At 33.1% G+C, this 72,089-nt stretch overlaps 2 protein-coding genes and 1 pseudogene across 2 annotated transcripts; all 3 read left to right on the forward strand.

Moving 5' to 3' along the window:
- The first annotated feature begins 19,590 nt into the window (after window positions 1-19,590).
- On the forward strand, window positions 19,591-23,017 carry LOC131039921 (SKP1-like protein 1A). Its single transcript, XM_057972765.2, has 2 exons — window positions 19,591-19,707; window positions 22,442-23,017. The coding sequence occupies exons 1-2, from the start codon at window positions 19,591-19,593 to the stop codon at window positions 23,015-23,017; spliced, it is 693 nt and encodes a 230-aa protein (XP_057828748.2).
- Window positions 23,018-33,906: 10,889 nt separating this feature from the next.
- Window positions 33,907-34,347, forward strand: LOC131039922 (SKP1-like protein 1A). Its single transcript, XM_057972766.1, has one exon. It carries the CDS (start codon window positions 33,907-33,909, stop codon window positions 34,345-34,347), a length of 441 nt encoding a protein of 146 aa, XP_057828749.1.
- Window positions 34,348-52,428: 18,081 nt separating this feature from the next.
- LOC131039923 (SKP1-like protein 12) lies at window positions 52,429-52,948 on the forward strand (annotated as a pseudogene).
- Window positions 52,949-72,089: the final 19,141 nt, after the last annotated feature.

Below are 72,089 nucleotides of genomic sequence, written 5' to 3' on the forward strand. Positions count from 1 at the left end.
CAAATGTTATTATGTTTTTCGAAAACAGATATAATTTGAAACTATTTTCTTTTTAAAAAGTTATTAATTGAGATGTATTGATTGATATTATTTGATTTAAGTATTAATGGGTCTTACCTGATATTGGTATTTTCTTGACCTATTGGATTTAATTTTATTCTAGGTCATAAGTTGACAATATTTTAGGAAAGGAATTAGTATGTGTTTTCTTTCAATTGTTTTGTGAATATGCATCTCAAATGCTAATATTTTTCTCCAAAACTGGTATAATTCGAAATCACTAGTATCAACTACACTATTTTTTCTGTCAAAAATGTTATTGATTTATATTTTTAATATTAATTTAGTCAATGTATCCATTCTTTTATTAATTAGTATTCTTTAATTTAAGATTACTAGTAATGATTGCAACAATGTTAATTATTGGTTCAGATGTGTTGATTGGTATTCTTCAATCTAAGAACTTATGGGTATTACTTATACTATTATTTTCCTTTACTACTTGACTTAATGTGGGTTTTGATCAAGAGTTGAAAATATTGTAGGTAGTGGTCTAGTGTATGTTCTCATTCAATTGTTTTTGTAAGGATTCATCTCAAATGCTACTACTATTTTTTATATAACTAAAATTAGTAGTATCAATTGGAGTCATTTTTTCTATAAAAAATGTTATTGATTAATATCTTTGATATTAGTTTAGTTAGCATGTCCATTTTTTTTATTGAATAACCTCTCTTAGTCTTTAATAGTGGCACATGCATATATTCAAATATATTGATTCATGTTCTTTAATCTAAGAAACGGGAATTGATATTTTTTTAAAATTAGTTTAACATTATTAATATTATTGTGTGATTGGTTTTTTTTGTATCAATGCATATATTATTATAATTAGAAGATAAATTTTCACATATTAGAAAAGAATAGATAGAAATAGTCATACTTTAAAATTCCAAATCAATGCCTACAACAACACTAAATATTTTTTTAAATATATATTTTATTGCAAATGGTGAAAACCATAAACAAAATTGTTTGAATCTATTTTTAATTGATTACATTTCTTTAATCTAAATAGTTTATACTCAAGTTCCATGTTATTTTTATCAATATCATCTTCTTGTGCTTTCTCAATTTTTAAAATATTGGTAAGTATGTCAATGGGACCTTGAAAAGAGATGAGTTTAAGATCGGGCCCCACACAAATGAAGATGTTTAACTAAATGGTCTGGCTCCCTATCCAGTAGATAAAATCAATTTGTGGACAAAAGATATTGGTAAGTACTCTATTGATTTGTATTCTTTATTCTAGAAACTTATGATTTTTATTTAATATGAGTATTTTACTAGTATGCTAGAATTGATGTTGTTTTAGGTCATATTATGTTGTTTTATTTCAATTATTTTGGAAGATACATCTCAAATGCTACTATTTTAGTATCAACAGGTTTTGAAGGGACCCTAAAACCCTTCATAGCATTACATAATAAGATTGAACCTTATAGACCCACATAGATAGAAAATTAAAATAAAGATAAAATAGCTGAAAAAGAAAGTTGTGCAACTTCCAACTCCAGTTGATCCATAGAGATAGTTGGACTCTTAATTTCTTCGACAAACTTATTAGCATGCACCACCTTCTTCCTGGTACTTCCACGTGTTCTCTTACCTGGGCTAGCATAAGCATCTTCAGGGCTCATATCCTTGTCTTCCATAACTTCAACAATAGCTTTCTTCTGGCCTTGAGAATTTTCTTGAGGGTACCCTCAAAACTGGAAACACTCCTCTCCAGAACTTTCTGTAAAAAATGTTAGTATTTTTAATATTAGTGTAGTTAATATGTCTATGTTTCTATCTATTAACTTGTGTTTGTTTGTAACAATGGCAGATACATATATTCAAATGTATTGATTGGTATTCTTTAATCTAATATTGTTGGGTTTCATTTCAAATTTAGTATTTTCTTCATTGAAAATTATATTATTTTCTTCATTGAAGATAATATTGATTTAGGTGATAAGTTGACAATATTTTAGGAAATGGACTATTGTTTGTTTTCATTCAATTGTTTTTTGAAGATACATGTCAAATGCTAGATTACTGCTATCAATTTCTCTAATATATTTTTGTTGATATTGGTATTCTTTAATCCAAGAATTTATGAGTTTTATTTTTTCCTAATCTATTGGACATAATTCTGTTTTAGGTCATAAGTTGACAATATTTTTAGAAAAGGACAAGGATATGTTTTATTTCAATTGTTTGTGAAGATACATCTCACACACTATTATGTTTTTTCAAAGCTAAAAAAATTTAAAATTACAAGTATCAACTACGATCATCTTTTATGATAGTATCATTTTTGATTGAGGGAAAAATAGGTTTTGAAACCCTATACAACATTTTGTGAAGGAACCTAAAGCCCTTGGATTTTACAAGAATCTAAAACCCAGTACATAGAAGAAAGATGCAACAAAATATCACTCAAGTAACTAGTAGCCAACCCAAAACCATACAAACCCAAGTTAATAATGAAAGAACTAGATGCGACAATCAACAAAGGCCTCCAATTGATAAGTCCAACCTACTTCCGCAAAACCCCTCTCCACCTCAATAGAAGAGGATCCCACCTCAATAGGAACAACAAAGGAAGAAACCACCAAGAAGAAGAGTTTCACATAATCTAACCCCACCTCTAAGCAGACAAAGACAAGAAAAGACTTCACAAAGACACTTCCAACCTCTCTCACTTGCCCAATTACCAAATTCACAAGGGGTGTCACCATGACAATAGAAACAACGAAAGAGAAAGAAGGTTGTGGTGAGAGCCAAACCCAATCCATAGCCACGAGCACACAAAAGAAGATCAAAATAAATGTAGTTGGAGCCTATATAAGCAAAATGGAAACCTAAAAGCACCATACTCCAACAGGGTTGATCATAACCCGAAAACAATAACTGTCTCTTAACCAAAAACAAGGATAGCAAACAACTAAGATTTTTCCTTTAAAATTAGTAGCAACATCTTGACAAGAATTGTATAAGATTAGATAAACTAACAAACTGAGAGGCAAACCCCAACAATCAGAGGAAAAGACTCAAATACTACAAAAAGACCGAAACCTTACAGAGTTGCCACTAACCAACTCCTATGATTAAGAACCAAATCCAACCCAAACATTGTCAGAAAGACCATCCTTGAGATGGTTCCAACAACAATAGACCCATGGTTCCAACAACAACAGACCCACCAATAGATACCTTAATGACCACAACAACCAACGAACCACCAAATAGGACTGTGAAAAAAAGATAGCAACCATAGCAGCCAATAAAATCCCCACAACCTTCCATGGCAACAACATCCACCAAACTCATGGAAACAACCTTTGCAAAGACAGAGAGCCAAGAAACCTAGAAATCATAGAAGGAAAAGTGACTGCCACACCAGCAGTTCCATTCACCATAGGGACACCACGTCTAGATCTAGATCAAGCCAGACACATCACAAGAAAAGGAATCCATAGCCATGCTCATGCTTCCTCATCCAACCCCTGTCTCATTTAACAAAATCCCCTATGTGCCATATCACATTTGGAGTCTTGTTCACTCCACTACTCTCTATTTTTGTTATTAAGAAAAATGTTATTGGTCAATATTTTTGATATTATTTTAGTTAATCTGTCCATTTTTTTATTGATGAACATTTTGTGAGTTTCTAACAATGTCACACACATATATTCAAATGTATTTATTGATTATTTAATCTAATAATGTTAGTTTTTATTTGATACTAAAACTTAATGTTATTTGAATTCATGAGTTGACTATTTTAGAAATGTTCTACTGTATGCTTTCTTTTGATTGTTTTGTGAAGGTTCAGATGGACATTATTTTATGGGTGGGGCTAGTGTATATTTTCTTTGAATTGTTTTTGGAAGATACATATCAAATACTAATATGTTTTTTCAAAAGTGATATAATTTAAAATTATTTTCGTATAAAAATGTTATAGATTGAGATGCATTGATTGAGATTGGTTAATTTAGTATCAATGGGACTTCTCTGATATTGGTATTTTCTTGGTCTATTGAAATTACTTTTATTCTAGAACATAAGTTGACAATATTTTAGAAAAGACATTAGTATGTGTTTGTTTCATTTGTTATATGAATACATATCTCAAATGCTACTATTTTTTCTTCAAAACTGGTATAATTTGAAATTACAAGTATCGACTACACTAATATTTTCTATCAAAAATGTTATTGATCAATAATATCTTTGAAATTAATTTAGTTAATGTGTCCATGTTTTTATTAATTAGTATTCTTTAATTTAAGATTACTAGTAATGACTTCAATGATATTTTCTATCAAAAATGTTAAATTATTTGTTCACCTATATTGATTGGTATTTTTTAATGAGAGAACTTATGGGTTTTACTTGATACTATTATTTTCCTCGAGTGCTAGACTTAATAATGGTTTAGCTCATCAGTTGGCAATATTTAGGTAGCAATCTAGTATATGTTCTCTTTCAATTGTTTTTGAGAGGATACATCTCAAATGCTACTATTTTTTGTATAATTAAAATTACTAGTATCAACTACACTCCTTTCTTATATAATTTATTTTATTGATTAATATCTTTTATATTAGTGTAGTTAACATGTCCATATGTTCATTGAATAACTGCTCTTAGTTTTTAATAGTGACACATGCATATTGTTAGAATATTTAATCTTTACTTGTCTTAGGTTTATTTGTATTTAGTTTAGGATATTCCTTTGGAATTCCTACATGTAATTTGTCCTCTAGTACATGTGTGAGGACAAGTCATTTCTTTAATTTTCTTTTATTAAGGAATATCCATAAGAGGATGTGGACACATGGCAGACACATTTTATTAATGGTGGCATTCATAGATTTGGGAGTTACTTTGTAACTCTTGTCCTCATCTCTATTTAAGAGATGTCTCCTCTCTCATTTCTTCTTAATGACATTATTGTAAAGAGCTTCTCTCTCTCTCTCTCTCTCTCTCTCTCTCTCTCTCTCTCTCTCTCACACACACACACACACACACACACACACACAAACACACACACACACACATTTTAGGCATTGCCTCATCCATAATATCACAAGGGGTTTTTCTTTGCTTTTCCCCTTTCAAAAGTTCTTGTGCCTGCTTCTTCACATTTGGGTGATTGCTCCAAAGATTTCTAAATTTCTCTTCATAAATTTTACTAGATCAATAAACTTACTTGGATTTTGTTTTTCATTCCTTTCTCTTGTATTTCCTTTCATGCTATCAGAGCAGGTTCTAATCCTTATTTCAAGTTGAGATTGATGAAGGTTACCATTCTATGGAGTTCACCTTCTTGGAGGCGTTCTTGAGAGGAGAAGAAGTTCTTTCTCTAATATTTTCTACTGTGCAGGTTTTTTATTTCAGATTTTAATTTTTTTTTCAAACTTGTTAACAAGTTTGCCTGCAGGTTCAATCTTCTTAGATTCTACTCTTTTAAGCTTTGGAAGGCTTTCTGCCAAACTTTCTTCTTTCTGGTTTAAAGTTGTGGCATTGGAAGGCTTGCCGCCAAAGTTTCTTATGGCATGAAAGATTTGGCCATGTCAATTCTGATTATAGTTCATTGATGCAATAATCAAATATGGTTGATGGATTGCCTACTATTGTTCCTTCTCAAATTGTTTGCAATGGTTGCATGAGTGGTAAGATGCATAGGTAACCTTTTCCACATGGTCAATCTTGGAGGGCATATACTAAATTGCACCTAGTTCATAGTGATCTCTTGGGTCGCATGGAGAATCCCTCCATCCAAGGCTCAAGGTATGCTCTTTCCTTCTCCGGACACCTATAGACGAGATGATCAAAATTATTGCAATGGTAACACTTCATGTTTAAAAGATAAGAATCTCTACCAGAACTTCCAAATCTACCTCTGTTGTTGTTGTTGTGACCTCTTCCTCTACCATAATTTCCTCTTCCACTGGATTCATTAGTATACTCAGTCAATTTTGACTCTCCTTGTGATCTGGCATCACTTCCTTTTCCACTATATCTTCCTCTATAACCTTTTGAATCTTGGCCTCTACCTTTGCCTCTACTAGTACTTTCATGTTTCTTCTTATTCTTTTCTTGTACTTTCAGGGCCAACAGATAACATTTGTGAATGGTATTTGGAATCAACAATATTAATTGCTCTTGTATGTTCCTTCTCAGACCATTAAGATACTTTTCTACTCTAATGCTTTCATCCTCCACAACTTTTAACCTTAGACACAACTTCTGGAACTCTTCAGTGTAGGTACTTACATCTAACTCCTTTTACCTTAGGTTTTGTCTTTTCTTATGTAACTGTATTTCATAATCCTCAGGAAGATAAGTCTCCCAAATTTTGCTTACCATCCCTTTCCAAGTAGAGATGGGGATCTTACCTTCTCTTTCTCTCTCATTTTTTATAAACTTCCACCAAGTAACGACAGCACCTGTCATTCCTGACCTAGGCACTTTAACCTTTTGGGCCTCAAGCACACTTTCACACTCAAAATGGTTTTCCATACCCTTTATCCATTCCATTACAGACTTTTCTTCCATATTTCCACTAAACAGTGGTACTCCTTCCAAAGAATTTCCACTTATTGCCTGTATAGCCTTCAAGAATGGTTCTTGATCTATAACAGGGTCTGAGGCAAGGACTTCATCCTCTATTGCCAATATTTTACCCTTCTCATCTATCTTCCCACTCACTTCTATTGTCTTGACTTCCACTATACCTAGTTTCTTATCCAACTGCTCCAATCTTTCCTTGAGCAATCGGTTTTCATCTTCTTGGTCAGCGACCTGCTTAGCGAATCCTGCATTGTTCACCATCTTTACTCCTTCTTATAAAAACCTAAAAATTAACCACCTCACAAAAAAAAAATCACACTATTACATCTCACCTGTTATTACGGATAATTACACCTGTAAACTTCACAATATCAAAAAAAAATAGAAACATAAAAATTAGACCATAAAAAAACCCTAAAACATAAAGTTACCTCCCAAAAGAATCCCTAAACAACATAAAAAAAACTCTATATGTACCAAATTACTTAGCGAGTTTCCCAACATTTTTTTGTCAATAAGTATTTCAATCCTTTCTGTGACATTCCCTTTGAGACAGGCATGGCGGAGGATCTCACTGTAGCCATGACGAAGGAATGTAAGGTGAAATTGAAGAGTTGGAATGACAATACTTTTGAGGTCGAATATGTCATAGCCATGTAGTCACAATTGTTAAACAACGCTCTGGCTGAGACCAGAACAGACAGCACTGTGCCTTTACACAATATTTCTAGTGAAATACTGGCGAAGGTGATCGAGTAATGCAAATATCATGTTAATTACGCCAACACCATGTTGATGTAGGATGTGAAGATGTGGGAACAGGAGCTCATGATTTACCTTGATCAAGCAGCTCTTTGTCATCTCATCTTGGGCGCCCAGTACCCAGAGATACACAATCTTCTATACTTAATATGCCAAACTTTAGCAGAGAGGATTAAGGGTAGAAGCCCAGAAGAGGTCAGAGAGATATTCAACATACAAAATGTCTTGACTCCTGAAGCGAAGGAATAAATCAGACGTTAAAATGAGTGGGCGTTTGAGGAGGAAGTTCAGGAAGAATTCGAGCGTGAAGGTTGAAAGCATGGTACTTTGCTTTGTTGTCAACTAACTCTATAGTCAGTTTCTAGGCTTCAAAAACTTATGGGTTTTATTTGATATGCTATTTTCTTGATATACTTTAGTGTATTCCCCTAAGTTGCACTTAACGGGGGGTGTTGGCATAAATAATTATTCATCTTGGATATTATTATACCTTAGTTAAGCTTAATTAGGAAATGCATTACATAGTAGTATGGGTATGAGACACTTGGGTGTTTGTGCCACATTGGGATAGTGTGTGTAGGAGAATGTCCACCTTTTATGGTGTGATCTTGTTGTTACACTCCACATTTAGTGGGTGTTCCACCCCATGTAGAATATTATATTGTTTCTATTACCTACCTACCCTTTTTTCTTATTGAGTCACTTGTCATATTTGTGTGCTCACATATCCCTAGCCTTACCTATATAAGAAGGCTCATGTTCATTGTATGTAATTATTGATGATACAGTTGATCAATATTTTCATCTTGATAGAATACAGTTTATTCCTATCATCTATGTTGTCCCACAAGCATAGCATTTTACATTCATTCTGCAATATTTTGTCTAATGACCAATTTTATTGCATTTAGAATATTTATCAGGAGCAGAATCAAAGTTCTGATTTTCTTTGTTTCTACATTGCCTAGCAATGTGACCAAATCTATTGCAAACAAAACATCTACCACTAAATTTATAAGCATAGAATTTTCTTACTAGTTCCTTATGGTTTTTATCGTCATTAGCAGTACTGGAACACTGTCCTTTCTCAAATCCAAGTCCATTGGAATCTCCAATCTACCTTTGTCTTTTCAATAACTCATCAAGACATGTTGAGCTATTCTTGATTTTTTCTTTGTACTCACATCCAGTAGCTAAATATTTTCTTAGAAATATCATTTGTCACTAAAGCTCTTTCTTATTCCTTTGGAAGTGTACCAAATCAATTCTCAATATATCATTTTCATGAACCAACCTACCACATTTTTCAAACTTGTTTTTTAGGGATAGAACAAGATTTTGTTCTTTTTTCTTGCTATCCTCAATATCCTTAGACATCCTCATAACTATAACTTTCATTTCATTTTTCATAAGCATATTCTCCTGACTCAATTTCTGACATTGCTCCTTAAGTGCATTTTACTCTTCATCATCCTAATTTCACAAAAGTTCCTTCCTCCTAGCTTGAAAAAATGATAGTCTCTCGTATAGGACAACAATATATTCCTTAGAAGAATTCAATTCATCTTGTACCTTTAAGTTCTTCAACCTTTCAACATCATAATCTTCAAGTGCCATCTCAAGCTACTTCTCCAAATCCATATTCAATGATTCTAGTTTTAGGATCTTCCTCAAGCCTTTAAACTTCCTCTAAGGCACAAGGATCTGATACAAATTGTTGGAAACCAGTAACACTGAGAGGGGAGGGGGTGAATAAGTGTTATACCAAAATAGTATATTTTAGCTTTAACAAAACATTCATACACCAACTGATATATTGGTACAAACATAATTTAAATAATTAAAGTGACCAATAAGACAAACACATAAATGAGAATCATAACACATAGATTTATACGTGGAAAACCTCAAAGAGGAAAAACCACAGTGGGATTTGTGACCCACAATATCAATCCACTAACCATGTGAAAAGATATTACAATATATGATGGGCCTGGACTTGCAAGGAAGTCTTAGAGCCTAGAGCACACTACTCAATCACAATAGGAGTCTCGCTGACTACATAGAATTCCAAACAAAAATCTAGAGAAGTGTGCACTACTAAGATAGCATATCTTATGCCAAAATGCAGTTCTGGTTTAAGCTATGTTTGTTCTAGTTTCAAACCCTAAACCCCTTTACCAGAATAACCCTTACAATAAATTCCTCGCATACATAATCTCTCAGAGTAATTTTACATCATATTACATTTTTATATCCGTTCTAAGTCACACACAAACTGATCTATAAAACTGACCTATATACCCTACACAACGTTTATGCCTTATGTCGACTTACAAAGATATATACAATATTAGCTTACATGTGGGCCAGATAACATAAATGTATAAACATTAAAATAAATTGTTGATGCAAGATCTAAGATATGTTGGCCAGCAATACCGACAACCTTTACTATACCATGTCGGCCTATATTGCTAGTGACCAAAGAAATGTTCTATCCTGCCGGTGTCAGTGCTCGTGTAGAATCTGTGAAATGCCTATCGGCACACAAAATCATGTTGCCATGAATGCCAACATAGTGAAACCAACCAATAGAGTGTAAATTGCCAACAATAACCCCTCATGACATTAGATGATCCTATGGGTTCATATTGGGTCAATGAGGGTCATTAGGTGTCTTAAGGGATCATTACAACACATAAGGGTTCTTATGGTATTGTATGGGGTGTTATTTTATACATGCTAGGATTCTGAAAGGGGTTAACAAATTTTTTAGGATGTATTAAGTGGTCGTTCATGTCTTAATAGCTCCTACGATGTACTACGGGGTTGTATGATGCCTTAAAAGGTCCTCGGATGTACTATGTTCTCCTAAGTGTCTTAAGAGGTCCTAGTATGTGCTAAGGGGTCATAGGATAACATTTTAACATCTAATTGTATATGTGTACAACATTCATAAATAATTAAGTATTAAAATATTTTAACCATTAAATAATTTAAAAACTTTAATATATTATTAAGCATTAATTTTTTTTAAATGAATATATTATTAAGCATCAAAAAACTAATAAAGTATACCAAATTATGAAAAAAACAATCATTAATATATTAACACTAATTTATTTGCTCCCCTCATCTCCTCCACTGCTAAACTCTAAGTCAGTTAGTGCAAAATGAGGTGAAAAGTCTCTTTTTATAGCTTATATATCAAAGGGGTTCCGACCGAAACCATTTTGCTGGATGGGTTCCTGCTAGAATGCCTTTGCTAGGCTGGCGCCATGTTACTGCCACATTGGTTTGGCTGAAACCCTTTCTTCCAGCCCGGTCGCACGAATTAGCTCTACGTGTGATACAAATCCATATGTTTACCCATTTAACTTCTAGGAGAATATTCGTGACATCTTATTTTCCACAAATCAAGGTTTGTGTCTTTGTACAACCTCTATAGCTTACTATTTCTGCCAAATAATTAGCTATTTTCCCCTAATCTTCAATCATTTTAATTCATTTCAATTCAAGGTGGAAAAGCCCCTTTTAAAGGAGTTGGAATTTGATCAAGATATTCATCTTGCAAGGCTATATATATATTAGATTCCACTCCTCCCTAAAGTAATTGGTTAGTAAAGATATATAGTGCTTTTATTATCTTAATTTAACCTTAACCCTAATTTCCCACCATTACGTTTTGGTGAAACCGACTTCTTACACTAATAGATTATAATTTTAATAAGAAAATATATAAAATAAGTGGTTAAATTCATAAAAGGCCTAATTTATTTTACTTGATTTGTTTTGTGGGTTGCATAATTTGTAGCTTTTGATTTTTAGATCTGATCTTAGACATTCATAATGGCACTTAATAGTTTTAAATTTTTTGCCATTTTACACATGATTACATTTTTTTTACTTATATTTATCATCATGACTAAGGCACTCGGAAGGTCATTGAAAATCACATAGGATAGAGATCTCTTGGAAGGTATATAGATGACCAACTCAATATAGGTAGCCACACATCAACAATTTATTGATGACACCATGTTGTTGGTGAGAGTAAAGAATATGTAGGCCATCCAATTTCATAAGATATTAAAACAATATGGGAAGGCCTTAGGATAAGTGATGAATATTCTAAAATATGAAATACTTTTGTTTTTAGTGGCTCAAAGGAAATGAGGTGAAATTTTGAGCATTCGTAGGAATAATCAAGGAAATATTTCACAGACATATTGATGCCTTCCAATGGATAAAGGCCTAAGATAAAAAAATATTATGGGAAACCCTAAAGGATAAGTTCTAGGATAAAAGGCTCTCATCTTCGAGGGGACAATGGCTTTCATAGGCTAGAAGGATAGTTATGCTCAATAACCAGATGTGGTTGAATTAGTCCTTAGGTGCAAAGCTTGTTTGGAGAAAGTATAAGGAGCCCAATTTGAAGTAGGCTAATATCCTTAGAAGTAAATATCTAGACACAAACAATCCTTTTGGCATCTTCAAAACATAATATTTATCCTAGGATATTCATGATGGGGAGTCAACACTATTTTGGAAAGATTCCTAGGGTGGCTACCACTATCTAGATAAAATACTAGATATGGAACAAACCAAAAATATGCCACAACAATAGTTGGGTTGCCATGTTAGCGACTATGTAACCTTTGTAAATAATGATTCATCATATGGATGGGATTAAAAAAAATCAAGCTATAGGAATGCCAAGTGCTGCTATTAATAGGCTTACTACAATCATCTCCAAGAGAACATTGGTGTTCAGAAAAGGTAAGGATCAGCTCATTTTGTCCGAATCTAAGACTAGGCAAGATAATGGAAAGCATGGATATAGAGTGGTAGATAGAATGAATAGACATATGACATTGTCCATCACAACACAACATTGTTTTAGGAAAATGTGATATGTTGGTCAATCCCATTGTGTTATGTGTAAGAGGAAGGAGGAAACAACAAATCTTCTACTATTGTGATGCTTATTTGTTGAGGCATGTTGGAGGTACCTATGTGCCAAGATTGGTTAGGTAAGTTCCCTTCCCAACAAGGAGGCTTTAGGAGGCCTATGGATTTTATGCCTAGCTCTACTTATCCAGAAATTATGAAAAAAGAACAATAGGAGATTGTTCTAGGATAAGGAAATGGCAATAATCTAATTCATTAACAAGATAGGAAAAACAATAATTGAACTTGTAAATAGTAGAACGAAACTGCATTAGTTGATGAATGCAAAATTCATTGAGTAGGATGGGAATATGAGTATCAATTGAAGAGGGCTGGCTGCCCCTACCTGCATTGGTTATAGTGAGGCTAAAGAGGCATCAATAAGAGTAAGCACATAATGGAAACTGCAACAATTTGGGTGGTTGAAAGTGAACTTCAATGGTGAATCCTAGGATATTCCTGGTCCATCAAGTGTCAATTGCATCATTAGATTATTCGATAGAAATATGATAGGAAATATTTTTGTTCCTTTGCCTAGGGGATAAATAATTCTATAAAATTTGAGGCTCTTATTCATGGACTATTGTTTTGCAAAGATCTAAGTATCTGAAATTTGGAACTTGAAGGCAATTTTGTAGTGGTCATAAATGTAGTCAAGCTGGGCTCCATAGTGGATTGGTGGTTGGATGCTTATACTAGAAGAATCATGGAAATTATTTGTGCTTTCAAAGCCTACATAATCAATCATACCTATTGTGAAGGCGATACAGATGCTGATGCACTTGCTAACTTGGTTGTAAATGGTTGTTATGTGTGAAGAATTAGTGGCAATTAATTATATTTATTTTTTATAGCACAACACAATAATAACTATCCCAACATGCTTTTCATGTCATAATTTTATCATTCATCAATAGAAAATTATGTTTTTATGGTGTCCCAATTGTGAGTTTTGCAATGGGATATGTATAAGGCCTATGAACTTACTTTTTCTTGCCTAGAGAATGATCATATAATATTCTTGGGTACATTTGGGTATATCAATTTTTGGCTATGATTGATTCTTGGACATGTCAATGAATGTAACAAACTGGGTTCATCATGGAGCTATGGCTAGGAGACCAAATAAATCCCATGTAATCTTTCTAACTTAATCAATACATGCACAACCTCAATTTTGTCTTACTAAGCAAAAAAATTGGTATATCAAATAACTGAGACTAAAAAATAGTCCACCAAGCATCAAGTCTTTTTCAGTGCAAGGCCTTAATATCATACGAGATGAGGTTGGGATTGTGCTTTAGATGGCTTTGGTAGAACAGATAACTTTTAATCATTGAGTCTCAATTGAAAGAGGTTTTAGACAAATATTGTGCCCTTGTAATGTTGAAACTTTTCAAAATATAAAAACCCTCCAACAAAATAAAATAAAATAACTATTATTAAATAACTCTTTAATAAGTAAAATTTATGTAAAACACTTAAGTGATCTAATGTGTGATACTATTATTTTTTCAAAACTATCTCTTAATATCCTTTACATGATTTTTTAAATAGAAATGTGCTTATACATTTAAGAAAAAAATTATTTGGCCATTTCAATATTTATGTACATAACTAATACTATTACATCTCACCTCTTACTATGAATTTGAAACCTAAAACTTAATGGCCTCAAATAAAAAGTAATCCCTAGTAGAACATTAATCACTTTATACACCTCATCTCTTACTCTCGGTAATTATACTTCCATGAAATATTAAAAGCATAAAAGGTCATATGTATAATAACCTAAAACTTGGCGACCTCCCAAGCCAAATTAAATCACACTATTATAGCTCACCTCTTACTATTGGTATTCACACAAATATTAAAAGATAATATGGTAACACATCAAATAATAAAATCATAAGAGGTACTATAAAGACCTAAAACTTAAACAACTCCCAAAACAAAATAAATCACACTACTACATGTCACATTTGACTAATGATGCTATTGATAAGTACACCTCTAATCATCACAAACATTAAGTAATAAAAGCATAAGAGTTTAAGACATATAAAAAACTAAAACTTAACTACCCTCCAAAAAAACATAAATCACACCATTATACCTCACCTCTTACTATCCATAATTACACTTCTAAACTTCACTGATATCAAATAATAAAAACATAAAAAATCAACACATATAAAAACCTAAAACTTAATTAGCTGGCTTATTATATGTAATTACACCTCCAAACTTAACTAACATCAAATAATAAAAGCAGAAGAAGTCGGCATATATAAAAACCTAAAACTTAACTACCTCGAATGAAAACTAAAACCGGGACAACATAAACAAAACTCTATATATACCAAAATCACAGAGCCATTTTCTGTAACGTTTTTTTTTCAATCCCCTCTGTAACATTCCCTTCGTTATAGAAAAGAGACTAGTATATATTTTCTTTCTTTTTTTAGTGGGGAACATCTCAAATGCTACTATAATTCCTCAAAATTAAGTTAATTTGTTCAAAATTACTAGTATCAACTGCGCATTTCCTAAAAAAAATTATTGACTATTATTTAGTTAATGTGTCAATTTTTTTATTGATTAAACTCTTAATTTCTTATAATTACAGACAAATATTCAAAAAGTATTCATTAATCTAATAATGCTTCAATTTATTTGTTGAACATAATGTTGTTTTAGGTTATAATTAGTCTAAATATGTATTCAATGGTATTTTTTAATCTAAGAATGTTGGGTTTTATATGATACTAGTATTTTCTTGATCTATTAGACTTAAAGTTGTTTTAGGTCTTAAATTGACAATATTTTGTCAAAGGATTAGTGTATGTTTTCTTTCAATTCTTTTGTAAAGATAGATCTTAAATTCTACTACTTTTCCATGACTGCGCTGATGTTTTCTTTTGAAAATGTTATTGATTTAGATATACATTTTATGAGTTTTATTTGATATTAGTATTTTCTTGGTCCATTGAAATTAATGCAGTTTTAGGTTATAGGTTGATAATACTTTAAAAAAGGGAGTCTCCAATTATTGATTGATATCTTTGATATTATTTTAATTAATATGTTTAACATCTATGATATTATAGTTAATGTGTCCAAGAATTTATTGATTGATCTATATTGGTTTTGAATTTGTATGTTTTGAATAATGACACAAGCATATGTTTAGAGACACTAGTTTGAAATATTTGATATAAAAATGTTGGATTAATAAATACTTTTTGTGTTAATTGTTTGTTATTATATCATGTCATGAATTTAATATTGTTATGTTCATCTTTTATCACTATCAAAAAGACAAGAACTTATGGGTTTGATTTGATACTGCAATTTTCATGGTTTGTTGGACCAACAGCCAAAAAGACATTAAATCTAAGAGAAATAGAAAAAAAGAAAAACAAGACAAAGCACTCAACGAGTGCACAAATTCAGTATTTTTAAAAATAATCTTCTTGTTGATTTTCTTCAAATCCTCCATTATGAATTTTGAGGTTCTCTGGTCCTAGCTCCAACTCCTGCTCCTAGTGTCAAGACCTGAACTAGTTTTCTCTCCAGGAGCACTATGGCCACACTCAGAAGCATTCTTTTTCTATTTTTCCCCCAATGGAGGATCACTTGCGATGGGTCTTGTTCTATAGTCGACAATCATGGAATTGATTTTCTCCAAACCATCAGTGCTATTATTCATCAACTCCTTGTTGATTTTCACTAGATTATTAAGGATTTTCTTGATATCATTCACATATTCTTCCAGCTTATCAATTTTGTGCTCATGAAAGATCTTCATAGTTTCAACATTCTGAAATATCTTTTGGATCATGCTCATGATCTTCTTAGTTTTTTACTTCCAAACATAGGTTTTCCAACACTTCCTCGTCCTTTTTCTCACCTTCATTCTCTTTATTCACACTCCCATGTTTTGCATTACCCATATTGATGGGGATGTCCAACCTAATCTCATGTTCCCTGTCTTTGGACCCACTCGTCTTGATTAATTTTATTTTATTTTTGATGGGGGCCTCCAAGTCTTGCATTTTTCTCTAATAGATTTGAATTTACTTTCCGTCCACCTTAGAAGATTCGGTTTCCTACTATTGTGTGTTCTTGGGGTCACCATAGACTCCCCTTCTTTCTTCGGTCATATAAATTATATATTTTATTTTTTTGGCTTTTAATTAAATTATATTATTAATATACATTATATATTAAATAAAATTCAAAAATTAAGTTTAGATTATTGGTTAGGTTATGTTTAGGTTAAATATGTTAAAATTCACATGATTACATGTAAGATTAAATTAGGGGTTCTTTTATAATATTGTATTTTAATTATTAAATTATTAATATATTATAAAAATATTATAATATTATTGTAAAAAAATTATATATTGTATACTATATTATTTTTGTTTATTAATTTATTGTTATAAATGATACAAATATATTATTAATTTATTGGATTAGATAACTAAAATAATATTCTTAATTTATATATATTTTTATAGTATATATATGTTTATTTGTTTATATAAAACTTTAAAAGAAAACTAAACGCAGAGTCTATTTTTTTACATTATTTATTAAATATTTATTTGGTGGATGTATAAAATAAATTTGAAACATAATCTCATTATTTAGATAATTTGTCTTCTCTAGCCAACTCATCTTTGATGTTCAATCATAGAATATGACCACAAAAAATTAATGAAATATGGATAAAGGTTGGGATAAAGATTAGGGTTGAATCTTAATTTGATCCTAATTGTAATATTAATTATAATTAATAAAATATACCTAATGTTAATTAAACCATAGCCCTAGCTTAACCTTAAAATTATAATAGTATTTTCAAGATCTTAATCGTAACTTCTAAATTATAAAAAATATTAATCAATTATGTACTTTAATTATTATAGTATCAATATATTATAATTATATTATAGTATTATTGTAAATTATTTAATATATTTATTATTATATTGTTGTTATTTATTAATTTATTATTATAAATATTAAAACTATATTATTAATTTATTGCATTAGATAACTAAAATAATATTGTTAATTTTTATTCCTTTTGCCATTCATGTTATCTCTATCAATAATTTCTCTCCTTCTTTTATATCAAAGACAAAGGGACAATCATAATATACTATACATCTATTTTGGAAAAGGAGGGAAAATAACCCCTAGTTTTTTACTCCAATCTCACTTCATTTTCTAGAACCTTCTACGTTAACAAATGATAGAAATTTCACACAAAATAGGAATAAGTACAACAAGATGTTGATGCAATGTACTCTACTTTTGCAATAGATGGAGATAGTGAATCTTGCTTCTTACTAACTAAGAACCCAACATACCTCCCAAAAAAATGCAACACTACTAGTACTTTTCCTATTATCATTAATTTTGGTCCAATTAGCATCTGTGTATGCTTTCAACATGAAATATATCTATCCATTCTTCTTATACCAAAGACCAAAATCAAATATATCTATACTTCTTATGATCAACTTCTGCAGATAAATCATCTTTAATCTACAAATTTTGTTGTAGTAGATATCTATGCAATCTAGCATATGGAACTCTGAGTGCTTGTTTGAGTCCATATAATACCTTCCTCACCCAAGCTACAAGCCATATCCATATTTTTTGACAATCTAAATCCATCTAGTTGACAAAATTTTGCTTCAAAATTAAAACCTTCAACTTGTGAATAGCCTTTACATACCAATCTTTCTTTATAAATATATATATAGTAAATTTGTTACATAAAAGTAAAATATTAGTTAAAAAACTATTTATAATGTATATATTACTAGTTAAGAATCACCTCCCATGAATCCATGCAAAACAAATATACACAATCAAATCTAGAAACAACTTACTAACATAAGAGGTCATTAGGTTGAAACAACATAAATCACACTATTACACCTCACCTCTTACTACACCCAAGAAGCTTCACAACACATCAAATAATAAAAGAACCTAAAAGTTAACTATACCCCAAGACAAACATAAAGTTCTTTTACACCTCACTTACATAAATCACACTATTACACCTCACCTCTTACTATGGGTAATTATTACAGCTTTAAGATTACTAACATCAAATAATAAAATCATAAGTGGTTGACACATGAAAAAAAACTCAAACTTAACCACCCCCAAAGACAACATAAATCACACTATTGCACCTCACCCCTTACTATGGTAATGACATATCTAAGCTTCACATCACTAAATAATAAAAAGCATAAAATAAATGAAGCTTAAATAAATCAAATAAAAAATCGATGTCCAAAACAATAAAAATAAAATAATATTTATATGCACTCAAAAAGTAGTTTGGACACATATAAAAAATAAGATTCTTATAAAAATTTTAAGTAAATTCGTTACATAAAATTAAAATATTAGTTAATAATCTATTTACAAAGCATATTACTAATTAACAATCACCTCCCAAGAGGACTAATTCACAAGAAAACATAAATCACACTATTACACCTCTCCTTTTACGTTTGATAATTACACTTCTAAGCTTCACAAATATCAAATAATAAAGACATAAGAGGTCAACACGATGAAAAGCTAAAACATCACAACCTCTCATGACAACATAAATGGCACTATTACACCTGACCACTTACTATTGATAATTACACCTTGAAACTTCATGAGCATCAAATAATTAAAACACCTAAAACTTAACCACTTCCCAAGGCAACATAAATCACACTATTAGATTTCACCTCCTATGAAAACATAAATCACATTACACAACACGTAAAAAAAACTAAAACTTTACCATCTCCCAACACAACATAGTTCACACTATTACACCTCACCTCTTACTATTGGTAATGACATATCTAAGCTTTACAAACATTAAATAACAATAAAATAAAAAAAGAGACCATCCTTATAAAAACCTAAAACTTAACCACCTTCCAAAACAAGATAAATCACACTATTACATCTCACCTCTTATTGTGGATAATTACACCTCTAAACTTCATAGTATCAAAAAAAAAATAGAAACTTCAAAATTGGACCATAAAAAACCATAAAACATAAAGTTTTCTCCCAAAAAAATCCCTAAACAACATAAACAAAACCCTATATATACCAAATTACATAGCGAGTTTCCCCAAAGGTTTTTTGGTCAATCCCCATTTCAATACTTTCTGTGACATTCCCTTCGAGACAGGCATGGCGGAGGATACCACTGCGAAGGAATGTAAGGTGAAATTGAAGAGCTCGGATGACAATATTTTTGAGGTCGAGTATACCATAGCCATGCAGTCACAGTTGTTAAAGAAAGCTCTGGTTTGAACAAATGATAGTTTCTCCTACAGGGAAAGAATATATTCTTTAGCAGAATTCAATTCATTTTGTATCTTTAAGTTCTTCAACCTTTCAACATCATAATCTTCAAGTGCCATCTCAAGCTACTTCTCCAAATCCATATTCAATGATTCCAATTTCAAGCTATTAAACTTCCTTTGAGGCACAAGGATCTGATACCAATTGTTGGAAACCAATAACACTTAGAGGGGAGGGGGTGAATCAATGTTATACCCAAATAACAAAACATTCATACAACAACTGGTATACTGGTATAAACATAATTCAACGAAGTAAAGCAACCAATAAGCCAAACACATAAATGAAAATCATAGTCTATTTTTTTACATTATTAATTAAATATTTGTTTGGTGGATGTATAAAATAAATTTGAAACATAATCTCATTATTTAGATAAATTCCCTTCTCTAGCCAACTCATCTTTGATGTTCAATAATAAAAAACTAAACCTAATATTTTTATTCCTTTTGGCATTCATGTTATCTCTATCAATAATTTCTCTCCTATAACCATTATTGTAATACTAATTATAATAAAAAACTAAACCTATATTAATAATAACTTCTAAATTCTAAAAAATATTAATCAATTATGTTCTTTAATTATTATAATATCAATATATTATAATTATATTATAGTATTATTGTAAATTATTTTATATATTTATTATTATATTGTTGTTATTTATTAATTTATTATTTTAAATATTAAAACTATACTATTAATTTATTGCATTAGATAACTAAAATAATATTGTTAATTTTTATTCCTTTTGTCATTCATGTTATCTCTATCAATAATTTCTCTCCTCCTTTGGTATCAAAGATAAAGGGACAATCATAATATACTATACATCTAGTTTGGAAAAGGAGGGAAAATAACTCCTAGTTTTTTACTCCAATCTCATTCTTCCTTTTCTACAACCTTTTGTATATAAGAGTTTGTTTCATGACACTATGCAATGTATTCTACTTTTGCAAGAGATGGAGAGAGTGTTCTATTTATACCAAAGACCAAAATCAAATATATCTATACTTCTTATGATCAACTTCTGCAGATAAATCATCTTTAATCAATTTACAACCATTTGTTAAAGGGGTAACAACCAACTTACAATTGTCCATTTCAATCTTCTTTAGCATCCCTCTAACTACTTAGCTTGTAGACCAAGAAAGAGTGACAAGTCACCAATTATTGACATTTCAAATTCCTTCTCCAAATTTGGTTGTAGCAATCTAATCTAACTCTAAGTGCTTGTTTGAGTCCATATAATGCCTTCCTGGAGCTACAAACCATATCCATATTTTTTGACAATCTAAATCCATCTGGTTGAGAAAAATTTGCTTTATAAATATATATAGTAACTTCATGACATAAAAGTGAAATATTAGTTAAAAATTTATTTATAATGTATATATTACTAATTAAGAATCACCTCCCATGAATCCATGCAAAACAAATATACACAATCAAATCTAGAAACAACTTACTGACATAAGAGGTCATTAGGTTGAAACAACATAAATCACACTATTACACCTCACCTCTTACTACACCCAAGAAGCTTCACAACACATCAAATAATAAAAGAACCTAAAACTTAACTATGCCCCAAGACAAACATAAAGTTCTTTTACACCTCACTTACATAAATCACACTATTACACCTCACCTCTTACTATGGGTAATTATTACAGCTTTAAGATTACTAACATCAAATAATAAAAGCATAAGTGGTTGGCACATGAAAAAAACTCAAACTTAACCACCCCCAAAGACAACATAAATCACACTATTGCACCTCACCCCTTACTATGGTAATGACATATCGAAGCTTCACATCACTAAATAATAAAAAAGTATAAGATAAATGAAGCTTAAATAAATCAAATAAAAAATGGATGTCCAAAACAATAACAAATATAACAATTTTTATATGCACTCAAAAAGTAGTTTGGATACATATAAAAATAAGATTCTTATAAATTTTTTAAGTAAATTCATTACATAAAATTAAAATATTAGTTAATAATCTATTTACAAAGCACATTACTAATTAACAATCACCTCCCAAGAGGACTAATTCACAAGAGAACATAATTCACACTATTACACCTCTCCTCTTACGTTTGATAATTAGACTTAAAACATCACAACCTCTCATGACAACATAAATGACACTATTACACCTGACCACTTACTATTGATAATTACACCTTAAAGCTTCATGAACATCAATTAATTAAAACACCTAAAACTTAACCACTTCCCAAAGCAACATAAATCACACTATTACACTTCATCTCCCATGAAAACATAAATCACACTACACAACACATAAAAAAACCTAAAACTTAACCATCTCCCAAGAGAGCATAATTCACGCTATTACATCTCACCTCTTACTATTGGTAATGACATATCTAAGCTTTACACACATTAAATAAAAATAAAATAAAAAAAGAGACCATCCTTATAAAAACCTAAAACTTAACCACCTCCCTAAACAAGGTAAATCACACTATTACATCTCACCTCTTATTGTACCTCTAAACTTCACAATATAAAAAAAAAATAGAACCTTAAAAATTATATCATAAAAAACCCTAAAACATAAAGTTTTCTCCCAAAAAAAATCCCTAAACAACATAAACAAAACCCTGTATATACCAGATTACATAGCGAATTTCTCCAGAGGTTTTTCGTCAATCCCTGTTTCAATCCTTTCTGTGACATTGCCTTCGAGACAGGCATGGAGGAGGATCCCACTGCAGCCATGGTGAAGGAATGTAAGGTGAAATTGAAGAGTTCGGATGACAATATTTTTGAGGTCGAGCATGCCGTAGCCATGCAGTCACAGTTGTTAAAGAACGCTCTGGCTGACAGCGGCACGGACAGCACCCTGCCTTTGCACAACATTTCCAGCGAAATTCTGGCGAAGGTGATCGAGTACTGCGAATATCATGTTAATGCCGCCAACACCATCTCGGTGCGGGATGTGAAGATGTGGGAACAGGAGTTCGTGAGGGACCTTGATCAAGCAACTCTTTGTCATCTCATCTTGGGCGCCCAGTACATGGAGATACGCAATCTTCTATACTTAATATGCCAAACTGTAGCAGAGAGGATTAAGGGTAAAAGCTCAGAAGAGGTCAGAGAGATATTTAACATACAAAACGACTTGACTCCTGAAGAGGAGGAAGAAATCAGGCGTGAAAATGAGTGGGCCTTTGAGGAGGAAGTTCAGGAAGAAGTCGAGCGCGAAGGTTGAAAGCATGGTACTTTGCTTTGTTGTCAACTAACTTTATAGTCAGTTTCTGGGCTTCAAAAACTTATGGGTTTTATTTGATATGCTATTTTCTTGGTGTGCTGGACTTAACCTACTTTAGGTGATAATCTGATTAGGGTTTGAATTGTTTTGAGCAGATAAATCTGAAATGCTACTTTTCATTTCAGAATTGATATAATTTGAAATTATTAAATATCAATTGTTCTGATATTGTCTATCAAAAATATTATTATTGAATATTTTGGATATTAATTTAATTAATGTGTTTTTGTTTTAATTGATTAATTTATTTTAGTTTTCAATTATGGTATAGACATATATTTAGATCTATTGATTGATATTTTTTAATTTAAGAATGTTGGATTTTATTTGGTATTGGTATTATCATGTTCTATTAGACTCAATGTTGTTTTAGGTCATAAGTTGCCAATATTTTAGATAAGGGACTAGCGCATGTTTTCTTTCAATTGTTTTCAAAAGATACATCTCAAATGCTACTATTTTTATTAAAATTGGTATTATTTGAAATTACTAGTATCAATCAGGCTGATAAGAAACTATGGGTTAGTGTAGTTAATATGTCCATTTTTCTATTGATTAACCTATGTTAGTTTGTAACACTGACACATACATATATTCAAATGTGCTGATTGGTATTATTTAATCTAATAATGTTGGGTTTTATTTCAAACTGGTATTTTCCTCATTGAACATAATATTATTTTAGGTCATCAGTTGACAATATTTTTAAAAATGGACTATTGTATGTTTTCTTTTAATTTTTTCTTCAAGATACATGTCCAATTCTAGATTGCTAGATTACTGCTGTCAACTGGTATTCTTTAATCTAAGAATTTATGGGCTTTATTTGCTACTACTATTTTCCTGTTCTAATTGGATTAATCCTCTTGTATGTCATTAGTTGACAAAAAAAAAATTAACATCTCAATTGCTACTTTTGTTTTGCTCATTGATTGGTATTCATTAATCTAAGAACTTATGAGTTTTATTTTTTCCTAATTTGTTGGACATAATGTTGTTTTAGGCCATAAGTTGACAATATTTTTAGAAAAGGACATTGATATGTTTTATTTCCATTTTTTATTAAGGCAAAAATAGATTTTGAAACCCTGTACAACATTTTCTAAAAGGACCTGAAACCCTTGGAATTTACAAGAATCTAAAACCCACTACATAGACGAAAGATGCAACAAAATATCACTCAAGTAAATAGTAACCAACCCACAACCATACAAGCACAAGCTAATCATGAAAGAACTACCTCTTATAATCAACAAAGGCCTCCAATTTGCAACTCCAGAAAGTCCAACCTACTCGAGCAAAACTCCTCTCCACTTCAATGGAAAAGGATCCCACCTCAATAGACATAATAAAGGAAGAAACCACCAAGAAGATAATTCTTACATGATCTAACCCCACCTCTAAGAAGCCAAAGACAAGAGACGCCTTCACAAAGCCACTTCCAACCACTCCCACATGGCCAATCACCAACTCCATAAGGGATGCAACCACCACAATGAACTATGAAACAAAAAGAAGGTTGTGGTGAGAACCAAACCCAATCCATAGCCACATTGAAAACCTGAAAGCACTAGACTCCAACAAGCCTCATCACAACCCCAAAATGAAAACTATCTCTTAACTAAAAACAAGGAAAGAAAACAACTAAGATTTTCCCTTGAAAATCAATAGCAACATATTCACAAGAATAATGCAAGATTAGATAAACCAACACACTGAGGAACAAGCCCCAACAATCATAGGAAAAAAATCAAATAATCCAAACGAAGACCAAACCCTAACAGAATTGCCACCAACAGAGACCTAAAATAGAAAAACGCCAAACACCACCTCTACGTGCACCCATAAGAACAAAATCCAACCCAAACAATGTCATAAAGACCGTCCTTGAGATAGTTCCAACAACAACAGACCCACCAACAGACCCACCAATAGGAACCTAAATGACCACAACAACCAAGGAACCAACAAACAGGGCTATCCATAAAATGCTAGCAACTATAGTAGCCAATAAAGAGAAAAATCCCAAAAAGCTTATATGGCAACAATGTTGACCAAACTCAACGAAACAACCTTTGCAAAGACAGAACCAAGAAAACTAGGAATCATAGAAGGAAAAGTGACTACCACACCAACAGCATTCACCACTAGATTGAGCCAGATGCAATAGAACAAAAGGAACCCACAGCCATGTCCATGCCAAAAAAGACAAAGAGAGCCAAACATCTCTTGAACAGAGGTAGAGACATAGTCTGGAGCCCAAAAAATTCATCTCCATCCTCCTCATCACCATTGGAGTGTTGTTCACTTCATTTAGCTGAATTCCCTATGTGTCATATCACCTTTGGAGTGTTGTTCACTTCACTACTCTGTAATTTTGTCAAGAGTGCTATTGATTAATATCTTTGATATTTTTTGATTTTTTTAATCTGTTCATGTTTTTATTGATTAACTTTTGTTGATTAACTTTTGTGAGTCTAATAATGGCAAAGACATATTCAAATGTATTTGCCCTTGGAAATCAGTAGCAACAAAACTCAAATAATCCAAACAGAGAGCAAACCCTAACATAATTGCCACCAACAAAGACCTAAGATAGGAAAACACCAAACACCACCTCTATGTGCACCCATAAGAACAAAATCCAACCCAAACAATGTCAAAAGACCATCCTTGAGATGGTTCCAACAACAACAAACCCACTAATAGAAACCTAAATGACCACAACAACCAAGGAACCAACAAACAAGACTGTCAATAAAAAGCTAGCAACTATAGCAGCCAATAAAGGGAATAATCCCAAAAACCTTATATGACAACAATGCTAACCAAACTCATGGAAACAACCTTTGCAAAGACAGAGCCAAGAAACCTAGGAATCACAAAAGGAAAAATGATTGCCATACCAGCAACATTCCCCACAAGGACAACCACGTGCACAACTAGATCGAGCAGAAGAAAAGGAACCCACAGCCATGTCCATGCCAAAAAAAAGCAAAGAGAGCCAAACATCTCTTGAAAAGAGGTAGAGACACAGCGTGGAGCCCAAAAAATTCATCTGCATCCTCCTCATCCGAACCCCTATCTCCTTTAGCGGAATTCCCTATGTGCCATATCACCTTTCTAGTCTTGTTCACTTCACTACTCTGTATTTTTGTCAAGTGTGTTATGATTAATATCTTCGATATTATTTTTTTTAATGTCAAAGACATATATTTGATATTGATATTTTTTGGTCTATTAGACTTAGTGCTATTTGAAGTCATGAGTTGACTATTTTAGAAAAGTTACTAGTGTATGTTTTCTTTTGATTGTTTTATGAAGATTCAGGTTGAGAATATTTTATGGATGGGGCTAGTGTATGGTGTCTTTCAATTATTTTTCAAAGATACATATCAAATGTTATTATGTTTTTCGAAAATAGATATAATTTGAAACTATTTTCTTTTTAAAAAGTTATTAATTGAGATGTATTGATTGATATTATTTGATTTAAGTATTAATGGGTCTTACCTGATATTGGTATTTTCTTGACCTATTGGATTTAATTTTATTCTAGGTCATAAGTTGACAATATTTTAGGAAAGGAATTAGTATGTGTTTTCTTTCAATTGTTTTGTGAATATGCATCTCAAATGCTAATATTTTTCTCCAAAACTGGTATAATTCAAAATCACTAGTATCAACTACACTATTTTTTCTGTCAAAAATGTTATTGATTTATATTTTTAATATTAATTTAGTCAATGTATCCATTCTTTTATTAATTAGTATTCTTTAATTTAAGATTACTAGTAATGATTGCAACAATGTTAATTATTGGTTCAGATGTGTTGATTGGTATTCTTCAATCTAAGAACTTATGGGTATTACTTATACTATTATTTTCCTTTACTACTTGACTTAATGTGGGTTTTGATCAAGAGTTGAAAATATTGTAGGTAGTGGTCTAGTGTATGTTCTCATTCAATTGTTTTTGTAAGGATTCATCTCAAATGCTACTACTATTTTTTATATAACTAAAATTAGTAGTATCAATTGGAGTCATTTTTTCTATAAAAAATGTTATTGATTAATATCTTTGATATTAGTTTAGTTAGCATGTCCATTTTTTTTATTGAATAACCTCTCTTAGTCTTTAATAGTGGCACATGCATATATTCAAATATATTGATTCATGTTCTTTAATCTAAGAAACGGGAATTGATATTTTTTTAAAATTAGTTTAACATTATTAATATTATTGTGTGATTGGTTTTTTTTGTATCAATGCATATATTATTATAATTAGAAGATAAATTTTCACATATTAGAAAAGAATAGATAGAAATAGTCATACTTTAAAATCCCAAATCAATGGCTACAACAACACTAAATATTTTTTTCAAATAAATATATATTTTATTGCAAATGGTGAAAACCATAAACAAATTTGTTTGAATCTATTGTTAATTGATTACATTTCTTTAATCTAAATAGTTTATACTCAAGTTCCATGTTATTTTTATCAATATCATTTTCTTGTGCTTTCTAAATTTTTAAAATACTTGTAAGTATGTCAATGGGACCTTTTTCTAATAGTGAACTCCAAAGGTTCTTAATGAGCCCAACAAGAATCAAATCTTGTTGAGTGTCAAGCTTAGACATGGAAAAGAGATGAGTTTAAGATCGGGCCCCACACAAATTTGGTGGCATGGATTACCCTCTGTTCTTATCTCTTAGTTGAAGATGTTTAACTAAATGGTCTGGCTCCCTAACCAGTAGCTAAAATCAATTTGTGGACAAAAGATATTGGTAAGTACTATCATTTTAAGTGATATTTGTTTTAGTTTGTTTTTCTATTTTAGATATTTAGTGATAAGGAGAGGCTACTAAAATCATCATGACATAAATTATCACACTATTATTAATTCAATTGACAATAATAGTATCAATTGAAATTAATAGTATCATTTGAGTTTTTGTCAAATCTATTATTGATTCAGATCTATTGATTGGTATTCTTTATTCTAGAAACTTGTGATTTTTATTTGATATGAGTATTTTACTAGTATGCTAGAATTGATGTTGTTTTAGGTCATATTATGTTGTTTTATTTCAATTATTTTGGAAGATAAGTCTCAAATGCTACTATTTTAGTATCAACAGGTTTTGAAGGGACCCTGAAACCCTTCATAGCATTACATAATAAGATTGAACCTTATAGACCCACATAGATAGAAAATAAAAATAAAGATAAAACAGCTGACAAACAAACAAGGATCAAAAACCAACAAAAGGACAACACACATGCACACAAGGGAAAACAGAGGACCCGCCAAGAAATAGACCCAAATAAAACTACTTTTAAGGGGCTCTATAGCTTCCAACTCTAGTTGATCCATAGAGGTAGTTGGACTCTTAATTTCTTTGATAACCTTATTAGCATGCAACACCTTCTTCCTGGCCTTGAGAATTTTCTTGAGGGTACCCTCAAAACTGGAAACACTCCTCTCCAGAACTTTGTCTAAAAAATGTTAGTACTTTTTATATTAGTGTAGTTAATATGTCTATGTTTCTATCTATTAACTTGTGTTTGTTTGTAACAATGGCAGATACATATATTGAAATGTATTGATTGGTATTCTTTAATCTAATATTGTTGGGTTTCATTTCAAATTTGGTATTTTCTTCATTGGACATTATATTATTTTCTTCATTGAAGATAATATTGATTTAGGTGATAAGTTGACAATATTTTAGGAAATGGACTATTGTATGTTTTCATTCAATTGTTTTTTTAAGATACATGTCAAATGCTAGATTACTGCTATCAATTGCTCTAATATATTTTTGTTGATATTGGTAATTCTTTAATCCAAGAATTTATGAGTTTTATTTTTTCCTAATCTGTTGGACATAATTCTATTTTAGGTCATAAGTTGGCAATATTTTTAGAAAAGGACAAGGATATGTTTTATTTCAATTGTTTGTGAAGATACATCTCACATGCTATTATGTTTTTTCAAGGCTAACAAAATTTAAAATTACAGGTATCAACTACGATCATCTTTTATGATAGTATCATTTTGTGCATAGAAGAAAGATGCAACAAAATATCACTCAAGTAACTAGTAGCCAACCCACAACCATACAAACCCAAGTTAATAATTAAAGAACTAGATGCGACAATCAACAAAGACCTCCAATTGATAAGTCCAACCTACTTCCACAAAACCCCTCTCCACCTCAATAGAAGAGGATCCCACCTCAATAGGAACAACAAAGGAATAAACCACCAAGAAGAAGAGTTTCACATGATCTAACCCCACATCTAAGTAGCCAAAGACAAGAAAAGACTTCACAAAGACACTTCCAACCTCTCCCACTTGGCAAATTACCTACTTCACAAGGGGTGCCACCATGACAATAGAAACAATGAAAGAGAAAGAAGGTTGTGGTGAGAGCCAAACCCAATCCATAGCCACGAGAACACAAAAGAAGATCAAAATAAATGTAGCCAGAGCCCATATAAGTAAAATGGAAACCTAAAAGCACCATACTCCAACAAGGTTGATCATAACCCCAAAAGAAGAACTATCTCTTAACCAAAAACAAGGATAGCAAACAGCTAATATTTTTCCTTTAAAATTAGTAGCAACATCTTGACAATAATAGTACAAGATTACATAAACCAACAAACTGAGAGGCAAACCCCAACAATCATAGGAAAAGACTCGAATACTGCAAAAAGACCAAAACCTTACAGAGTTGCCACCAACCGAGTCCTAAGATTAAGAACCAAATCCAACCCAAACAATGTCAGAAAGACCATCCTTGAGATGGTTCCAACAACAATAGACCCATGGTTGAGAAAAAAGATAGCGACCATAGTAGCCAATAAAATCCCCACAACCTTCCATGGCAACAATGTCCACCAAACTCATGGAAACAACCTTTGCAAAGACAGAGAGCCAAGAAACCTAGAAATCATAGAAGGAAAAGTGACTGCCACACCAGCAGTTCCATTCACCACAGGGACACCCACGTCTAGATCTAGATCAAGCTAGACACAACAGAAGAAAAGGAATCCATGTGCATCCTCATCCGACCTCCCATCTCGTTTAACTAAATCCCCTATGTGCCATATCACATTTGGAGTCTTGTTCACTCCACTACTCTCTATTTTTGTTATTAAAAAAAAAGTTATTGGTCAATATTTTTGATATTATTTTAGTTAATCTCTCCATGTTTTTATTGATGAACATTTGTGAGTTTCTAATAATGTCATAGACATTTTAGAAACGTTCTATTGTATGCTTTCTTTTGATTGTTTTGTGAAGGTTCAGATGGACAGTATTTTATGGGTGGGGCTAGTGTATATTTTCTTTGAATTGTTTTTGGAAGATACATATCAAATACTAATATGTTTTTTCAAAAGTGATAAATTTAAAATTATTTTCTTTTAAAAATGTTATTGATTGAGATGCATTAATTGATATTGGTTAATTTAGTATCAATGGGACTTCTCTGATATTGGTATTTTCTTGGTCTATTGAAATTACTTTTTTATTTTTTTTAAATCAATAAGTGCTATCATTAATGGGGATAGCTCCCTATATTACTTGAAAGTTTTTGAGATTACATTGAATTTGACTTTCATGAGCCCAAAAAACCAAGTACATCTTTCCTATTACATTTATAATATACTTTGCATAATAGACACTTACGGTTATTCTCCTATAGCAACCTTAGGGTTCCACAAAAAGACCTACTCAACCCCCTGTCCCCCAATAGCTTGATAAATCACTGTAGCATACTCACCAATCTATTTTTCAAAATTAATTTTATTCGAAATCATAAGTTGACAATATTTTAGAAAAGGCATTGGTATGTGTTTGTTTCAATTGTTATATGAATACATATCTCAAATGCTACTATTTTTTCTCCAAAACTGGTATAATTTGAAACTACAAGTATCAACTACACTAATATTTTCTGTCAAAAATGTTATTGATCAGTAATTTCTTTGATATTAATTTAGTTAATGTGTCCATGCTTTTATTAATTAGTATTCTTTAATTTAAGATTACTAGTAATGACTTCAATGATATTTTATGTCAAAAATGTTAAATTATTTGTTTACCTATATTGATTGGTATTTTTTAATGAGAGAACTTATGGGTTTTACTTGATACTATTATTTTCCTTGACTGCTAGACTTAATAATGGTCTAGATCATTAGTTGGCAATACTTAGGTAGTGATGTAGTATATGTTCTCTTTCAATTGTTTTTGTGAGGATACATCTCAAATGCTACTATTTTTTGTATAATTAAAATTACTAGTATCAACTACACTCCTTTCTTCTATAAATTTTTTTATTGATTAATATCTTTGATATTAGAGTAGTTAACATGTCCATATGTTCATTTAATAACCCCTCTTAGTTTTTAATAGTGACACATGCATATTATTAATCTTTACTTGGCTTAGGTTTATTTGTATTTAGTTTAGGATACTCCTTTGGAATTTGTCCTCTAGTACATGTGTGAGGACAAGTCATTTCTTTAATTTTCCTTTATTAAGGAATATTAGATTTCCTCCATAAGAGGATGTTGACACATGGTAAACACATTTTATGAATGTTGGCATTCATAGATTTGGGAGTTGCTTTGTAACTCTTGTCCTCATCTCTATTTAAGAGATGTCTCCTCTCTCATTTCTTCTTAATGACATTATTGTAAAGAGCCTCTCTCTCTCTCTCTCTCTCACTCTCTCACTAATTTTAGGCATTGCCTCATTCATAATATGACAAGGGGTTTTTCTTTTCTTTTCCCCTTTCAAAAGTTCTTCTGCCTCCTTCTTAACATTTGGGTGATTGCTCCAAAGATTTCTACATATCTCTTGGTAACTTTTACTTGATCAATAAACGTACTTGGATTTTGTTTTTCATTCCTTTCTCTTGTATTTCCTTTCATGGTATTAGAGCAGGTTCTAATCCTTGTTTCAAACCATTCTGTGGAGTTCACCTTCTTGGAGGCGTTCTTGAGAGGAGAAGAAGTTCTTTCTCTAATATTTTCTACTGTACAGGTTTTTTATTTCAGATTTTAATTTTTTTTCAAACTTGTTAACAAGTTTGCCGGTAGGTTCAATCTTCTTAGATTCTACTTTTTAAAAAAAATAAGCTTTGGAAGGCATGCTTCCAAAGTTTCTTCTTTCTGGTTTAAAGTTGTGGCTTTGGAAGGCTTGTCGCCAAAGTTTCTTATGCCATGAAAGAGTTGGCCATGTCAATTCTGATTATATTTCATTGATGCAAAAATAAAATATGGTTGATGGATTGCCTACTATTGTTCCTTCTCAAATTGTTTGCAATAGTTGTATGAGTGGTAAGATGCATAGGGAACCTTTTCCTCATGGTCAATCTTGGAGGGCATATACTAAATTGCATCTAGTTCATAGTGATCTCTTGGATCCCATGGAGAATCCCTCCATCCAAGGCTCAAGGTATGCTCTTCCCTTCTCCAGACACCTATAGACGAGATGATCAAAATTATTGCAATGGTAACACTTCATGTTTGCAAGATATGAACCTCCACCAGAACTTCCAGATCTACCTCTGTTGTTGTTGTTGTGACCTCTTCCTCTACCATAATTTCCTCTTCCATTGGATTCATTAGTCTGCTCAGTCAATTTTGACTCTCCTTGTGATCTTGCATCACTTCCTTTTCCACTATATCTTCCTCTATAACCTTTTGAATCTTGGCCTCTACCTTTGCCTCTGCTAGTAGTTTCATGTTTCTTCTTATTCTTTTCTTGTACTTTCAGGGCCAATAGATAACATTTGTGAATGGTATTTGGACTCAACAATATTAATTGCTCTTGTATGTTCCATCTCAGACCATTAAGATACCTTTCTACTCTAATGCTTTCATCCTCCACAACTTTTGACCTTAGACACAACTTCTGGAACTCTTTAGTGTAGGTACTTACATCTAACTCCTTTTACCTTAGGTTTTGTCTTTTCCTATGTAACTGTATTTCATAATCCTCAAGAAGATAAGTCTCTCAAATTTTTCTTACCATTCCTTTCCAAGTAGAGATGGGGATCTTACCTTCTCTTTCTCTCTCATTTTGTATAAACTTCCACCAAGTAATGACAACACCTGTCATTCGTGACCTAGCCACTTTAACCTTTTGGGCCTCAGGCACACTTTCACACTCAAAATGGTTTTCCATACCCTCTATCCATTCCATTACAGACTTTGCTTCCATCTTGCCACTAAATAGTGGTACTCCTTCCAAAGACTTTCCACTCATTGCCCATAAAGCCTTCAAGAATGGTTCTTGATCTATAGCAGGGTCTGGGATAGGGACTTCATCCTCTATTGCCAACATTTTACCCTTCTCATCTATCTTCCCACTCACTTCTGTTCTCTTGACTTCCACTATACCTAGTTTCTTATCCGATTGCTCCAACCTTTCCTTGAGCAATCGGTTTTCATCTTCTTGGTCAGCCACCTACTTAGCCAATCCTGCATTGGTCACCATCTTTACTCCTTGTTATAAAAACCTAAAAATTAACCACCTCGCAAAAAAAAAAAATCACACTATTACATCTCACCTCTTATTATGGATAATTACCCCTGTAAACTTTACAATATCAAAAAAAAAATAGAAATATAAAAATTAGAGCATAAAAAAACCCTAAAACATAAAGTTACCTCCCAAAAGAATCCCTAAACAACATAAACAAAACTCTATATGTAACAAATTACTTAGCAAGTTTCCCAACATTTTTTTGTTAATAAGTATTTCAATCCTTTCTGTGACATTCCCTTCGAGACAGACATGGTGGAGGATCTCACTGTAGCCATGGCGAAGGAATGTAAGGTGAAATTGAAGAGTTGGGATGACAATACTTTTGAGGTTGAGTATGTCGTAGCCATGCAGTCACAGTTGTTGAACAACGCTCTGGCTGAGACTGGAACAGACAACACTGTGCCTTTACACAATATTTCTAGCGAAATACTGGCGAAGGTGATCGAGTACTGCGAATATCATGTTAATACCGCTAACACCATCTCGATGCAGGATGTGAAGATGTGGGAACAGGAGTTCGTGAGGGACCTTGATCAAGCAACTCTTTGTCATCTCATCTTGGGCGCCCAGTACATGAAGATACGCAATCTTCTATACTTAATATGCCAAACTGTAGCAGAGAGGATTAAGGGTAAAAGCCCAGAAGAGGCCAGAGAGATATTTAACATACAAAACGACTTGACTCCTTAAGAGGAGGAAGAAATCAGGCGTGAAAATGAGTGGGCCTTTGAGGAGGAAGTTCAGGAAGAAGTCGAGCGTGAAGGTTGAAAGCACGGTACTTTGCTTTGTTGTCAACTAACTTTATAGTCAGTTTCTGGGCTTCAAAAACTTATGGGTTTTATTTGATATGCTATTTTCTTGTTGTGCTGGACTTAACCTGCTTTACGTGATAATCTGATTAGGGCTTGAATTGTTTTGAGCAGATAAATCTGAAATGTTACTTTTCATTTCAAACTGGTATTTTCTTCATTGAACATAATATTATTTTAGGACATAAGGTATTCAATATTTAAAAAAATGAACTATTGTATCTTTTTATTCAATTTTTTTTGAAGATACATGTCAAATTCTAGATGGCTAGATTATTGCTGTCAACAGCTCTAATATTTTTTGTTGATATTAGTATTTGACTCAGATGTATTGATTGGTATTCTCTAATCTAAAAATTTATGGGCTTTATTTGCTACTACTATTTTCCTGTTCTATTGGATTAATCCTTTTGTATGTCATAAGTTGACAATTTTTTTGTTAACATCTCAATTGCTAATTTTCTTTTGCTGATTGATTGGTATTCATTAATCTAAGAAGTTATGAGTTTTATTTTTTCCTAATCTATTGGACATAATGTTATTTTAGGTCATAAGTTGACAATATGTTTAGAAAAGGACAACGATATGTTTTCATTTTTTATTAAGGCAAAAATAGATTTTGAAACCCTGTACAACATTTTCTAAAGGGACCTAAAACCTTTGGAATTTACAAGAGTCTGAAACCCACTACATAGAAGAAAGATGCAACAAAATATCACTCAAGTAAGTAGTAACCAACCCACAACCATACAAACACAAGCTAATCATTAAAGAACTACCTCTTATAATCAACAAAGGCCTCCAATTGGCAAGTCTAGCAAGTCCAACCTACTAGCACAAAACTCGTCTCCACTTCAATAGAAAAGGATCCCACCTCAATAGAAATAATAGAGGAAGAAATCACCAAGAAGATGATTTTTACATGATCTAACCCCACCTCTAAGAAGCCAAAGACAAGAGAAGCCTTCACAAAGCCACTTCCAATCACTCTCACATGGACAATCACCAACTCCATAAGGGATGTGACCATGCCAATAAACTATGAAAGAGAAAGAAGATTGTGGTTAGAACCAAACCCAATCCATATCCACGAGCCACACAAATAAAGATCAAAAGAAATGTACCTCGAGCCCACATACTCACAATGAAAACCTGAAAGCACTAGACTCCAACAAGCCTGATCACAACCCCAAAATGAAAACTATCTCTTAACCAAAAACAAGGAAACCAAACAACTAAGATTTGCCCTTGGAAATCAGTAGCAACAAAACTCAAATAATCCAAACAAAGAGCAAACCCTAACATAATTGCCACCAACAGAGACCTAAGATAGGAAAACACCAAACACCACCTCTATGTGCACCCATAAGAACAAAATCCAACTCAAACAATGTCAGAAAGACCATCCTTGAGATGGTTCCAACAACTACAGACCCAATAATAGAAACCTAAATGACCACAACAACCAAGGAACCAACAAACAAGACTGTCAATAAAAAGCTAGCAACTATAGCAGCCAATAAAGGGAATAATCCCAAATACCTTATATGGCAACAACGCTGACCAAACTCATGGAAACAACCTTTGCAAAGACAGAACCAAGAAACCTAGGAATCAGAGAAGGAAAAATGATTGCCACACCAGCAACATTCACCATAGGGACAACCACGTCCACAGCTTGATCGAGCAGAAGAAAAGAAACCCACAGCCATGTCCATGCCAAAAAAAAACAAAGAGAACCAAACATCTCTTGAACAGAGGTAGAGACAAAGTGTGGAGCCCAAAAAATTCATCTGCATCCTCCTCATTCGAACCCCTATCTCCTTTAGCGAAATTCCCTATGTGCCATATCACCTTTCTAGTCTTGTTCACTTCACTACTCTGTATTTTTGTCAAGTATGTTATGATTAATATCTTTGATATTATTTTTTTTAATGGAAAAGACATATATTTGATATTGATTTTTTTTGGTCTATTAGACTTAGTGCTATTTGAAGTCATGAGTTGACTATTTTAGAAAAGTTACTAGTGTATGTTTTCTTTTGATTGTTTTGTAAAGATTCAGGTTGAGAATATTTTATGGATGGGGCTAGTGTATAGTTTCTTTCAATTGTTTTTTGAAGATACGTAGCAAATGTTATTATGTTTTTCAAAAACTGATATAATTTGAAACTATTTTCTCTCAAAAAAGTTATTGATTGAGATTATTTGATTTAAGTATTAATGGGTCTTACCCGATATTGGTATTTTCTTGGCATATTAGATTTAATTTTATTCTAGGTTATAAGTTGACAATATTCTGGGAAAGGAATTAGTATGAGTTTTCTTTCAATTGTTTTGTGAATATGCATCTCAAATGCTACTATTTTTCTCAAATACTGGTATAATTTGAAATCACTAGTATCAACTACACTAATTTTTCTGTCAAAAATGTTATTGATTAATATTTTTTATATTAATTTAGTCAATCTATCCATGCTTTTATTAATTAGTATTCTTTAATTTAATATTGCTAGTAATGATTGCAATGATGTTTTCTGTCAAAAAAGTTAATTATTGGTTCAGATGTATTGATTGGTATTCTTCAATCTAAGAACTTATGGGCATTAGTTATACTATTATTTTCCTTGACTACTGGACTCAATATGGGTTTTGATCATTAGTTGAAAATATTGTAGGTAGTGGTCTAGTGTATGTTCTCATTCAATTGTTTTTGTAAGGATACCTCTCAAATGCTACTATTTTTTATATAACTAAAATTACTAGTATCAACAACAGTCATTTTTTCTATAAAAAATGTTATTGATTAATATCTTTGATATTAGTTTAGTTAACATGTCCATTTTTTTTATTGAATAACCTCTCTTAGTCTTTAATAGTGGCATATGCATATATTCATATATATTGATTGGTGTTCTTTAATCTAAGAAAGGGGAATTGATATTTTTTTAAAATTAGTTTAACATTATTAATATTATTGTGTTATTGGTTTTTTTGTATCAATGCATATATTATTATAATTAGAAGATAAATTTTTACATATTAGAAAAGAATAGATAGAAATAGTCACACTTTAAAATTCCAAATCAACGCTTACAACAACACTAAATATTTTTTTAAATATATATTTTACTACAAATGGTGAAAATAATAAACAAATGTGTTTGAATCTATTGTTAATTGATTGCATTTATTTAATCTAAATAGTCTATACTCAAGCTCCATCTTATTTTTATCAAGAGCATCTTCTTGTGCTTTCTCAATTTTTAAAATATTGGTAAGTATGTCAATGGGACCTTGGTCTGATAGTGAAGTTGAAAGGTTCTTAATGAGTCCAATAGGAATCAAATCTTGTTGAGTGCAAGGCTTAGACATGGGAAAGAGATGAGTTTGGGATCGTGCCCCACACAAATTTGGTGGCATGGATTCCCCTTGTGGACATAAGATATTGGTAAGTACTATCATTTTAAGTGATATTTGTTTTAGTTTGTTTTTCTATTTTAGATATTTAGTGATAAGGAGAGGCTACTAAAATTATCATGACATAAATTATCACAGTATTATTAATTCAATTGACAATAATAGTATCAATTGAAAAAACTAGTATTAATTGAGTTTTTGTCAAAACTATTATTGATTCAGATCTATTGATTGGTATTCTTTAATCTAGAAACTTATGAGTTTTATTTGATATGAGTATTTTACTATCATGCTAGAATTAATGTTGTTTTAGGTCATATTATGTTGTTTTATTTCAATTATTTTGGAAGATACATCTCAAATGCTACTTTTTTCTTTTCTCAAAACTGATATATTTTGAAACTATTAGTATCAACTGCACTAATACTTGATATAAAAAATGTTTTTAATTAAGTGTAAAACAGGTTTTGAAGGGACCCTTAAAACCCTTTATAGAATTACATAATAAGATTGAACCTTATAGACCCACATAGATAGGACATAAAAAACAAAGATAAAACAACTGACAAACAAACAAGGACCAAAAACTAGCAAAAGGAGAGCACACACAGGCACACAAAGGGACAACAAAGGACCCGCCAAGAAACAGACCTAAGTAAAACTTTTAACCAATTGATCCATAGAGGCAACTGCACTGTTAATTTCTTAGATAACCTTATTAGCATGCAACGCCTTCTTCCTGGTACTTGCACGTTTTCTCTTACCTGGGCTCGCATAAGCATCTCCAGGGCTCGTATCCTTGTCTTCCATAGTATCCTTGTCTTCCATAACTTCAACAATAGCTTTCTTCTGGCCTTGAGAAATTTATAACTCTACTACCCAATTTTCTTGAGGGTACCCTCCAAACTGGAAACACTCTTCTCGAGAACTTTGTATGAACTTTGTATGAAAAATGTTAGTATTTTTTATATTAGTGTAGTTAATATGTCTATGTTTCTATCGATTAACTTGTGTCTGTTTGTAACAATGGCAGCAAACAACTAAGATTTTTCTTTGAAAATTAGTAGCAACATCTTGACAAGAATAGTATAAGCTTAGATAAACCAACAAACTGAGAGGCAAACCCCAACAATCACAACCAAAACCTTACAGAGTTGCCACCAACCGAATGCTAATATTAAGAACCAAATCAAACCCAAACAATGTCAAAAGACCATCCTTGAGATGGTTCCAACAACAACAGACCAATGATTCCAACAACAACAGACCCACCAATAGAATCCTTAATGACCACAACAACCAACGAACCACCAAATAGGACCGTGAAAAAAAAGCTAGCAACCATAGCAGCCAATAATGGGAAAAATCCCCACAACCTTCCATGGCAACAACGTCCACCAAACTCATAGAAACAACCTTTGCAAAGACAGAGAGCCAAAAAACCTAAGAATCATAGAAGGAAAAGTGACTGCCACACCAGCAGTTCCATTCACCACAGGGACACCCACGTCTAAAGCTAGATCGAGCAAGACACATCAGAAGAAAATAAATCGAAGAAAATAAATCCATAGCCATGTCCGTGCATCCCGTGAAGAGAGGTAGAGACATACTCTGGAGCCCAAGAAAATCAGCTGCATCCTCATCCGACCCCCCGTCTCGTTTAACTGAATCCCCTATGTGCCATATCACCTTTGGAGTCTTGTTCACTCCACTACTCTTTATTTTTGTGAAAAAAGAAAAAAAGTTGGTTAATATTTTTTATATTATTTTAGTTAATCTGTCCATGTTTTTATTGATGAACATTTGTGAGTTTTTAATAATGTCACAAACATATATTCAAATGTATTTATTGATTATTTAATCTAATAATGTTAGGTTTTATTTGATACTGACTACTGTATGCTTTCTTTTGATTGTTTTGTGAAGGTTCAGATTGACAATATTTTATGGGTGGGGCAAGTGTATGTTTTCTTTGAATTGTTTTTGGAAGATACATATCAAATATTAATATGTTTTTTCAAAAGTGATATAATTTGAAATTATTTTCTTTTAAAAATCTTATTAATTGAGATGTATTGATTGATATTGGTTATTTTTGTATCAATGGGACTTCTCTGGTATTGTTATTTTCTTGGTCTATTGAAATTACTTTTATTCTAGGTCATAAGTTGACAATATTTTAGAAAAGGGATTAGTATGTGTTTGTTTCAATTGTTATGTGAATAAATATCTAAAATGCTACTATTTTTCTCCAAAACTGGCATAATTTGAAATTACAAGTATCAACTACTTTAATATTTTCTGTCAAAAATATTATTGATCCGTAATATCTTTGATATTAATTTAGTTAATGTGTCCATGCTTTTATTAATTAGTATTCTTTAATTTAAGATTACTAGTAATGACTTCAATGATATTTTCTATCAAAAATGTGAAATTATTTGTTCAGCTATAACGATTGGTATTTTTTAATGAGAAAACTTATGGGTCTTACTTGATACTATTATTTTCCTTGACTGCTAGACTTAACAAAGGGTTAGATCATCAGTTGGCAATATTTAGGTAGTGATCTAGTATATGTTCTCTTTCAATTGTTTTTGTGAGGATACATCTCAAATGCTACTATTTTTTGTATAATTAAAATTACTAGTGTCAACTGCACTCCTTTCTTCTATAAATTTTTTTATTGATTAATATCTTTGATATTTGTGTAGTTAACATGTCCATATTTTCATTGAATAACCACTCTTAGTTTTTAATAGTGACACACGCATATATTAAAATGTATTGATTGATGTTCTTTAATCTAAGAAGGCTGAATTGATAATTTTTATGTTAGTTTAACATTATTAATACTATTGTGTGATTGGTTTTTGTGTATCAAATGCATATATTATTATAATTAGACAATAAATTTATATGTATATTAAAAAAGAATAGATAAAACTAATCACACTTTAAAAGTCCAAATCAAAACCTAAAGGGACACTAAGTATATTTTAAAATATATATTTTATTGTAGATGGTGAAAATCATAAACAAATCTGTTTGAATCTATTGTTAATTGATTACATTTCTTTAATTTAAATAGTTTATACTCAAGGTCCATCTTATTCTTATCATGCTCATCTTCTTGTGTTTTCTCAATTTTCAAAATATTGGTGAGTATGTCAATCAGATCTTGGTCTGATAGTGAAGTTAAAAGGTTCTTAATGAGCTCAACAAGAATCAAGTCTTGCTGAATTCCACACAAATTTGGTGGAATGAATTCCACTCAGTTGTTAGCTCTTACCTGAAGAGGTTCAACTAAATGGTTTGGCTCCCTATCTAGTAGTTAAAATGAATTTGTGCACAAAAGATATTTGTCAGTACTATTATTTTAAATTATATGAGATAGTTGTAGAAGGAACAAATAAAAAAAAGATAATGCTTACATATTTTAGAACATCTTATCTATAAAAACCCAATACTAAATATCATTTACAATCATGATCATAAAAATAATGAAAAAAATGATATATGTATATAAATAAATAAAGTAGTTTAGAAAACTGATTCTGGAGATAAGCCCATGACTCCCAATTACAACACACATATATACAATATTTTCTCTGTGGTCGAGTTTGTGACGTTTACATTGTTTCTGTTTATTCTAACTTCTTCCCAGCTGCACCTAATCCTCCGTTCCAGCCCTTACAAATTCTTTTCGGTGCAATCTAAAATTATGGTGTTCTTTATTAAATCTTGCCCCAAATTCGTCTTCCAAACTTCAGAACACCTTTGTGATATATGTGGTTTCGTACTTTCTTCTATGAACCCAATAATTGACGCTTCCGAATCAAACGTATTGGGATTTATATTCAATTTCTTCTTGACGCATTGTATTCCCGTCTTCAATGCATCCTCATCCACACAATCATGCAATTTAAACTGAAAATGATTATTTTCATTTAATTCGGAAACCTCGAAAACCTATAACTTAACTACCTCCCAGCGTTGCCTTTTCCTCTCAATCATGCAATTTAAACTGAAAATGATTATTTTCAGGAATTCTTGTACCAAGATACGCCTTGGCAATTAAAATTTTGGAGTGGATGCAGCCTGTGTTGCAAAAAGAATCTTGATGGATGCTCGCAAAACTTTACCATATGGGGAACTTACACGAGGTGCTAAAGCTTTAGTAGGAGCTTTGAGCGAAGTCAGCTCGTTGAAAATGTTGTGTAGTGATTATATCTTCATTGAGATCTCTCTCCATTGATCATTAGTTAGTGCTTTTGATGTGATGGCAAAAACCTATATGGTATCAGAACACATGTCATTGGTTCGAGTCCCTCAAGCTTTAGATCCTTACTATATCCATGATGAGATCACTATCCACCACTGGTATATATATTTGTGTGTGATTGCAAAAATCTACAGAAAATGCTCGATTTAACAGATAACATGTTTGGGACAAAAGGTGGAGTTGCTCTGAACCAAGAAGTTTACTTTGGCCGTATGAATCTCAAGTATGAAGGGGTAATTGCCATTGCCGACAACCTAAGGATGCAGATCCATCTCTAAGACTTCTTATGCTTGGAGAAAATAATATCACTCCAAAAGCAGCTCCAGCTTTGGCAACATGCCTTGCTGTAAAAGACTTGCTGATAAACTTTTATGCAGGAGGTAACAAACTCAAGGATGATGGATCAATTATAATATGCAAAGAAATTTCAAGAGGTCATGAGCAGCTTAAAGTACATGATTTGAGAACATATTCTATGACTGTTGTTGGGTGCTATTGGAAACAAGTCTGATTTCAGTCGGCTTTTTCTTGGTGACAATTCCATCACCAAAAAAGAAATTGAGATTCTCAAAGATGTGCTGAGAAAAGGTACCAGGGGTGATTCCGCACTTTGAAGTAACAGTTAACACTACGATATAATTTGATGTCAAACTAATGTGGAAAAATCTACAAGTCTTTGAACACAAGGCTAACTCTTCTTTAGTGGGACATAAGCTTTCTCTTGTAATTGTCTCATGCCATCATAATTTTTTTTCTTGAACATATAGTCATCGTGCCCTTTTGTCTGATGTACTGAAGTAATAAATAGCACTGAGTATATTTATGTACTGTTAAAATGATCACCTTCTCCAATATGTTCCTTTCATTGATTTCAATATTTATTAATTATTGGGTACCAATTACGGTGAAATTGTATTTTACATGGATTTCACATAATTCTACGCAATGTAACTTTGTAAGTCAAGATGAATTAATTGATTTTGAATACTAAATGTACATCTTCGAGAACAAATTTTAAATTTTGAAGTATGGTAGATATTATGTTGGGGAAGCTCATTACTTCGAAGCATGAATTGAATTGGCTTTGTGAAGTCCACAGATTAAACAAAAAAAAAAAATAGATATTAGGTTGACAGGAATGAATAAATGTAAACGTTCTTTCTCTATAATTCTCAGTTTGTTTTCATTTCTGCTGTTGGGTGGTGCACCCCTTTTGGTATTTATCTGCCTCTGCTTAGCAACAAAATGGAATTAAACTTGCACATATGAACATGGGTGTTATTGTGTCCTATAATACTGCTATTGGAAGAGTGGCTAGGAAGGCCATGGAATTGGTTGTGGAATATGTGAATAATGATAAAACTTTTGTTAATGAAACTCAACTTGGGCTTATGATGATGGGTTGCAACTGCACTACTTCCATAGGTACTTTAGTAAGTATGTTTAATGTTTTTAAAATGGATTACTCATATCAATACAAGTGTATTTCATTTTTCTGTAGGAGTTGCCCTTAGTATGTTTGTGAATTCTCAATGATTACAAAAATAAAAACACAACTACATGCAAAGACATTTAACACAGAATGGGTTAAAAGTAGCAAGCAAGAACAAAAGAGCAGTCAAGAGGTCTTTAGAAAATTTTCGGGATTAACAAGGAAAGACCAACTCTAGAAGATCTATAAATGCATTAAAAGATATGAATATACTAGAAGGATATGAATTCAAGGAAGTCATTTAAGAATCTGAAACCAAGAGTGCATGAAGGGGATTTGACAAAAGTGATCAAACATGCATAGGAAGGGGAAGGAGAGAATGGTAATCAAGATTTTGATCATTCTACAAGATTATGAACAAACAATTTCATCACAAAATAGGGCCCATCAATCATAACTCTATACAATATTGTAGTCTTGAATAGGTAAAATGACTAGCTTTTGTTGATCCAAAAGTACAAAATCATAGTACAAGTCTAAAAATTGTTCTGTTTCTTCATGGACTATAAGTTACAATGCCAGTTCTGCCAAAAAACAAAAGGAACAGCTCATAACCAAAAGAAATAAAACATTCCTATGATAATATGAAGTATCCCCTTATACAATGCTTTTTCCTTGCATCTTTCTAGGTGTACACTTGAGGAAATTAATGCACTCAACATCCTATGAAAAGGTCAAATCACTTTTAAGGAGTTTTGTTACTCCACCTAAAAGGCTCCAACAAGGCGTAGAAATGATGAGATGTCCTTGTTTGTTCTGCACATTAAGTGGATAGATGAAATGGTCTACATAATATGCTATCCTCAACCTCCTACACCTATCTCTGCCTTCAATTAATTCCCTAGGAAAATAAGGACCTCATTCCCTCCTTGAAGGAACAAAGAGTTTATTGCATTTAAAACCCATTTTGACATATTCCCTTCTTCAACAAAGTGAACTTGAATACAGCCATTCCATCATCATGTGCTTAGAAATGGTCTTCATTCGCTTTTAAAAGCATTTAGGTTATGGTGCTAACTTAACCCCTTTATCAATTCCAAAGATCTTGGAGCTTCTAGGAGCATGCCTTCATTATTTTCTCAACTGCCTTCAACCCCTTCCCTTCTCATAATTTGGCGTAGAGGAATCTTTGTCTTCACAAGTATTTACATTTGGCTACAGTCTTATGGTTTTCATATATCTTATTATTGGTATGTCTTCAAGACTACACTTTTCATTTTAACTGTGACAACTATTAATGCCTATAACTGTCACTGTCATTTCTAGGACTAACAAGCATGTCATATTTGTTATCTTACTTTACTGTCCATATTTCTTCATAACCATGTTCATGAATTTTCATATGATCTGACTGTACTTGGTGTCTTTGCCATGTTTATTGGGCTTATGAGTTGTCATTGCTTTAACATGTTATTGTTTCATCAAGTCTTTCTTCTAAAGCATTGTTAGCTTGTATCACAACCTCTATTCTAAACACTGAGTTTAGGTTCATGTGTTGATATTCCATGGCACTTTTATATCTTATTAACATTTTGACTAATGATCCAACATAATACTTTGTTTTAATATTGTTTTGTTTTCCTTTACAATGGGTCATATTCTAACTCGTTTCTTCTCTCTGATTCTTTATTGTTTTTTTATTCTTAAAAATATTCTTCAATGACTCTAATTCCACCTTCTATATGAAGACAAACTCTGTCTACCTCTTCCATTGTGCATAAATTTTTTATTCCTTTCTCTAGCACATCTCTTCATCCTCACTCTATTTTCTTCTTTTCTCCTTCATATTCAACATAGAGAACCATGGTGCCCCTTTGGGACCATGGTGCCAATAGAACCATGACACCATGGCACCCTATCTAGGTAGTTTCACTTTGCCACCTTGGGTTACATGCAAATCAACAACTCAAAAACAACAAAAATCACACAAAGCAAGGTTAGTTAGCCTACCTCGTCTGCTGGAGACCCTCCTCGATGGTTTACCTCAGAATATCCATCCTAGTGGTCTAATATGTTTTTCTACATGATATTTTCCCCTCTTGGTAGACCCCTTTGCACATTAAAACAAAAACTCTGAATAAGACAAATGAAAGGTGAACATGTAACTATTAAAGGTAATTTCTCTCAAAACCTTAATTTCTTATGTTTTATCAATCATTTCACATCTTGAGCTAGAGGACTCTAATTTCTCATTACCTACCTTAAATAGTTTGAAGATTAAAACATGACACCTTATTTTTGTAGCTCCTAATTAGTAAGTAGAAATAGTTACTAGGAATGTGGTTTTGTAGAATTCGATTCCTTACATTGTACTAAAGACACTACTTGCAGTATCACAAAATTGCACCTTTATCCAAGTTAATGCTTATCTAAGCCTCACTTTAGCATTCATGGACTTTAGTGCGTATTATTCTCCAAATTCCTTGCCTGATTTAGAACCTTAGTGATAGGGAGGATCCTAGATTGCTTGAGTTAGCTTAACTCACTCCAAGGCTTTCTTCCCAGCCTAACCCGAGAATACTTCACTCAATTCCCCTAATCCAATCTAGGTCCTCACTATTGAGGGTTATTACTCTGCTCTTTATGAATTCACTTCCATAAATCCATCAACTCACTAATCCCCTGAATATAACCAGACACCTTGTAGGATTTTCTCTACCATGGATTATTCCTTCAACTACTTCTAAGTTGTTCTCCTCCTCATGCATGGGTCTTTCTTCCAATTGATCCCATCTTCCCCTTGATCTGAAGCTGATAGCCTAGATTCCAATCTACCCTGCAAGTGATTCCTTTTGGTCATTAATACCTAGCTAAGCTGTCATCAAGCTCGTCGATGCCATTCCCTAGTCCTCTACAAATGGAACTCTATTATACATGACTGGCTCTTCTTGACAACTTCCAATGGTCATGTGGATCCCATGATGGATTCTTAAGATAGAGCCATATTTACAACTACTTGTCACTAACAAAAACAAAAAGAAACAAAAAGATGACTTTATTTATAGAGCCAAGCTTGGCACAAAATCAAAATTGGAACTCACAAAATACAGAAAAGAAAAATCTACATTATCTGCATTATCACTTGAAGATGTAAGCCATGTTAGCAACAGAAAGGAAACCAAAAAATGATCTTCAAATTGTTATTAAAAAATAAGTCTGTTCTTGTGGAATCAACACTTCCAACAATTCCAATCTAACCTATCCAACCTATCCAACGAGTTACAGAATGCCCATTGGGTCTTATATAGCCTCCTAGACATGTTGTGAATCATCCTTAATGAATGAGATTCCAAATCGAATAAATCGGTTTCTGTCTGTAACTATCTTTCTATCTCCATTGGGTCATCAGAGTAGCCTCAAAACACTCACTCTGATCTCTGATGTCAGTTTACAAATCGCGTACTTTTTCATCAGGTTACCAGCATAGCAACAAACAGCTCTTGCCGATGGCCAATGGTGCACTCTCAACAAAAGTTTCCTTATCAGGTTGTTGGTGTATCTCCAAAAATGTAATCCCGATAGCTGATGGTGCACTCCAAACTGCATGCTTTCCCATCAAGTTATCGGGTGGAACAAAAAAAGTTATGTCAATACCTGATGGCTCCTTCCGAACTCACTTCGCTCACTCCACTCCACTGGCAACTTCATCGGCTCATCGGGGTAGGTACAAAAAACTACCTCCGATAGTCTGATGGTCCACTGTACTCGCTACAACCACTGGTGACTTTATCGGGCTATCGGGGTAGGTAGGAAATAGTCCCATCAATGGCCAATGGCACCTCATCAGGTTATCAGAACAAGTGTAGCTGAAACATGAGATTTTAAAAAATGAAGACAAAAAAAAACACTCCAAGCTCCGAACATACAACCTAATGGACTTGAATCAGTCCTTATGCCAAATTTGCCAAAATTACAAAGGGTATTTTCTCACGTTAAGTGCTCCTGCCCCATACTCCCCACACGAAAAATCAAGTCCCCCCTGGGGGCGGCAAGGTGACATCAATGCCTAGTCGTTTGCAATCGAATTCTGCAACCCAAGTGGATTCAGCTTTAGGTAAGTGTCACCACTTGACTAAGTGTTCCATATACATGCCATGCCTTGTTTTCTGCTTCACCCTAGAATCTATAATCTATTCCACCTGTGGTTTAGAAATGGGTGATACTGGAATATCACTAAGAGTAGTTTCCCCTTCTGGATATGGTCCATCTGGCACTACTACGGGACCTTTAAACTGAACAAGTCTTGGACATTAAATATAGGGGACAATGCCAAATATGTGGGTAAATCTACCTTATAAGCATTAGAGTCATACCTAGCCAAAATTTTCCAAGGACCTATTCACCTCATTTGAATCTTGCTAGGGACTCCCTTCTGCAATCTTGCCTTGTTCAAATGTACCATAAGCATGTCTCCAATAGAAAACTGATTGTCTTTTCTCCTCTCATCTGCTTTAGCCTTAATCCTTGATGTAGTGTCAATCAATGTTTCTTGCACTTGTTCATGCACCTCTTTCATAGACCGAGTGAAATCCTTTGCATGTCCACTTCTTACCTATAGTTCTATTGACACTGTCATTATATGCAAATTCTGCCTGTGGTAGCACTTGATCCCAATTGGAACAATTTGTATGAGGGAGAAATGAGCACATCTATCCACACTCCTTTGTCAGACACCTCAGAAGATTACCCAGTACTTGGTTAATGACTTTAGTTTGACCATCTATCTATGGATCGGACACATAACCAAAAGAAAGGTTAGTTCCCAATATTGTCCACAGAGTTTTCCAAAAATGTCCCATAAACTTCATGTCCCTATCTAAAACTATACTAAGAGGCAGCCGATGAGTTCTTACCACCACTTTGGAAAATAAATGTGCAATGTAACTAGCATCATGCATAGTCCTGCATGGAACAAAATGACTTATTTTGCTAAACCGGTCAACAATGACAAAATACTATCCAGGCTAGTCTTGGTTTTTGGGAAACCTACAATAAAACCCATGTTGATGCACTCCCACAGTATTTTGGGAATTGGTAAAGGTTGGTATAGTCCAGCATTTGAACTAGTACCCTTGCCTTTCTGACACACAAAAGACTGCTCAACATAATTCTTGATATCTTTATGAATTTTCGGCCAATAATAAAATCTTTGCACCAACTCAAGTGTTTTATTTAGACCAAAATGTCCACTAAGACTTCCATTATGTTTTTCCTATGTGAGATTTTCCCTCATAGATCCTCTTGGCACACATAACTAACAACCTTTAAACAAAAGACTACTCTGTAATGTGTAATCTGTATACTGGCTATTGAAATGATCATTATACTCACTACATACCTTGTATACTTCAAAAAAATCTTCATCTTCTTTGCAAAGCTCCTTGAAACTCTCAACACCTATGCTCTACAAAGTCAATTCCTGGACAGTGAGAAGTTTTCTACTTAAGGCATCTACTACCTTGTTCAGTTGTCCCTTTTTGTGCTTGATAGTGAAAGTGTATGCCTGGAGGTATTCTATCCATTTGATATATCTATTGCTCAACTTTTCTTGAGAATTGATAAAACTCAAGGCTTGGTTATCTGTAAACACTACAAATTCTTTGGCAAAAGATAATGCCTCCACTTCCTAAGAGCTTGCACTAAGGCATGGAATTCTAAGTCAGAGGATTCGTATTGCTTCTTAGCTTCATTCAATCTCTCACTAGAGAATGCTACTGGTCTTCCTTGTTGGTTCAAAATAGGTCCTACTGCTATTTGAATAGTATCACATTCTAAGGTAAACAACTTATCAAAACTTGGTAACACTAGGATGGGTTGGGTAGCTATCCTCTTTTTGAGAAACTCAAACCCTTGTTTGGCTTCTTTAGTCCACCTCAGCTTAGTTTTCAACCCACCCTTAATTGCAACAAGAAAAGCAACACAAATTTCACTAAAACCACGAATGAAATTCCTATAGATTTGGGCAAGTCCATGAAAACTTCTTACCTCAGTAGCAGTTTTTGATGTAGGTCAACTCTTTATTGCTTCCACCTTGCTAGGATCCATTTCCAAAGTACCTTGGGATATAGGAAAACCAAGATAAATGACTTCTCATTTCATGAATTCACATTTTTCAAGATTGATTGCCAACTGTTCCTCATGCAATTTCCTTAAGACAATCTGCAGGTGTTCAAGATGATCTTCCCTTATTTTGCTGAATATGAGGATATCGTTAAGGTATACCAGCACAAATCTACCTATGTAGTCCTTCAACACCTCATTTATCAACCTCATGAATGTTCTAGGGGTGTTAGTAAGCCCAAATGGCATAACCAACCACTCATATAACCCTTCTATAGTCTTAAAAGATATTTTTCATTCATCCCCTTCTTTAATCAAGATCTGGTGATAACCATTCTTTAAATCAAGCTTAGTGAAATACTTTTCTTCTCCAAGACAATCCATAAAATCCTCAATTCTAGGGATAGGAAATCTATATCTTATGGTGATTTTGTTTATTGCCCAAGAATAAGTACATAATCTCCATTTACCTCCTTTCTTGGTTGCTAAGACCACTGGTACAACACATGGGATTATACTTTTTCTGATTAGACCTTGATCAAGTAGCTCTTGTACTTGTCTTGCCACTTTTTTATTTTGTTCAGGACTCATCTTATATGCAACTCTATTAGGCAGTGATGATCTAGGTATAAATTCTATCTGGTGACTTACTGTTCTAGGAGGAGGTAGCATTGCGAGTGTTCCATCACTCACAATGTCCTTAAACTGTTCTAACAATTGTTGAACCTCTTTGGATAAACTTTCTTATTCAGTCTTTGTTTCTTGACTAGGTTTCACTAAGAGAGCATAATGTTCTCCATCTCCTTTCTTCAGATCTCTCAGAAATTCTTTTCCTCCAATCAACAACACATTAAGACCACTAGTCTTGGTTCCTTCATCCTCTACCAAAGATTGTATCATGTATGACACCCCTTCCTTTGTGAATGCATAGGAGTTATTTTCTCCATCATGGATAGCTTTTCTATCAAACTACCATGGTCTGCCTAGCAACAAATGACAAGCGTCCATGGGTATAACATCACATAAAATTCTATCAAAATACTTCCAAATTTCAAATTCAACCCATACTTGTTCATTTACTAACACATGTTGTCCTTTATTCAACCATGTGGCCTTGTAAGGATGACTATGTGGGATGTTAGTCAACCCAAGTTTACTTACTGCTTCTTCGGAGATGATATTTTCCAGTGATCCTTAGTCAATGATGACTTTACACACCTTACCAAGTATCTTGCACTTTACTTTGAAAAGTGGCCTTCTTTGTTTAGGCTCTTCCTTAACTGGCCTTCTAACCATCAAATTCTCACCATTCTCTGAGTCAATGTTTACTTTAGGAGGCTTCACACTACTAGAATCCTCCTACACATAATTGATTCTTTTCTCTTTATGTGATAAGGTTGCCTTCTCTAGACACCTATAGGCGGGATGATCAAAATTATTGCAATGGTAACATTTCATGTTTACAAGATATGAACCTCTGCAAGAACTTCCAGATCTACCTCTATTGTTGTTGTGTGACCTCTTCGTCTACCATAATTTCCTCTTCCACTTGATTCATTAGTCTGCTCAGTCAATTTTTACTCTCCTTGTGATCTTGCATCACTTCCTTTTCCACTATAGCTTCCTCTATAACCTTTTGAATCTTGGCCTCTACCTTTGCCTCTACTAGTATTTTCATGTTTCTTCTTATTCTTTTCTTCTACTTTCAGGGCCAACAGATAAAATTTGTGAACGGTATTTGGACTCAACAAACTTAATTGCTCTTGTATGTTCCATCTATGACCGATAAGATACCTTTCTACTCTAATGCTTTCATCCTCCACAACATTTGACCTTAGACACAACTTTTGGAACTCTTCAGTGTAGGTACTTACATCTCACTACTTTTACCTTAGGTTTTGTCTTTTCCTATGTAACTGTATTTCATAATCCTCAGGAATATAAGTCTCTCAAATTTTTCTTACCATCCCTTTCCAAGTAGAGATGGGGATCTTAGCTTCTCTTTCTCTCTCATTTTGTATAAACTTCCACCAAGTAACGACAACACCTATCATTCCTAACCTAGCCACTTTAACCCTTTGGGCCTCAGGCACCCTTTCACACTCCAAATGGTTTTCCATACCCTCTATCCATTCCATTACAAACTTTTATTCCATCTTGCCACTAAATAATGGTACTCCTTCCAAAGACTTTCCACTCATTGCCTTTAAAGCCTTCAAGAATGGCTCTTGATCAATAACAGGGTCTCTCGCAGGGACTTCATCCTCTATTGCCAATATTTAATCCTTCTCATATATCTTCCCACTCACTTCTGCTGTCTATCTGATTGCTCCAACCTTTCCTTGAGCAATCGGTTTTCATCTTCTTGGCCAGCAACCTACTTAGCCAATCCTGCATTGGTCACCATCTTTACTCCTTATAAAAACCTAAAACTTAACAACCTCCCGCAAAAAAATAAATCGCACTATTACATCTCACCTCTTATTATGGATAATTACACCTGTAAACTTCACAATATAAAAATAAAATAGAAACATAAAAATTAGACCATAAAAAAACCCTAAAACATAAAGTTACCTCCCAAAAGAATCCCTAAACAACATAAACAAAACTCTATATGGACCAAATTACATAGCGAGTTTCCCAAAAAAAAATTTGTCAATAACTGTTTCAATCCTTTCTGTGACATTCCCTTCGAGATAGGCATGGCGGAGGATCTCACTGTAGCCATGGCGAAGGAATGTAAGGTGGAATTGAAGAGTTCGGATGACGATATTTTTGAGGTCGAGTATGCCGTAGCCATGCAGTCACAGTTGTTAAAGAACGGTCTGGCCTGACACCAGCACGAACAGCACCGTGCCTTTACACAATATTTCCAGTGAAATACTGGCGAAGGTGATCGAGTACTGCGAATATCATGTTAATACCGCCAACACCATCTCGATGCAGGATGTGAAGATGTGGGAACAGGAGTTCGTGAGGGACCTTGATCAAGCAACTCTTTGTCATCTCATCTTGGGCGCCCAGTACATGGAGATACGCAATCTTCTATACTTAATATGCCAAACTGTAGCAGAGAGGATTAAGGGTAAAAGCCCAGAAGAGGTCAGAGAGATATTTAACATACGAAACGACTTGACTCCTGAAGAGGAGGAAGAAATCAGGCGTGAAAATGAGTGGGCCTTTGAGGAGGAAGTTCAAGAAGAAGTCGAGCGTGAAGGTTGAAAGCACGGTACTTTGCTTTGTTGTCAACTAACTTTATAGTCAGTTTCTGGGCTTCAAAAACTTATGGGTTTTATTTGATATGCTATTTTCTTGTTGTGCTGGACTTAACCTGCTTTACGTGATAATCTGATTAGGGCTTGAATTGTTTTGAGCAGATAAATCTGAAATGTTACTTTTCATTTCAAACTGGTATTTTCTTCATTGAACATAATATTATTTTAGGACATAAGGTATTCAATATTTAAAAAAATGAACTATTGTATCTTTTTATTCAATTTTTTTTGAAGATACATGTCAAATTCTAGATGGCTAGATTATTGCTGTCAACAGCTCTAATATTTTTTGTTGATATTAGTATTTGACTCAGATGTATTGATTGGTATTCTCTAATCTAAGAATTTATGGGCTTTATTTGCTGCTACTATTTTTCTGTTCTATTGGATTAATCCTCTTGTATGTCATAAGTTGACAATTTTTTTGTTAACATCTCAATTGCTAATTTTCTTTTGCTGATTGATTGGTATTCATTAATCTAAGAACTTATGAGTTTTATTTTTTCCTAATCTGTTGGACATAATGTTATTTTAGGTTATAAGTTGACAATATTTTTAGAAAAGGACAACGATATGTTTTCATTTTTTATTAAGGCAAAAATAGATTTTGAAACCCTGTACAACATTTTCTAAAGGGACCTAAAACCCTTGGAATTTACAAGAATCTGAAACCCACTACATAGAAGAAAGATGCAACAAAATATCACTCAAGTAACTAGTAACCAACCCACAACCATACAAACACAAGCTAATCATGAAAGAACTACCTCTTATAATCAACAAAGGCCTCCAATTGGCAAGTCTAGCAAGTCCTACCTACTAGCGCAAAACTCCTCTCCACTTCAATAGAAAAGGATCCCACCTCAATAGAAATAATAGAGGAAGAAATCACCAAGAAGATGATTTTTATATGATCTAACCCCACCTCTAAGAAGCCAAAGACAAGAGAAGCCTTCACAAAGCCACTTCCAACCACTCTCACATGGACAATCACCAACTCCATAAGGGATGTGACCATCACAATAAACTATGAAAGAGAAAGAAGATTGTGGTTAGAACCAAACCCAATCCATATCCATGAGCCACACAAATAAAGATCAAAAGAAATGTAGCTTGAGCCCACATAGGCACAATGAAAACCTGAAAGCACTAGACTCCAACAAGCCTGATCACAACCTCAAAATGAAAACTATCTCTTAACCAAAAACAAGGAAACCAAACAACTAAGATTTGCTCTTGAAAATTACTAGCAACAAATCTCAAATAATCCAAACAGAGACCTAAGATAGGAAAACACCAAACACCACCTCTGTGTGCACCCATAAGAACAAAATCCAACCCAAACAATGTCAGAAAGACCATCCTTGAGATGGTTCCAATAACAATAGAGCCACCAATAGGAACCTAAATGACCACAACAACCAAGGAACCAACAAACAGGACTGTCAATAAAAAGCTAGCAACTATAGCAGCCAATAAAGGGAAAAATCACAAAAACCCTATATGACAACAACGTTGACCAAACTCATGGAAACAACCTTTGCAAAGACATAGCCAAGAAGCCTAAGAATCACAGAAGGAAAAATGACTGCCACACCAGCAGCATTCATCATAGGGACAGCCACGTCCACAGCTAGATCGAGCAGAAGAAAAGGAACCCACAGCCATGTCCATGCCAAAAAAAAACAAAGAGAGCCAAACATCTCTTTAATAGAGGTAGAGACATAGTGTGGAGCCCAAAAAATTCATCTGCATCCTCCTCATCCGAACACCTATCTCCTTTAGCCGAATCTATGTGCCATATCACCTTTCGAGTCTTGTTCACTTCTCTACTCTGTATTTTTGTCAAGAGTGTTATTGATTAATATCTTTGATATTTATTTATTAGTATTATTTAATTTAATAATATTGAGTTTTATTTGATATTGATATTTTTTTGGTCTATTAGACTTAGTGCTATTTGAATTCATGAGTTGACTATTTTAGAAAAGTTACTAGTATATGCTTTCTTTCAATTATTTTTTGAAGATACATAGCAAATGTTATTATGTTTTTCCAAAACTGATATAATTTGAAACTATTTTTTTCTCAAAAAAGTTATTGATTGAGATTATTTGATTTAAGTATTAATGGGTCTTATCTGATATTGGTATTTTCTTGATCAATTGGACTTAATTTTATTCTATGTCATAAGGTGACAATATTTTAGGAAAGGAATTAGTATGTGTTTTCTTTCAATTGTTTTGTGAATATGCATCTCAAATGCTACTATTTTTCTCCAAAACTGGTATAATTTGAAATCACTAGTATCAACTACACTAATTTTTCTGTCAAAAATGTTATTGATTAATATTTTTTATATTAATTTAATCAATGTATCCATGCCTTTATTAATTAGTAATCTTTAATTTAAGATTACTAGTAATGACTGCATGTCAAAAATGTTAATTATTGGTTCAGATGTATTCATTGGTATTCTTTAATCTAAGAACTTATGGATATTAGTTATACTATTATTTTCTTTGACTACTAGACTTAATATGGGTTTTGATCATTAGTTGAAAATATTGTAGGTAGTGGTCTAGTGTATGTTCTCATTCAATTGTTTTTATAAGGATACCTCTCAAATGCCACTATTTTTTATATAACTAAAATTAGTAGTATCAACTGCAGTCATTAACATGTCCATTTTTTTTATTGAATAACCTCTCTTAGTCTTTAATAGTGGCATATGCATATATTAAAATATATTGATTGGTGTTCTTTAATCTAAGAAAGGGGAATTGATATTTTAAAAAATTAGTTTAACATTATTAATATTATTGTGTTATTGGTTCTTTTGTATCAATGCTTATATTATTATAATTAGAATATAAATTTTCACATATTAGAAAAGAATATATAGAAATAGTCACACTTTAGAATTCCAAATCAATGCCTACAACAACACTAAATATTTTTTTAAATATATATTTTATTGCAAATGGTGAAAATAATAAACAAATGTGTTTGAATCTATTGTTAATTGATTACATTTCTTTAGTCTAAATAGTTTATACTCAAGCTCCATCTTATTTTTATCAAGATCATCTTCTTGTGCTTTCTCAATTTTTAAAATATTGGTAAGTATGTCTATGGGACCTTGGTTTGATAGTGAAGTTGAAAGGTTCGTAATGAGCCCAATAGGAATCAAATCTTGTTGAGTGCAAGGCTTAGACATGGGAAAGAGATGAGTTTGGGATCGTGCCCCACACAAATTTGGTGGCATGGATTCCCCTCAGTCCTTATCTCTTAGTTGAAAATGTTTAACTAAATGGTCGGGCTCCCTATATAGTAGCTAAAATCATCTAGTAGCTAAAATCAACTTGTGGACAAAAGATATTGGTAAGTACTGTCATTTTAAGTGATATTTGTTTTAGTTTGTTTTTCTATTTTCAATATTTAGTGATAAGGAGAGGCTAGTAAAATTATCACAACATAAATTATTACACTATTATTAATTTAATTGACAATAATAGTATCAATTGAAAAAACTAGTATTAATTGAGTTTTATTTGATTTGAGTATTTTACTATTATCCTAGAATTAATGTTGTTTTAGGTCATATTATGTTGTTTTATTTCAATTATTTTGGAAGATACATCTCAAATGCTATTTTTTTTAATCTCAAAACTGATATAATTTGAAACTATTAGTATCAACTGCACTAATACTTGGTATAAAAAATATTTTTGATTAAGTGAAAAACAGCTTTTGAAGGGACCTGAAAGCCTTTATAGAATTACATAATAAGATTGAACCTTATAGACCCACATAGATAGAACATAAAAAAAAAGATAAAACAATTGACAAACAAACAAGGACCAAAAACTAGAAAAAGGAGAGCACACACATGCACACAAGGGACAACAGAGGACCCACCAAGAAACAGACCTAAGTAAAACTTTTAACCAGTTGATCTCCCAGTACTTGTGCGTTTTATCTTACCTGGGCTTGCATAAGCATCTCTAGGGCTCGTATCATTGTCTTCCATAGTATCCTTGTCTTCTATAACTTCAACAATAGCTTTCTTTTGGCCTTGAGAATTTTATAACTCTGCTCCCCAATTTTCTTGAGGGTACCCTCCAAACTAGAAACACTCTTCTCTAGAACTTTGTATGAAAAATGTTAGTATTTTTTATATTAGTGTAGTTAATATGTCTATGTTTCAATTGTTTTTTGAAGATACATGACAAATGCTAGATTACTGCTATCAATTGATCTAATATATTTTTGTTGATATTGATATTCTTTAATCTAAGAATTTATGAGTTTTATTTTTTCCTAATCTGTTGGACATAATGTTGCTTTAGGTCATAACTTGACAATATTTTTAGAAAAGGACAAGGATATGTTTTATTTCAATTTTTATGTCAAGATACATCTCACATGCTATTATGTTTTTTCAAAGCTAACAAAATTTAAAATTACTAGTATCAACTACGATCATCTTTTACGATAGAAACATTTTTGATTGAGGGAAAAATAGGTTTTGAAACCCTATACAACATTTTTGAAGGGACCTGAAGCCCTTGGATTTTACAAGAATCTTAAACCCACTACATAGAAGAAAGATGCAACAAAATATCACTTAACTAATGAGTAACCAACCCACAACCATACAAACAGAAGCTCCAACCTACTTCCACAAAACCCCTCTCCACCTCAATAGGAACAACAAGGAAGAAACCACCAAGAAGAAGAGTTTCACATGATCTAACTCCACCTCTAAGCAGCCAAAGAGAAGAGAAGACTTCGCAAAGCCACTTCCAACCTCTCCCACATGACCAGTTACTAAGTTCACAAGGGCTGGCACCATGACAATAGAAACAACAAAAGAGAAAGAAGGTTGTGGTGAGAGCCAAACCCAATCCATAGCCACCAGCACACAAAAGAAGATCAAAAGAAAACCAGAAATTGTTCTATTTCTTCATGGAGTATAAGTTAGAATATTGGTTTTGCTGAAAACCAGAAAGAACTGCTCATAACCTTAAAAAGAAACCTTCCTAAGATATGATGAATTATCCCCTTATACAATACCTTTTGCTTTCCTCTTTCTAGGTGTACAGTTGAGGAAATTAATACCTTCAATAGCCTATAACTAGGTAAAATCACTTTCAAGGTTCTTTGACAGTCAATCTTTTTGTTACTCCTCCTAAAGAGCTCCAACAAGCTATAGAAATGATGAGCTATCCTTGTTTGTTCTACACAATAAGTGGATACATGAAAATGTCTTTGTAATATGCTATCCTTAGCCTCCTATATTTCTCTCTAGCTTCAATTAATTCCCTAGGAAAATAAGGAGGTCATTCCCACCTTGAAGGAACCAAGATTTTATTGCATTGAATCCCCATTTTGACATATTCCCTTCTTCAACCAAGTGAACTTGAATATATCCATTACAACATCATATGCTTAGAAATGGTCTTCATTCACTTTTAAATGCATTTAGATTATGTTGCTAACTTAACCCCTTAATCAACTCCAAACAACTTGGAGCTTCTAGAATCATGCCTTCATTATTTTCTCAACTGCCTTCAACCCCTTCTCTCCTCCTAATGTGGCGTAGAGAAATATTTCTTCATAAGTAGTTTCATTTTTCTATAGTCTTATGGCTGTCATATATCTTATGACTGGCATGTCATGTCTTCAAGACTGCACTTTTGATTATAACTCTGACAATTATTAATTGTTAAACAATTCAAATAATCAGAAGACAACTAAGAGGGGGGAGGGGGGTGAATCAATTATCACATATTACCAGAACCATTAGCTATTAAAACTATAATTCCAAAACCCAAAACATTAAGACCAGAATAGTAGTTAAACCAATTAAGCATAAACAACAATCACAAAATAAATACCATCCACATGACACCAAGATTTGTACGAGAAAACCCGATAAAGGGAAAAACAATAGTGGGAAGCCTACCCATAGTCAGATAATACTTCTACAATAGGTATGTGAATTACAATTGAGAGGTCTGCACTTGCAGAAAGGCCAACAACCTAGAGTGCACTGCTCATCACAAAAGTAGTCTCACTGACTACATATAAATCCAGACTACAATCTAGAAAGGTGTTGAACTACAAAAGATAGCATCTCCTATGCTTGAGTATAGTTCTAGTTAAGATCAATACAGGAGGACTAAATCCTCTTACATAAAGCCAATTTGATCTCCAATGATTAACCAAATCCTCTGCTTGGATGATATTACATTATTCTCACATTACATCCTTTGACCATGACCTTTAACATAACCATGATGATCTATAATGAGATCTTACATCTATATATACCAACCCTCGATCATAAATAATTAGGTTGGCCACCAGATAATAAACAATTACATAATTATGAAACATGTTGGCTTTATACCAAACAAATAATATCCAACACGTATGACATCCCAGAAACATATCAAGAGGTCCAATCAACATGCTTCATTAAAACCACTCCATAACCTAGATCAACTGGGACCTAGTATAGGTCCACACGCTACAACAATGATATCCATCTGCCAAGTCTTGAACATGATCACCAACAATATTTTGAAACTCCACTAGAAGTTGCACCAGCACCCCTTATATGTTTCATCAAATATCTTCATCAAAAGCTCTGCTGGTGAAACCCTCACTACAACCAAAAACTAGGCTTCTAAGCAAACAAGATAGCATTCGATCACCATTCCGAAACCAACCTATTGAATATGAGCATGAGTATCATGAACAAGACAATTCCATAACCAAACTATACCACAGTCTACCAGATCATGTCGGATCCAAATTAACAAGAAACCACTCATCCTATCAGAATTAGAAGGGTGTCGATAAAGCATCCAAATAACTAGTGTTGGCATCAATGATATGATATTAATGCAACAAATATCAATTTTACCAAATGGCGAACAATCTCCCCCTTTGGTATTGATGGAAACACTATATGTGAAAAACATCTAAATACCAAGAAATGTCAGACAAGTCTCCCCCAATGGAAGACAACCAACAATCTCCCACATAGAGGAAGGCTAACAACTTAGAGAGCACTGCTCATCACAAAAGGAGTCTCACTGACTACATAAAAATCCAGACTACAATTTAGAGAAGTGTTGAACTGCAAAAGATAGCATCTTCTACGCCTTAGTATAGTTTCGGTTAAGCTGAATACCGGAGGACTAAATACTCTTATATAAACCCAATTTTATCTCCAATGATTGACCAAATCCTCTACCTGAATGATATTACATTATTTGCACATTACATCACTTGAGCATGACCTCTAACATAACTATTATAATCTATAATGAGATCTTACATCTATATATAGAAACCCTTGACCATAAACAATCAGGACAGCCACCAGATAATAAACCAAATACATAACATTTTGGTTTTATATGAAACAAATAATATCCAACACATAAGACATCCCAAAAATGTATCAAGAGGTCCAATCCACACTCTTCATTAAAGCGAGTCCATAACCTAGATCAATCGAGACCTAGTATAGGTCCACATGCTACAACAAAAATATTCATCCACAAATTCTCAAACATGATCACCAACAACATTCTAAAACTCCTCTAGAAGCTGCATCAATACCTCTTATGTGTTTCATCAAATATCTTCATCAAAATCTCTATCGGTAAAACCCTCACTGGAACCAGAACCCAGGCTTCTAAGAAAACAGGATAGCATCTGATCACCACACCAAAACCAACTTACTAAATATGAGCATGAGTATCATGAACAATCCAATTCCATAATTAAAATATACCGGACCCTACCAAATCATGTCGGATCCAAATCAACAAGAAACCACTCATCCTACTGGGACCATAAGGGTGTCGGTAAAGCATCCAAACAACTAGTGTTGGCATCAATGATAGGAAATTAATGCAACATATAATCAATTCTACCAAATGGCCAACAATCTCCCCCCTTGGTATTGATGGCAAGACTAGCTGTGAAAACATCTAAGTACCAAGAAATGCCAAACAAGTCTCCGCCAATGGAAGAAAACCAACAATCTCCCACATACAGATATAGAAATGAGGTTTTGAAATAAAGACCAAACTCCCCATGTGAATGATATCTCTATAAAGTTCTGAACTATACATACATCTCTCCCCCTTTGACATGAATGCCAAAAATCTGGCAAAAATATCAAAGCAAAAACATAAACCTCTAAATCACAAAGCTAACTACTCCACCTGAGCAGTAGCATCCTCACATTAGTGCTAGAATTAATAGTATCTCTAATAATGCATACTGAATTGATGCCAAACTGCATCAATCAAGTCTCTACCGGAGGGGAAGAAACTCCCAATCTATCTCTTAGGTACTCAAATGATTCTTTGGGTAAAGGTTTAGTGAAAATATCTAGAATCTGCTCTTTAGTGTTCACATAAACCAATCTATTTTCATTTACTTCCACCTTTTCCTTCAAAAAATTATACTTAATAGATATGTGCTCTATCTTATAATGAAATACGAGATTCTTTGATATATCAATAGCAGCAGAGTTATCCTAGTGAATAACTACTAGTGCATCACAATCCACTTTTATATCCTTCAACATTTGCTTCATCCATAAAACTTATGTACAGTTAATAGCAGCAACAACATACTCAGCTTCAACAATAGATAAAGATGTACAAGACTATTTCTTGTTGATCCATGAGACCAACTTCTTTCCAAGAAATAAAGCTCCACTGGAAGTATTTTTTTGGTTATCAACATCTCCTACCCAATCAGCAACTGTATATGCACATAAAGTAAATTCATCACCCATAGGATACTGCAAACCATATCCTGATGTAGCTTGCAAGTATCTCAAAATATTTTTCACCACACTCATGATTTTCTCTAGGATCACTCTGAAATCTAGAAACAATACAAACAACATTCATAATGTTAGGGCTAGTCTAAGTCAAGTAAAGAAGACCTCCTGGTCGCACCCACAAAAGGATATGAAAATCATAGTAAAACCTTTCCTGGGAATTGGGCATTCCAACAGGTGACCAATATCTCTCTCTGTAGACGTTCATTTACTTGTCAAACCAGGGGACGTATACTTTAAATGGCCCAGCAAAATATATGCACTAGGAACTCGTTTTGGTCAAATCTTAGCAGAAATACATACTGGAAAGAAATTCTATCTACGCTACAAGAAGGTAATGCAAAGTTCTTTAACTCAACTATGATTTGATTAAAACAGAAACCATGATAACTACAACTGAAACACAAACTATGAACTAGCCTTATGCTACAGGAACAGGCATAGTGATGGATTCCTTATGCTGCAGGAGCAATATAAGGCTAAGTTTGTATAAAAACTTTAAAGATGAAAGCAAATTGAAGTTTAACAGGAAAGAACAACTAGCTAACCAGCTACAGATACTTATTAAGTGGGCCCCCTTAGCAAGAATCTACTGATTACGCAGATGCTAAACTCATAACTTCATTGAACTTTATTCATAAAAACAGAATGATATACATTGTTTTGTTGATATGGAAACTAACAACAAACTCTGTCTCTAGTTAAATAGATTCTGTCTTTCATCATCATATTGATTCTTACATGATATCTACTACTCTGATTCTATCTTACTCTAACTATCATCTCTCTTTTTTCCCTCCTTCTTTCTCTCACGCAGGAGGAGAACTTTATTTAAAAACAGGAGAGCAACTAACTAACTAACCCCATCAAAGAAAGACGTGGAAGTAAAATATATCCCTGAATCAAGGAACAAACTTCATAAATTAATTTATGTGTTCAACCCAATCCAGAGAGAATCTAGCACTCCACTCTTTCCAGATTGACTGTCATTAAAATTCTTTCCTATGGTTTCAGTCAAAGAGTCTTCGCTGGAGCTCCCTCGAAGTTGTGCAGGAAATGGACTTTACTGCAAGGCCGAGATCGGCTGTCCTTGACTCGATCATTCTTCAACAACCTGCGAAACAAAAGGTAACCGACAATAGAAAAGGCGTATGGCACATACACGATATCTATTCATTAATCACACATTTTAAATCTACTTCATCATTCAAAAACTGTATACGATATACCAATCATTTTAGGGAGTCAACGGGGCAATAAATGCAATCAAGTCAACACAATGAGCTGCAGGAATATAAAAGTATCTTGCTACAGGATATCCCAATAAAAGGTTTCAACAATGTTTGAAAAGCCATGAAATAACAAAAGTAAAGGCATTTAAAAGTTTATCATAACATCCAAATTATGAGCATATTTTAAGCTCATCACCTCCAATCATAAATTTGTATCTTGTAGGATTTATTGGTGTAGAAACATCTTTTCTTGTCAATTTGTCACTTGTAACCATAGGAGCACTTACCGGTTTAGAATCTCCCATACCAAATTTCTTCAACAATTCCTTAGCATAGTTAGTTTGAGAGATAAAAATACCTTTGTCAGTCTGAGTAATCTAAAAACCTAAGAAAAAATTCATCTCTGCAATCATAGACATCTGAAATTCTTTCTCCATATCCTTATAAAATTCTATGCATAACATATCTTCACCTGCAAAAATAATGTCATCAACAAATACTTCAATAATCAGTATATCATCATCAGTGATCTTATAATATAAATTACTGTTAGCACTACCCTTAGTAAAACCAAGCTTCAAAAGATATTTATCCAGCCTTGCATACCAAGCTCTAGGTGCTTGTTATTTTTCTCAATCTGATCTAATTATTCTTCCATAGCTTTCAGCCAGTATTCATCTTTACATGCCTCAATTACTAATACCAGTTTAACTTATGAAATTAAACATACCTCATTAGTTGACAGTCTTCTTGTCATCACCCCAATTCTCTTATCCCAAATGATCTGATCTTCTGAATGATTCAATCTCACATCCCTAGGAGTCCTCTGACTCTTCATTCGTATTTCCTATTCTTTAGTTACTGTATAACTCTCTGATACTACCGGAGTAACTGGTTCAAATATAATCATTTCCACTTTTGGTTTCTTCTCATAAACTCTAATTTCCCTTTTGTTCAGCTCATCTTCTTTAACATTAGCGCTCTACACAATTCTCTGCAATATCTTGTTATAATATCTATATGCCTTGATTTCATTAGAATAACCTAGAAATATGCCTTCATCACATCTAGGATCAAATTTTTCAATGATATCATCTCTCCTGATATCACATTTCCTACCAAATATTTTGAAATACTTAATTGTAGGTGTATTGCCAAACCATAATTCATAAGGTGTCTTACCAGTTTCTCCTTTGATATGTACTTTTTTGAATGTATAAACCACCATTCTCACTGCTTATCTCTAATAGATATGAGGTAGATTAGCTTCCATCATCATTGTTCTAGCAGAATCCAAGATAGTTCTATTTTTCCCTTCCACAACTCCATTCTACTAAGGTGTCTGGGCAGCACAAAAGTTATTAAACTCATCGGATGTGAAATCTCCACAATGGTCTAACCTCAAACATTTAATCTTCAATCTTGTCTCAATTTCCACTTGAGCTTTAAAGATTTTAAACTTTTCAAATGCTTCAGATTTTTTTTTAGAAAAGTAACCCACATCATTCTAGAATAATCATCAATGATTAGCATGAAATATCTATCACCTTGAATTTGTTTAACTCTAGGAGGGCCACACAAATCAGTATGAATAAGATCAAGAACATCATTTGATTTATCTTGTATACTCCTGAAAGAGGTTCTGACCTATATACCCATTTGACATTCTTTACATACTGGATTATAGGGCTTCATAATCTTAGGTATATCCCTCACTGCCTTAATTGAGTTGATCTTTACAATACAATAAAAATTCAAATCAATTCTCATAAATTTGTGTAATCAAACACATCTTCTCACCGGAATTCAAATGAAATATATTACCTTTTGTTTTTGTACCGGTTCCAATCTCCAAACCAGATCCGTCAATGATTTTGTATTTTGCATCCTTGAACTGTAATTAAAATCCCTTATCTACCAATTGTCCTACACTCAAAATATTATGACTTAAACCTTCAACATAATAAATATTGTCAGTATTGTTCTTACCATCTAATGATATAGTTCCTTTTCCTTTTATCATACATGCTTTCTCATCTCCAAATGTAACTAGATTGCCATCAAATTCTTGCAAAGATAGAAACTTGCTTTTATCTCCAGTCATATGATGTGAACAACCACTATCAATTAACCATTCATCCTTGTCTTCAATTTTATCAGCAAGTGCCTTTTCTTCTAGTGTCGGATCATCTTCCTTGATAGCCAGGAACACCCATTCCTTCTCATTGTCAGAACCATTAGTAGAGTCTTCTACCGGTTGATCATGATTTGTCTTTTTTTTTATTGTACTTATACTTGTTCTAATATCTAGTGTTAGGCTTAAAATATCTTTTAGCTCTTTCTTCAAATTTTGAATTCCTCTCGGGACATCTAGATGCAAAATGACCAATCTTATTACATGAAAAACATTGAAAAGGTGTTTTTGCTTCATACTTACTTCCTACCAATCCTTTAGGTACTCTTCTAGGAAATAGTTCTTTAAGTTTCTCAAACTCATCATCTTCTCTCTTCATATCATCCAATTCCTTTTCATATAAATCTTTCCAATCTTTCTTACCGGTTGTAGATGTAGATGCATGAAAAGCATGTTTAGTCTTCATAGCCCGAGAAGGTCCAAATTCTTCAAGCCCAAAAAAAGATAGTTTCCCAACCAAGGTATCTTTGTTTATAGATGTATTAGCCATTGTTATTAACTCATTAATAGCAAGAGACTTCATTTTGTAAGTTGGTGGTAGGGCTCTCAGAACTTAAGAAAAAATTTCATCTTCGCTTAGAGTTCCACCACAACATTGAATTCCCATAACAATCTTATTTACCCTTTCCATGAATACAGTAATACTTTCATCTTCTTCCATCTTTAGGTTTTCATATCTTACTTGGTAACCATCAATTTTAGCAATATTTACTATAGGGTCACCTTCATTACGAGTCTCCAACTTATCTCATATAGCCTTTCCAGAGGATTTGTCAGTTAATCTCATTATTTTCTGATTAGAAATTGCACATAAGAGGGCTTCTCTTTCTCTACAATCATTCTCAAGATCCTTATCTAGGTTTTTTGGAGGATGACTACCAGATGTCAGATTATGAGGTGTGACACTATTATGTGTGATATCCCAAATCTCTTTATCAAGACATCTCAAGTGAGTCTACATCCAAATCTTTCATACTGTGTAATTTGTTCCATCAAGCCTAGGAATATCTCTATGAAAGATAGCTACAGATGAACTAGATGAACTTGAACTTTTAGATGCCATAGGATCTTCCTCAAGTGATTAAGATTTTTGTAGAGAAGACCAAAGCTCTAATACCAATTGTTAGAAAGTTTAAATAACCAGAAGACAACTGAGACGGGGGGTGAATCAGTTGTCACAGATTACCAGAACCTTTAGCAATTAAAAATTTCATATCAAAACCCAAAAAATTAATACCAGAATAGTAGTTAAACCAATTAAACATAAACAATAAGCACAAAATAAATAACATCCAAATGACACAAAGATTTATATGTGGAAAACCCAGTAAAGGGAAAAACCATGGTGAGAAGCCTACCCACAGTTACATAATATTTCTATAGTAAGTATGTGAACTACAATTGAGGGACCTGCTCCTGTAGGAAGGCCAATAGCCTAGAGCACACTGCTCATCAAAAAAGGAGTCTCACCGACTACATAGAAATACAGACTACAATCTAGAGAAGTGTTGAACTACAAAAGATAGCATCTCCTATGCTTGAGTACAGTTTTGGTTAAGCTCAATACTAGAGGACTAAATCCTCTTACATAAATGCAATCCAATCTCTAATGATCGAACAAATCCTCTGCCTGAATGATACTACATTATTCACACATTACATCCCTTGACCATGACCTTTAATATTACCATGATGATCTACAATGAGATCTTACATCTATATATACAAACCCTTGAGCATAAACAATCAGGTCAGCAACCAGCTAATAAACCAATTATATAATTAAAAATTATGTCAGCCTTAGACCAAACAAATAATATCCAACACATAAGACATCCTAAAAAATTATCAAGAGGTCCAATCCACACGCTTCATTAAAGATGGTCCATAACCTAGATCAACTAGGACCCATTATAGGTCCACACGCTACAATAATGATCTCCATCCACCAAGTCTCAAACATGATCACCAACAACATCCTGAAACTCCACCAAAAGATACACCAACACCACTTATGTGTTTCATCAAAGATCTTCATCAAAAGCTTTGCTGGTGAAACCCTCGCCGAAACTAGAAACCAAGCTTCTAAGCAAACAGGATAGCATCTGATCACTAGACCAAAACCAACTTACTGAATATGAGCATGAGTATCATGAAAAAGCCAATTCCATAACGAAACTATACCTAAGCCTAACAAAGCATGTCAGATCCAAATCAACCTGAAAGCACTCATCTTATAGGGACTATAAGGGTGTCGATAAAGAATCCAAACAACTAGTGTTGGTATCAATGAAAAAACATTAATGCAACACATAATCAATTCTACCAAATGGCCAACATTAATGCCTATAATTATCACTATCATTTCTTGGAATAAAAAGCATGCTAAATATGTTCTCTTACTTGTACATTCCACATATCTTCATAACCACATTCATGCATTTGCATATGATCTTATTGTACTTGGTGTATTTGACATCTTTAAAATTCTTATGAGTTTTCATTGCTTTAGCATGTTATTGTTTCATCAATCCTTTCTTCTAAAGCATTGTTATCTTCTATCATGACCTTTATAATGGTTCATCTTCTAACCCATTTCTTCTCTCTGTGTTTTTATTGTTTTTTTCATTCTTGAAATCTTCTTCAATGACTATAATTCCAGCTTCCATATGAAGACAAAATTTGTCTACCTCTTTCACTGTGCAAATTTTTTTTATTCTTATCTTTTACGTGTCTCTTCATCCTCATGTTATTTTCTTCTTTACTCCTTCAAATTTAGCATAGGGGACCATGACACCACAATGGGAACATCGTACCAATAGGAACCATGGCACAATGATGGCACCATGGAAACTTATTTGGGTAGTTCCACTTATCCTCCTTGGGTTACATGCAAATAAAGAACTCAAACACAAAAAAAATCACACAAAGCAAGTTTAGTCAACCTACCTCATCTACTAGGAGACCCTCCTCAATGGTTTTCCATACATTCTCCATCATAGTGAGTTGATCATGTTTTCTACATGACATTTTCCCCTCTTTCTAGACCCATAAGCACATTAAAATAAAAAGTTTGAATAAGACAAATAAATAGTGAATGTGTAACTATTTAAAGGTAATTGATCTTAAAACCCTAATTTCTTATGTTTTACCAATCTTCTCATATCTTGGGTTAGAGGACTCTAATTTTTCTGTCATTGATTACATTTGAATCATGATTCAATCCTCTATATTTAAAAATTATCATCGACTAGTGTTAGTTTCATATCAAATCTTCTTGGAATAATTTTTCATTTACTTACCTTACATAGTTTGAAGATTCAAACATGGCAACTTGTTTCTACCACATAGTGTGATAAGATTTTTTATTTTAACTAACAATGTGGTTTTGTAGAATGTGGTTCCTAAAATTGTACTAAATATACTACTTGTAGTGCCACAAAATTGCACCATTATGCAAATACATGCTTATCTAGGCCTCTGTTTTGCATTTCTAGAGTCTAAAGCCTATTATGCTTGAGCCAACTCAATTCAGTATATGTTTTTAGCTTTGGAGAGATAATGGTGCCTAAGGCAACCTACTACCCTTAGTTTGGCCCTAAATTGAAATCACACAATGATTGGATTGACTTAGTGAGAAATTGTTTCTCTTGTCAGCCTAATCTATGTTTTTTACCCCAAAATGCTTGGAATAGGTATATATGCAAGGCTTCTTCCCTCATTTTGAGATTTGTCTATCTTCTATCAACTAGAAGATGAATCTCTACCTAAATTCTATTTCAAGATCAAGGGATCAAGCATCAAGGCACTGAAGACTAGGAGTTTGTGTTATTTTTATGCATTTGTTATGGCCTTCATGATCTTCTCTTTCTAAGTCAACTACAAGTCAAAATCAAGAATCTTCATGAGCACTTCAACATGAAGAAGGCCTATGAAGGTATAAGAATTTTAATTTAGTTCTGGCCTCTACTACCTAACAACGTACTTTCAATTTCAGACCCAGTTCAATTTAATTTCAAAGCTAATTCCTAAACTAAGGTTTCACTTAGGAAAACCCCTTTCTCCACAATAATTTCCTCTCTATTTTATGTGTAGGAATAGGTGATGAAGCTACATAAAGAGTTGCAAAATAATCAGATAGAGATCCATAATCTATAATTCATTATAGTCAAATCTAAATGGAGTAGGTCGAGCTAGGTGACTGCGTGTCGAGTGTGGGTTGAGATCGGCAATTGAGTCCCTACACTTTTTCATGAAATTTGAACTATAGGTTATTTATATTCTCTAATTTTGCATACTTTTCTAGAATTGATTTTTGAGTTTGTTGTTGTCCTACACAAGTAGAAAACTATCATTTGAGCTTACTTTCTACTGATTCATTCATTCTCCCTTACAATTATATTTCACCCTTCAATTCAACAATGGAGGACCACTACATCCACTTTGTTCTTGAGGCTAGTGGATTTTGTCCATCTGAATGTCATCAAAGCTAATATAGGACTAGTTTCCTAGTTTGTATTCATTATGCTAGTGAACCCTATTTCCCACATTACATTTCGATGAACCCAAAGTGTCTTATGCCCACTTCTAATTTTTATAATTAGATTTCATTTGTATGCATTGCTGATAGGGAGATTGAGTGAGAAGTTACTCAGTAAGCCTAAATTGGTCTAATTTGTCAAGTGGACCCAAAAATATGCTTCTCTATTGTATTAAATTAGTGTTTGGAAACATCAAAATCTAACACCCACACCTCTCCTCAAACAACCACCCTATTGTGTGTTATGCAACATTGCTCTAGCATGCTTCCTCAAGTTACTCAAGTCCTCCATTAGGGCTCCAAACTCCAAAATTATGTCTTAATTGTCTAAAATTGATGGGAATAGGTCTGTTGTGTGTCTTTAAATTTCTTTTCACAAGGTTTTAAGGTTCTCCCACCCTTAGGACAATCGGGTCCATTTTTTAGTGAAAATAGGGCTAAAGGGCTACTAGCCTGTGGAGGCCTAATTGAGTGAATTTTGCTTGCATAGTATAATGATGACTATATCCATCATGAAACCTGACTTGGATGGTGCTAACAAGGTGTAAAATCAAATATTTTTATGGTTTTAGCCCCTGGAAAGTTGGTATAATGATTGTCCATATTTTTAGGCAAATAAGTAGGGTTTTGAGAGGGTTTCATCCAAGTAAAAAGGGAAGTCACTTCTAAACTACACACCAAGCCCCCAAATACTTGTAGAACGTCTACCACAAAATTTGAAACAACTCTCCATCCCTTTCCTGCATGACATTATGACAAACATTTGCTACACAAATAATTAATTGACTGTTTTATTCACTGTTACTACATTTTCATTATTTTTACTACACTTTCAAAGGTTAGAATAGCATGGAGACCTTCACCAAGGTATAAGGTAACTTAAAAACACCTTTTCAATACCTAGAGAAATATTCCAAGGCATGAACATGTTCACAAAGCAAGTTTAGACCCAAAAACTAGTGTACTTGCTGCCAGCTAGAACTAACACACACTTGCAAGGTGAAAAGCACATTGTTTGGTGCTCCAAATACATCCAAAAATCCTTGAAGACTAGTGTAGACCTTTGCCTCAAGTTTTCTCACTCAAATTGATCTTTGAGCACAAACAAGTTTGGTCTTACTCACATTGCTAGCCAAATCCATCTCCAATATGCCTAGCACATGCTCAAAAACACTTATTTCTCACAACCCTGGCCAAAATGTGCATTATTTACACTATACTTGAGCAATGTAACTTTTTTAAGTCCATCCATGGGAGCCCAAACTTGGTATTAGACAAGTTGATGCATTTTGGAGGCCAAAACCCTTGACAGGGCAGTCAAAGAACAAAAATGAAACTAATTTGTACAATCAACTTCTAAATACAAAACCAATGAAACTAATACATCAAATGCCTTAATTTGCATTGAAATAAATCTCCAACAAGTACAGTATGGAAGCAAACTATCCAGTACGGACTATCACAAGAAAGGGAGTTGAAAAAGCATTAAAAACCAGAATTTTTTATATTTCCAATTGAGAATGTCTTCAAATACAATTACCAACCCTATAAAAAGAAGAGGGAGGCATATTTATAGCATCATGATTCAGTTATGAGGTAATGTATGGACAAGAAGCTGTAGGAGGTTTTCTTTTACAATCTTGTCTTAAAAATGACAGCTTTTCCAAGCAAGAAAATAACTTTTGTTGCTCCAAATGACATTTTTGAGCAAACTAACTAATCTATCCCTCCTAGACACTTGGGAATGATTAAAAAATACTCATAAAACATGTTCCAAAACTTTCCCAACCATTTCTAGTCTTGTAAGGCAATTTCCAACTTTTTAGCCCTTTTTTGCCTAGAAGCAGAAAATTGACAAACTAAAGCCCTAAGAAGAAAAACTTGATCTCTCAAGCACAAAATGACATAAAACACTTAGAAAAGACTAAAAACAGCCTATAATAGCATTCAAAACCTATTACGAGACTCACAAACACTTAAGCATGAAAAATACCAAAAATGGAGAGTATAAGCAAAACTAGGTGCTCCTGCACCATACTCCCCCAAAGACAAAGAAGTCATGTGACTCCTTGAGGAAGAAAAGAAGAAGGAATTCCAAAATTAGAGAAATCAAACTCATGTACGCAATTGGCTTCTGAAAGTGGTTTATCTTTCCACTTGATGAGATACTCCATGTACACTTGATGGTGAGTCTTCTTGTAAACTCTTGAGTTCGACACCTTTTTAGCTTGAGGAATGGAT

Source organism: Cryptomeria japonica, chromosome 7, assembly GCF_030272615.1.
Source record: "Cryptomeria japonica chromosome 7, Sugi_1.0, whole genome shotgun sequence".
Classification (NCBI taxonomy): domain Eukaryota; kingdom Viridiplantae; phylum Streptophyta; class Pinopsida; order Cupressales; family Cupressaceae; genus Cryptomeria; species Cryptomeria japonica.

What these genes read in the sequence shown, in the direction of transcription:
- LOC131039921 (XM_057972765.2), top strand. Translation starts at nt 19,591, where the DNA reads ATGGCGGAGGATACCACTGCGAAGGAATGTAAGGTGAAATTGAAGAGC. An exon ending in AGTTGTTAAAGAAAGCTCTG is followed by an intron (nt 19,708 to 22,441) that starts GTTTGAACAAAT and finishes GAATTTCTCCAG; the next exon opens with AGGTTTTTCGTCAATCCCTG.
- LOC131039922 (XM_057972766.1), top strand. Translation starts at nt 33,907, where the DNA reads ATGGTGGAGGATCTCACTGTAGCCATGGCGAAGGAATGTAAGGTGAAA.